The sequence below is a fragment of the Trachinotus anak genome, unplaced genomic scaffold (genome assembly GCF_046630095.1).
Source record: "Trachinotus anak isolate AG129_WGS33_773 ecotype Australia unplaced genomic scaffold, CSIRO_AGI_Tana_v1 ptg000005l, whole genome shotgun sequence".
NCBI lineage: Eukaryota > Metazoa > Chordata > Actinopteri > Carangiformes > Carangidae > Trachinotus > Trachinotus anak.
Window position 1 is genome coordinate 17,725,028 of NW_027273856.1, and position 72,089 is coordinate 17,797,116.

A 72,089-nucleotide genomic window follows, 5' to 3' on the forward strand; every position below is an offset into this window, starting at 1 on the left:
TAGCTGCCTATTTCAGCTGTTTATGCCTTTCACCTATGTTTTTTTTTTTTTTCTTTCAAATGTTCATCTTCTCTGTTTAAGCCATTTATTTTTGGCAAACTATTTTGACGTCTCTTCTTGCTCACTGACTAGTTTTCATGCCATCTCTAAGCACATGGCTTTTAGACAGTGGGAGGTGTCAGTATCACTTATTACTTACTTATCTTGTAGCTTACTGGTTATTGTGACTATAAACACTAAAGAGTAGCATCAACACCAATTTGTAATCCTATTTGGATGTGCAGAAGTTTTTTTTCCTAAAGGAAAAACATGGATACATTTTTTTTAAATTAAAGCCATAATTTCTTTTTTTTTTTTTTTAAGTTCCGTTACTCCACCATAAAGCCACTTACCCCCCCTGGCAGCTGCAGAAGTACCCCCTTGGGTAGCTCTGGTTGGGAATCACTAATCTTTTCCACCAACTGAGCAAACTGTACCTGACTTGTAGCTTCACCCTCTGGGAAAACTGGCAAACAGCAATTGACATCAAATTGCTTCATGCCACATGTTCCATGAAGTGACACCATTGATTGGTTTACAAGACACAGCCATCCTTAAAGACTGTAATATGGGAGTGGCGCAGTAGTATACTGCCACAGGGCAACGTTCACCATGTGTGAACAGCAACAATAAATCAGCTGCCAGCTCTTTATCTCTGCACTGCCGCAGCCGTTAACAGGATTGGAGAGTGACAAATTCCATGGAGCATAATTACATCAATCTGATTACAAAAGATGTTAATCCTATTACAAAAAGTGGTAATGGAGTAAAATGGAGACACTTAATGACATTCATTTGACACATTTGAAGAACTAAAGGCACATGATTGTGATCTTTCGTGGTTGCAAATATTGACAAAACAATTCAGATTACAGACTGAAAATTGTTATGATAAATCTGCCTTTTGGACAATTTTCTGTTCAAACGACTGGTCCAAATAGGATTAATTTAACACTCCTCAGCTGGAAGGGTCAAGTAATCCTGGTACCGTGTAATGTTTTAGCAGGTAGTAGTGCTAAGTTTCATTCTGAGAGTGACCTTGCCCTGTTTCAGCCCAGCAGCTGCTCAGTCTGTCAGGCTTCTCTCCGTGTGCCGCAGCAGCAGCTGAGGAGCCATTTTGAGGCCTGATGCATTCAACAGCTGGTGGTGCCAAGCCCAGGGTGGGCGTAGGCAGGAGGAGAGGAGAGGGAGGGAGGGCCATGAGGTCGTCTGTCTATCGAGCCGTGGAAGCATGGGACGCAGAGCATGTCGGACGACAGGCACGCAGCCAAATAGCAAAACAATGTTTGCAGGAGGCACAGGATCAGCACTCCACGCGCATCGCTCTTCCAAGACTCATGGCTGACCTAAAATCACATTTAGCCTCAAGTGCAGCTGTAAACATGCCGTCACTGAAACTCCTGTGCAATGCTTGCGATGAGAACGCTGCATGTTACGCATATTCTGCATGTTTCAGGAACAAAAGCCTTCGGCTCGCAGCGCCGTTCCCACCGTGGGCCAGGTATGCAGGGGTGCGTGTGGACACGGTGGATTTCTGAGACGGGAGCTTGACTTTACCACAGTGTGGGGGAAAAAAAAAAGAGAAACTGGATGGTATTCCAATCCATTCCGTGGATGTGTTTACATAAAATCAACCTTCGCGGTGTCAGGTAATGGAAAAATCTGTGCCGCGGTGAATGTTTACAGACATGAGAGGGGGAGTCGTTCTGCAAATGACCTTTGTCTTGAAATATCTCAAACTCCGAGCTGCACTTCACTGCAACTCACTCACTCTGTAATGACGATACTCATCCACAGCCAGATGTTCAAAGCACCCCCCCCACCCCCCATTGCTGTTTGGAGTGTTAGTTTGGTTAGAATGAAGCAGAGAGTACGCCACGTGAAGGTTGAGTTTCCTGTAAAGTTGTTTTTCTCCAAATGTAAATCATGCTGCATCTCTGAAGTGACACTCGGGGAAGCATCTCACTCTGCCTTTATGTTGCGCGCAATTATGCAACCTGCTGTGTGTGTTCGAAGTTTCCTCTCCTGCCTTCAACATGATGCGCTCTGTGCACTCTTTGCACTGTGAGCGTGCGTGTGTGTTTTAAGGAGAGTCTGCGGCGATGACGAGACAGCTGAACAAATGAAGAAAGAGATAAACATTTGGACAGGACACACCAGGTGGATGGTGAGTGGCATCCCGGCGGCACTGTGGCGAATCCGACTGTGAAATATTGATACAGTTTGATACAGATTTCACAGGATTAACTTGTTTGAAGTGGCGTCTGTGCAATTATGGATTTTGCGGAAAATTCTAATTTAAGAAATTGTCTAAGTCTGTCAAAACAATTTTGAGCTGTTTTTCGTAAGACCGTGTTTATTTCTCAACATTAAAATGTATTGTATATGCAGGCCATGATTTTATTACATATGTCCTTCTGTGTGGTTGCCCGGGCAACCGTGTGTCAATAAAGTAACTTCGATCTGGGATCTTGATGAGACTGTGACAGCAAAGTCCAACAAGGCAAGAAATGTGAGCAGTTAGACAACCAGACAAGAGTAAACAAGACGTGCTGGATGAGACGTACATGGGGAGTAAACTGTATGTATTTGTCGTTTTTGAGACATGTGATTGATCAAAATGCACTGTGATTCACTGAAAATTGTGTCAGGAAGGCAAAATTCATTATGGGAAATGTATTTTTTTGGGGGGTTTTTTTGCAGTTATAGTCCATTTTTTGGATGGGAACCTGGATGAAAACAACGAAGACAACTGATTCAGACTCTGATTTCAACCTGATAAGCTGCTAACCAGCTAGTTTATCATTCAGGGTGACACGTCAGTGGAGACGGAGGGTTGGCGCCAGTATCACCGTTAGCTAGAGGGAAAGATTCATCTGATGCAACGCTGTAACTAAAACCTTTATTTCTCAGCCTCTGAAGCAGATAGACACATAAAATAAAAACCTTTCCCTTTTTTTGGAAATCCGTGCCTTTGTCCCAATGTTCATCAACATTTGAAAAATAAAGCATTGAAGTGAACTGAGAATGTTGACAAATGTGCTTGTTTTTGCAGCCATTTCCAGTTTCAAAGGCTAAGGCAGTGATTTACAATAAAAGTCAAAGGTTTAATGTCTCACATGGTTTTATTTCATGTTTCTTTCTGCTTCAGAGGCGGGCAAAGATTTTCAGAAAACCCTCAGGTTTTAGGAGGTTGTTTTCAAACAGCGTTTAGGTTTTAGAACATTTTTTTTTTAGAGCGTGCCTCAGGTCTGAATGGGTTAAAGGTACATGGGACACCCAAAGTCTCAGAAAAAAATAGGCCCTTTTTCTGCAGACATTTGGGAAAAGCACAGGTGTTACTAGTAACATTAATCATGGCTGTGTTCTGTTCAAGTGTCCCAGCAAGTCAGTACAAAAAGTTTGTTTCCATCCACCTGTTTTTATCTGTATTTTCAGTTTATGGGGAAAAAAAACACCAGATATTTGAAAACAAGTTAGAATATTGCCAAAAAAGTTTTATGCTTAGTGGCTGAAGGGGAAAAGAAGATAGTTGAGTAAAAACTAAAAATATGATGAATTGCAATGGAAACAGCCTTAGTGAATAAATCATGACATATGAAGCATGTGTTTTTAACGTCATTGAAGAGGGGGGAAAAAAGAGATATATCACAACCAGTGAGGAGACTGTAACCTTTCTCAAATCAGTGCTTGAAACACATTACACCATGTTGCTGTGCCTTCTTCTTCTGCCATGGTTTATCAGCAGCCGTCTGGAGAATCAACACCACCAACTGTTTATTTCAATGACCCAACTCCTAATTTTGCATAATCACAGTGGACAGAAACAGACATTAATTCACATCCTCTTTACTAGTTATCTGGAAAGGTGATTCAGTGTGTGCCACATTTAAAAGGAAACTTGTCTAGTACAGTTTCTCTTCTAACCTGGGGTGTCATTTAAACCCTGTCAAGCTGTGTGACTGCATGTTGCCTTCAAACTCCCTTTCAGTCGTGTTACCATGCTCCCAAAACTTACAAATGAACTTGCATTACACAATATTATTACCATTAGAAATGAGGGCAAATGCGACAAAAGCAGGTAAAAAAAAAAACAGCAATTACCTTCCAAGAAAAAAAGATTCTGTGCTGCTGTAGAAAAACCTCACTACTGCTCAGATTTTCTCCACAGATACATGGCCCTTAAACTTAACTGTGCCTTTGTGCGTATACCAGGAACGCATACAATATGTGACTGAGCTCTAGCCAACAAGTAAAACACAATTTTACTTAAATTTCTGCATGAGAGGTAATATTCAGTCACACAGTATTATATAGTCAGTGGGTTTTTTATAGCTCCTTTTACATGTAGCTTGAGTGGAGGAGAAAACATATCCAGCAGATAAGGGAAAAAATAATGAGTGCAGTAGAAGCTCGTTGGAGCCAAGGTCTGCTTCACCCTCTCTCTAATTAGTAAGTAAAAGTAAATAGTGGATGTTGGCCTAATAAAACATGCAGTACCTATTTTAGAGTACCTATGGTGTATATTTGTATGAACCACCCAAGTGCCCCTGAAGGAAATTCTCAAATCTTAAATGCTGTGAAAGGTGTTTTTTTAAAAATATGCATATTCAACATATTCCTTTCTGATTTCTTCATTTGGCCTGATTCACACAGTCGAGGCTCAGTTTTACGATGAGCCTGCATTTCCAAGGGGTTTAGAATGAACACTGCTGCTGTATCCTTATTTGACACATTATACCCCTGCTCTGGTGCACCCAGGGTGTGCCAATGAATATTCCAGCAAGTCAAAATGGATATTACTCATGAGTCAGACGTGTTGGCACAGGCTGCAGCGCTACAGGTGGGGCATTAGTGCCATACATGCTCAGAACACGGGGAGTAATGTATCGAGGCATCATGGGCTTTGGTCACTTCAGTTGATTTTTCTTTTTCTGCTCTGATAAGAGAAGGCCGCATTAGCTGCAGCTACAGCGGGCTGCAAACAGATGTAACAGCTTTTGACATTTGCTAAAGTTTCAGATGAGATCGGATCTTGACAGTGTGCTAACATTAGCATGAAGCGTCTTTTGCATTTACAAGTATGCGTGGTTCCCTCTGAAGTGTAGTGCAGACATAAATTGCTTTATCTAAACACAGATGTTTTCTCCTTTGAGCACTCAAAATCACACCCGTTCAGCCACCTGCGCTCGTATGATTAACATATGGTATAGTGAGCATGCTAACGCTGACTGAAAGCTAGATTTCAGGTTTCTCTGATTCTAGCTTCAGCTGCGTATGTGTCATCCTCAGGGTTTTAGGGCAATAGAGTCCTCACATGGCTCATCAAAAGATAAGCTCCTCTTACAATTCTTGTATTTCAGCAGAGACCTCTTTTCCCACAATTATAAAGCTGAGCGCAGGAATTGCCTTTAACCAGTCACTGTACAAATACTTTGACGTAAACCACGCATGAAAGAGCTTCTTCCCCGAGCAGTATTTAATGAAAGAGAGTGCACAAAGAGGAAACGTGACACTGTGCTTTTATATAAACCCCTGAAATCTATGCAGGCTTAACAAGTGATAACATTGGACTTGGTAAACTGTGTAACCAGGATCTTATAAGGATGTGCAAAGCACAGCAGCCATTATTTGGACATAAGAGGCGCATTATCCTTGGCTGCTGGCTCTGAATTTGCAAGAGGCACTTTGACTGCAGCTACAAAGGGGCTATGAGCCCTAATCAGGGTTTTACTCATCCCTTTCACTCTTATTCATTACAATACATCTTATCGTCGAGTATCCACCCCCTTTCATGTCTCTCCTTAGGGACCAAACCAGTATCATAAGTGATATTCCATGCATCAAGTGTAGTTGTGCCAATTTATCTTCCATAAGACTGTGTCAGTCAGGCTCAAAAGTAATCAGCCAGCGCTGCTGGTACAGACATTTGCAAAGTAAATAGAGCCTCCTTCCTGACACCACAGATGTGTGCCTATGACTGCTGTCGCCATGGCACCGCCTGTCAGCATCGTTGTCACCCGTGTCGTCATGGCAGTGTAGGCTGATGTTAATATTGTGTGTGGGTGTGACAGTCTGTGGTCTGGCAGAGTTGGAATTCCAGCAGGGGTGTGGTGTCAGTCAGCTACTGTTTGGGCAAAGAGCCAGGATGAGGATGAAGAACAGAGAATGATTGAAAAATAAAAGATAAAAATCTATTTATTTGTTTTACTTTGATTTTTCAAACATGTTGTACAATTTCTTTTACTTTTGATGCTGTATGTTTTTTTTTGTTGTTTTTTTTTTGGCTAAGCTACCAGTGTTTGGCTCTGACTGAAATATCTCAACAACTGGTTGAACGTCCTGCAATAAAACTGAATTCTAATGACTTTCCCCTATTTTTTCACCAGCACCATCAACATGGAAAACTTTTCACTTATCCAGAAAAATATATAAACATCTATAAGGTGGATTAGTACAAATCTTTGGAAACATTGATGGTTCCCAGAGGATATTTCTGATTGACTTTTCTAATCATCTGACTTTGAATGAGGCTTTTATGTTTGTGGTTTTGGTAAATATCTCAACAACCATTGGTTAGATTGCCATAACATTTGCTGCACATATTCAGGTTCCCCACAGGATTAAATGCAATCACTTTGCCGAGACATTGACTTTTAGCATGTTATTATTTTGTACATAATAAAAGTACATAATACTTTGATGTATGGCCTAATACTTGCAAGAATAATGACATTCCCATCAGCTGCAGCTGTACCTTGTATCTAGTGTTAAACACACTAAACATTACACTTGTGTTGCATCAGCATGTTAAAATTGTCATTGCCAGTAATCGTTAAGCATAATTGTGCCTCACAGTGTTGTTAGCATGGCTTTGAACTGGTTTTAGTCATCCAAAGAGATGAGCAGCTATTATAAGACAAGTCTCCCATTGACACTGGTCAGTAGGTGGAAGAATGTTTTTTTCTCCACCTTTGTATTTGTTCAGTTTGGTGTGTGTCTCTCTCTTGGGGGAAGCAGACCTGAGCATGGAACACATCTGGGATTGGACTGGAGTGGACTGGTCTTGATGTACGTATGTGTGTTGGATGGCGGGGTACCTACCAGGGCAGACTGGGTGCTGGAGAGAATCACCACTGTTTTCTTTTTCACTAGCGTGCCCTGAGCAGGTTTACACTGTAGCTGTGCCATATGCTCTACCCAGGAAATGGGCTTTATTAATACGTTTAAAGGCACGTCAGGCTTTGGTGACTTATGGGATATGTAAGCCAGTGTGAAGGTGCATTGTCGGCAACTTTTCACAAATAAAGACGGGGTAAAAAAGGAGGGGGAAAGATGGAAAGAAAAACATTCTCAAGGGGCCTCTGCAGAGCAGGGGAACCGACTGGTTCCAGCCCTGTCACGGGGGCCTCTGTGTTCCAGGTGTTGCTTTTTAATTGGCAATTCCGCGAGCAATAAAGCATTTCACTTACTTTCGCTTGTAAAGTGCTTTCATTCCATCTCCAAATGATGTAATTACCCCGCCGTCCCAGGCGAGAGGGCGGCGGGAGAGGAGAGGCGTTTGCTCTCGGTGCAGCTCGCTCTCTCAGCAAGGAGCCTGGTGAGGAGTTTCATAGGGTATGTTTTCATTTAAGAAGCCAAACACCATAAAGTGAGTCAGTCGTTTGCACAATGAATGTACACTTTAATTTCGTTTTGAGCTCTCCCTGCTCTGTGTGTGTCTAATATTTATGAGAGCAAAAAAAAACAATATAGGTTCAGAGTTCTCTTTGATGTATGAAGGTCAGCAGGGGACATTTGTTCTTTGTTCCTGGACAACAGATGGGGGTTGATTTTGTTTGTCCGAAATTAATCATGTATTGCTTTTCATAAAGCTGCGGGAGCACATTGTGTTTTCATCACAGTGTGAGATTGACGTCTTTGTAAGAACGATAAGTCAGTGTTTTGTACAGTTTTGCTTTGATTTGTGCTGCAACACATTCCCTGTTCTCGACTGGTGGATCCAGCGCCAATGCAAATACCTTTAAATACTTCACCCTTCTTTTCGGGATTTTTAGGTTTTTTTTTTTTTTGGTTTTTTTTTGAGCGGTTTACAATTACAGATATGCTAATGAAGTCAGCTAACCCATGGACTGATGTTATCATTTGAAATTTTATGGGAAGGGGAGATTTAAAAAAAAATTATTTTCCTGTTTATGTAGTGTGGAATTCCCTCTGTGACACAGAAAGGTCAAAACTGCAGCCAAGTGTCTGTCGGCCAAGCGTGGGGAGACATGTAACACTAACCTGAAGTCATTTGACTAAAACGGATCTCATGATCCACCTGAGAATTGTGAACCCTCATGAACAAGTTCAGCCTGTCAGCTTGTGGCATGGAGCAAGCTCTGAAACATAAACCCCATTTGATCAACATCACCTACCGATGAAGGTGAAACGCTAAATTCCACTGAAGCTGTTTGACCAAATAGCTCAGCATGGATGCGAAAACACAGAGGAGAAAGTCAAAGAGAAAACATTCTTTTCGCATAAGGCCTACCTGGCAATGTTTTTGCATATCAGACCTCCCCAGTGCCTGTCAGTATTCCAGCAGTGGCAACATTGCCAAAAAACACAAAAACAAGCTGTTCGCTATCACCTCTGTTCCCATGGGAACAAGCCCGCAGAGGGTGTGCCTGCTCCGACACTCATCTGCACAAACAGTATGCAAGCCTACTCCCCAGCATGCTACACAAATCAGGAGGGGGAGAGTGCTGCACAGCCTCCACCACCGCCGCCGCCACCACCCCCAGCCTCTTTCTCCAAGAACCGGGGCCTCATACAGAACCCTGCTATCAGTGTAAACGATTAGCTGGCCCCGCTTGTGAAAAGTGCCACAAGGGGAAAAAGGATCAAGATTCCTGAGATGTTGGGCCTGCAGTGCTCATTCGCACACTTCCTCTCCTTAATAAAGACCACACATTCCCAGCGGCTGGAGCAGCGCTGGGCCAGCGGAGCTGCAGTTCAAAGCCAGCCGGGGCTGCAGAGGAGAGGGGGAGAAGTAAACAGCAGAGAGTCGACTGGCAAAGTAATAAACAAATAAATGCCAGGCCGCTTCAATCAGCCGCAGTTATTTTTGTTGCACTGCAGAGGAAAAGTCTTGATGATGGCATCTTTAAAAGATATCACTTTATTATTTACTACTACTTTTTTTTTTTTTTTTTTTACAGTTTGCTTGTGTTGTCAAGTTAGCAATCGCAGGGAATTAGCATCCTTCCTCACACCTCTGCTGCACGGACACAGGTGGCACAAACACTGCATAATTAGTATAGAGTGTACCTGCAATATATTTGCATCCCGTTGTGGAAGTGAATGCACCACAAAACAGGTGTCAGTGATTGTTAAATTTTGCATGTCCATGTGAGGCTGCAGCTCTAAATTATATATCGTCCAAAGTTCACATTGAGAGACCATAAACTAAAAGTAGAATTTGTTTTTCTTGTCATGGATTTAATGTATTGATATATGAGAGAGAAAGTCTCACAAATGTAATATACTGTATGTACACGTTTCTATATATGTGGAATTTCCATATAAACAAATATATGTAAAAATGAACATGAAACCTATTACAAATGAGAACAATTGCATTAAGTGACATATTTGTAGACCATACAAATATATGTTTACATGTGTATGTATATATTATATATGAATATAAATATCTAAATTGAATATATATTGTTAACATATATGGTAGCAACATGTTATACCATATAAGAATTCATCATAGATTTTTTAAATGTATGTACATATACAAATTTTACTATGGGTATTTCAAATATGTTATGAATCTATATGATAATAATATATGCCCTTATAGGTCACATGTGTAGAAACACTCTTCACATAGGGACATGTACTATATAGAGTACATTTTATTTGAAAATTATATTATATGAAATATTATATGATTTTTGCATAAACCAAATCACTTTATTAATGAACTCAGTCACATAAAACCCACTGTATGGCCTCGAATGAATTAAGGGCTTGATTCACTCAAGCTGCAAAACACAAGTTTTGATATTTCGGTCACTGAGATTTCTGCTTCCGCTCTTGTATGATGGAGGTGAATAAAAAATGTGGCGCTCAAAGCGTTGAAAAATTACATTGACGAAATTAAACAGCAACACCTCTTTCCAGCAACACTGCCCCTGTTACTCTGGACAATCCACAGAGCACACTGTCAACAGTTTCCTTTGGAAGTAGGCAGTTTTTACAGTGTTAGCAGTGTGCTCAACACTTCTCTGACTCCGTTACAACAAACACTCAGTTGCCAGTTTTTAGATCCACTTTAACTTAAGGTACAACCTGCTTCTGATTATCAGATGTCTTGACTGAGGTGTTGTTTCTCCTTTAAGGTTATTTTGTGGATTGTACTTTGTGGTGTAGTTGTGAACTGACAGCTATTTCTAATATTTAGTTCACCCCATTTGTATTATTTGTTTGGAGACAATTCTCAATTCAAACACACTGAACACACACTAGCGTCTCCTTTTATGTAGCTTAACATGGCTACAGATGCAGCCTACCTAGCTAGCTAAGCTTGGCTTTCAAACTTGTATTATAGAGTGCTGCAGGAAATGTGTTAGCAGTCTGTGGCTAACACAAGCTCAAGACATTTTCATGTTTTATTTCACAACATAAAATACATCAGTAACTACCTCACTTTCTTTTAAGCCTTTATGTGTCTTAAAAAAATAAATCGGTTGCTAACGAGTGGCTAAATTAGACTATAAGGGTGGGAGGAAAAGACATTAAGCCGAAAAGCATCTATTCTCCCGTCCACCTTTACAGACTCACAGTGTTAATACTCACGCTTTTGCAAACTATCACTAAATTTGTAAGAGGAAGGGCTTTTGTAGAAGAGGTCAGAGCTACATGAAATTACAAGTTAGAAATGTAGTGGTGGTTATGTTTAAGTCATGTGACCATGGTGTAGTTTGTTTATATGCTAACATTAGCTTTTTACCACTGACAATTTTATTTAGGCTTCAGAAATGATAAAAGTGGTGTTCATCTGTGAAGATTATCCTGCTGAACAAAACATGGGAGCGATATAGACTTGTGTTTGTAAAAGAAACAGATTTCTGCACTAATACAAAAGCCAACAGAAAAACCTCACATTGCCTCTGGTTACTTCAGTGTTTCCTTGGCAGTGTTATGATTCTAAAAGTGTTCCACAGAGAACGTGGTGAAGAGCTGGAGAGGTGTAACTGAAAGTTGAAAGGGTAAGGAGAGCTTTACTGAAGACCGACATTATAAAATAAAAAGTTTGAAAACATCTATAATGAAATGAAAAAGAAACATATAAGACTCCACAACAGGGTCCTTTACGGAGCACTGCTGGCCGTTTACCTGTGCAGAACCATCTAGAAAACCTCTCTCTGCTTCCTGTTTTGTTGTCCTTGTAGGTGCTTTTACAGCCGTTCCTCTTATCATTCCATTCCTTTTTTGAACTGCATTTCATGTCACGTCATTTCAATTTTTTTTTAAATCATTATTGTAAAGCACCTGGTCACAATTCTTACAAAATGTAGTGTATATTATGTAAATAAAAGCATTATTTGTGTGACTGTGGTCACCTTATTATGTATTTATGCATTTGGTTGACATCCCTGGCAGTCTCAAGTGTGCTAAAACGTGAAAAAAAGCAGCTCCACAAAAGTTAAAAGAAAAAAAAAGCCTTTTTCCCTGAGGAAAACACCCCACTCCCTAAGTGAGCAATAAATCTGGCACTTAGGAGAGGTTATCCGTGTGTGTGTGTGTATTTGAGCGTGTAAATGTACTCAGTGTCCTCAAGTCCATAGCCTCCAGAGCTGTCAAACGTTGTCTGGCCCCACAACATCCGTAGCCTGTGACCCCTGTAACTCCTGTTTTGTTCTCGGCACTCCAGGCCCCTCAGATATCCCTCTACTGGAACTCCCCCAGATGACAGACACCGCTCTCTTCTCCTGTTCCTCCACACTACCCCAGTAGCCTTTGACCTCCCCGGCACCTCTGCCTCTCTGCGCGGCTGCCCTGGCATTCCAGTAAAGGCGCTGTAACCTGAGCCCGCGGTGAGCTCATCGCCGGGCCACGGAATCAAGAGTTAAATGATACCAAAAAACAGAGAGAGGAGAGAAAACGGAGACAGAAGGGGGAGAGGCAGCCGTTGGTGCAGGGCAGGTCTGGAACTGGTTCTGTGTGTCTGCTTGCCGGGGCTCCTCGGGGGGTTAAGTTACACCAGAGAAAGCGAGGAGGAAGAGGAAGGAGAAACTGCTGGCGTCTTTGAATTCTCTCTGCTTTTGTCTGTCTCTCCACGGCCTGAGCGACTGCTGCCTGCAGCTTCCTCTTGACACACTCCAGCGAGCCCGCCGACCTCCATCCGCGCTTTCAAGTTAACGAGCCCCGTCGGTCTCGTCCTCGTGTCTGGGAACCCGGCTGAGATGTGAGTGTAATGCAGCGAGGTCGTGCTCTCCACTCACTCTGAGTCTCTCTTCTTCTCTGACCCTGCGATGACCACCGAATGTCCAAAGACAGTAAGTGTCCCCCTTTAAATTGTCTTTTAGTGTGTTATGTGTGTGTGTGCAGCTGAGGAGTGGGTGCTAAAAAGTGGTAGTAACAGAAAAAGAAAAGGAAAAAAATGTTCACTGTGAATGTCACATCTCTGAGTGATTGGGATTCATGGCTCATATTGTGATGAGTACCTCTAAGATGCTTAATCACCGCAAACATAATTAAACCAATCAGTGTCTCTCTCAAGCTGAGTTCAGAGGCACAGCACTGAGTTGGAGAAAGGAGCTTTTCAGCCAAGAGCATCTCCAGCAGGAAGCAAAGATGAACTTTTAAAAGTTTTAAGAGTGCCATTAGATAAACCCTTTCATCCATGCATTATTCATGGCTGCCATGTTTCTTTCTAGTTCACTGCCTGTTGTTCGGCGTGTCTCTCCGTGACCTCGTGCTCTTGTCTTGTCAACCTCTGGGGTGACAAATCCCTCTGAAGCAAACTTTTAAACAGGGTTGATGATTTTAATGGGTGCCCTACAGGAGACACTAAATAAAAGGTTGAGTACACATTTTTTTTTTCAAAGCATAATAAAAGAGCACATTCACATCCTCTCTCTCAGGGACTGTTTTAAAAATTCAGAACAGTGTAAGGTTTACATTCTGAAGTCTGCCATCTGCTCTTCCTCTCCTAGCAGAAAGTAATTTAAAATAATTGTGAGCGTTGCCAGCAATAACTTTAAAAATGTCTAAGGTGAAACAGTAACAATTATCTCTCACATCTTTTGCAATGGTCTCATTATTTAAATGGGTGAGAAGTGCTCCATTGCTCCTCACAGGTAAACACACCACGCTTCCTGGGAAATAATGACATCTCTATGATCAAAAACCTTTTTGTTTTTTATTATTATTATTATTATTTTGCCACGGACAGATGCCCTCAATACACTGAGTTTAAAAAGCTGCTTTATTTGCAGGTTTTATTTAACAAACCACCAGCCAGTGCACCAAATCCCAGACCATGACTGCCAATAGATCTGATTAATGAGTAAACATTACAACTTCTGGAGAATAACAGCACATAGCTCACTAGAATCAACATATAACCACTTAATTATCCTAATAAATGCAGTTATGCAGTAATTTACAAAGGTATCATGGGTATTTGCTGTAGCTGAAGCTTTTTTCCCCAGCATCAGCTACTACTTCGGGAATAAAAACCTGTAATTTAAAGGTCCCATATTTTACACTTTCCTTGTGTTTTATTTTAAGTGTTGGTATTCATAAGAAGATTATATTTGTGGTTTTAAATACCAAAAAACAATCTCAATGTAGTTTTACATCTTCTCTCTCAGACTTCTCTCTGTAGGTCAGTAACAACAGATTGGTGATTGTTTTCTGAGTGATTGAATAAAAATATAGCAGATTTCAGGTAAACACTCAGAGAAACCAAATCCTACAAGGTTGGATGGTGGGTCCAGGAGGGTTGAGTTTGGGAGATTGATATGAGTGGTGACAGCTTTGTTGTGACATCACAAAGTCACAGAAGTCCTGATGGCTTATTTTAAGGCTCAGTTTCTGAATACAGGCTGTGTGCATTTCTCTGTGGACTGAGGCTTTTCTACTTTCACAGCATTAATATAGAACCTAGACCTGCCCTATAATCAAAAAACACAAGGACATCTACCTTTATACAATATGGGACCTTTAATAGATTTAAATTTCCAATTTGAGCCATAATAGTGTACATACATAGCCATCAAACACCAAACAAGTCAAAGTTCAGAGCTATATCACACCAGTGGTCCCCACCCATCATATTCCACATGTACATATCTTTAAATAGATTTGACAGCGGATGTTAAGTAACACCCGATTAAAGCATTATGAAACAAAAAGTGTTTATCCTGTCTTAACTCACGTTTTATCCCGTTTAGGCATTACTTTTAGCCAAGCGTGCTGGCTTCTTTTCTCACTTGCTGACTTACTTCCATGCTGTCTCCATGGCAACATGTGGCTTAAAAGTGCTACGCTGACTCTGTTCGGTAGCAGCTGTATACTGTGCAGCCATCCTATTGTTGCTCCTAGCTTAGTGATTATTACATTTAGTAAAGAGCAGCATCACACAAAAGTAGAAACACAATGATGTCAAAATACCCCACTGCAACTGTGTTACTTCAGCGAAGGTATTTTCAGATAAATGTCCTCATATTATTAAGTATTCAAAGTAAAAGTGAAGGTAGAATGGCCCATGTTAATATTAAGTATTGCTGACATATCAATATGTAAGCACCATTTTGCTGTGCAGCTGGTGGATTATTCAAACTTCATGTATTTGTTAGTCACCATTTTTCAAGCAGAAGGCCAAACTGCTGCATTCCTGTTTTATATCAATGTAAATTGACTATCTTTGGTTTATTGGACTGCTGGTCAGACAGAACAATATCAAATCAGACATCTAATAGCCCAAATAATTAACTTATTAATTACAGGAATTAAAGTTAGATTAATGGACATGGAAAATCACAGCACTCATTTATAAGATTGTCTCATATTCTGCATACAGGATCCAATGTGTAACTATAGCTTTCAAATAACTGTAGTGGAGTAAAGACAGTGTGAGGTGACAAATCTTTCAGACTCACTACAAATTTCATGCATCAGCTCTGAGAATATGTCACTAATGTGTCAGTACAGCTGACAGCTCTACATGCACCTTCTGGAGTGCAGGGGTTGAGGTGCTGAAAGTAAACTCTTTCACCTATAATTGCTTTAGGCGACAGGCAGGTAGTCAAAAATGGTTTTATATAGAGGGACATGAATGAATGTATTTGACAGCTGGAATGTGTTTTTGCACAGTGCAGGGGGAGGAAAGGGGCATGGCTCTGTTTCAAACTGTCCATTTTCAGGCATTTAGTAGCAAGAATTAAAATCATTTGACATTCTTTTGACAGTAGGAATGACTCAATACGTCTGAAAATATTATATACTATACATACGTAATGAAATGGGATACTTTAGGGACAAAAACACTGTCTTTTTTGATAGAATTTCTGTCCCTTAATTATTCAGCTGTTCTCTTAAATTACACATACAGTACAATAGAATTGATCAGCGACCTGGCATGATATTGAATCAATCCTCAACAATCTGAGTCTTATTGTAGTATAGAGTCAGCTGACCGCAGCAGCCCACTGAAGGCATGAATCAGACGTTGTCTGGCGCTGGACATGGCCCCGGGGCAGAGCTCAGATATGCAGCGAGGGAGCAGAAGGAGAGAGCTAAAAAGAGAGCATGAGGAGAGCATTGAGAAAGATCTGAAAGAGAGCGGGAGGGCAGACCATAGACTGGTTCCATGGCCAACTGGGAAATATAGCACAAGGAGAAGCTTGTTCTTGCACCGCAGCACCGTTCTCTGGGCATGTAGCAGGAGGACATGGCCTCTCTTGGATGAAAGAAAAATAGAGTCAAATACCAGAGGATAATGTGATTACAGGCAAATTGGAGAATGAAGGTTAATTGGAGTTAAGTGTCCATAAAAAACAACCCTATATATACATCTGCAAGTCAACCTATATTCTGCCAGCAGGGCTTGAATTCTTACTGCTGCCTTTAAAATAAACACATAACTCAATAGTTTAGAAAGAATGTTGTGAATGTATATTTTCAGAAGATAATACCTGGACATATGAGGTCCAATCATTAGATTATAGTCAATGGCTTAGACATGTGACTAGAATAACATGAAGACCTATGTAAAAAAAATATTAAGCTGCTGCAGTGACCTCACTACAAGTGCCTCACACGTCTGGAGGTCGAACAGAGCGATGCGACACCCTCCATGATAAATCCCACCTATAGCTGTTTTCATCAAACACTCATAATCATCCACTTGTGACCATTTGTGGCCTGTTTATGTGGGACCTGTCATTCAGAGAGACAGACCTCGAAAAGATAAAATGCCTCACCACAGAATACAACCTTGACCTTTAAAACTCGCCCAGAGCTGAACATGGGAGGAAGAATTGACTTGCTTTTGCCAAGATGCCTGTTTTGGCAAGTACATTGACATTCACGCTGTTACAGTAAATCTACCTTGAGACGAGAGGTGACAAAAGGTTGTTTTTTTTTCCCCAAGTGAGTCAGCCAGCAGTTACTGGTATCTTTGATTGTTCTTTACAGAGCAGTATAAAAGGAAAATCACAGTTTTGATTACTGCAGTAACAATGTTCTGAAAAGCCCTGCAAATCAAACCACTTGGGATAAAGAAACCCCATAAACATTCAAAACAGCTGTTTAAATTTGGCTCTACGCTGGTACAAGATTGGAATTCTTTAAGGTAAGGTTTACTACAATGTGAGTGACGGAAAACATAACTGGAACAGGTTGTAGTTACTAACTACTTTATTTTTAAGCATTACTCTGCCATGATAGTTCCACCTTCATTAGGGTTCTCCATATGGTGTGATTTTTTTTCCTTGGTGTTATTTTATTGATGCACTCTATGGGCAGTAAATTTCTCATTTCCTACACAGGCAGTATGTTCGTAACATTACTCCGTGATTCCCTGTGTTATTTTTTTGGGATTCGCGTTTTTGGATATCTGAGCCACATTCAGGGACACTGGATACCGAGTTCAAAGATGGCACCCTAGTCATTTATAAGAAAGTTGCTCACTGCGCACATATGCTGAAAAGCTCCCTGCTGGTTTGCTTACGCTTCCACATTTTTGGACCTACAAGGCACGCGTACTACGCTCCTACACCAGCCGAGTCAGTGGCACGCGCACGTTCGGGACCACTGCTTCCTGCTGGCTGCCTGCACACAGCAATAATTACATCATAATAATGAAATCATGAATGGATAAAATTCTGCTAAGTCATTTTTAAGTGTTAACAACATTCAGAAAAATGTATCTACTGTACCACTTGACAGCATCACGATGCTTCTTGGGCCAGTGTGCGTGACACGATGCAGTATCAGCCAGGGCCACCGCATCGAGATCCCCTCACAGTCCTGCGTTGTTCCATAGGGCTTCATCTGAACCCATGGCTAATGCTGGCCAGACCCTCTGTTTCCTATAGCAGTGGATGAACACAGCAGTGTGTGGGAGCTGCAAATGACTCAGCAGATGTTGAAATAAAACAAAAAGTGGAGGGAACCATTTCTAACTTGGCAAATTAGCTTGGCTAATTTGTCCACAGTCTGAGTGGAGCTATTAGCCTAGCTTTCTAACTTCCACTTCCACAGGTCATTTGACAGCACAATGGCTTCTCCCAAATATTTTAATAACAGGACGTAAACCATCCTGTTTCAATGTTTGTAGGCTACGTGGAGCTATGACATGCTCCAGTCAGTAGTATACAAAGGTTGGCAGCGTATCTCCAAGCAATACGGACTCTCAAATGTCAGCTAACAGCTGCCGTGGGAAACACCCACCCACAGGCTCCAAGCTTACACTTTGTTTCCACAAATATATCAAAAGATTTAACAGTCATCAACGATTTATAGCTCTTGAAAAATGGAAAAATGTTGCAAAATAGCTGGAGCATCATTGTAGCTTCTATTTGTTTGCCCCAAAAGTAAGAATTAAAAAATCTTAAAAATAGCTTTTATATTATCATAATTTGAATTACTTACATATTCTGTGTTCACTGAAGGACAAAATGTAAACACCTTTCTGCCATTTTGTTGAGACCAGCGCTGTGTATGATTGAGTAGGCTGACCCGCAAGTTTTACGGCCTGTAAACGGGGCCATTCCTGTTTGCTTTGGAGCCTTCTGAAAGCAGCCAAAAAAGCATCTGTGGATGCCAGAGAAAGCGGCTGCCAGCAGGCGTACAGCACACAACACAGAGCTCTGCTCCTTGGTTTTCTGCTCCAACCACACTGAACTTTTAACAGGCTTCATGCTGATGACGCATTTTGAACTCAGCCGCACAGACCACCCCCCACCCTCACCTCTACCCTCATCTCCCCACCTTATCGTAGATTTCATGTTCACACCTCATGAAAACTCAGTTTTCAAAGTTGATCTTTAGAGCTGAAGTCATTGTTGTTTAACAGCGAACGTTGCTTTCTGTGCTCAGGCGCTGTAAAAGTTATCAGCTTCAGTCGTTGTGGTAATGGCTTTCTGCTCTGACACTGACCCCTGGAGCATTTTACCGGAGTGAAACCAAAACAACACGATGCAGATTAGATGAAGAATGGAGATGTGGCCTGTGATGCCACGGCTGTAGAGACAGTGCAGGCAGAACCAGAGACCAGGAAGTTCACATGTACAGCCATGTTTCTTGGGACAGCACTTTCATCTCCAGTTGTGCTGTACGAGGGCAGATACATCCCCTCTCGAACACTTGAAGCCTTTGTGTGGGACAGTGGTCTGCTGTCTGTCTGTCTGTCTGTAGACACAGACGTTGTTCAGACAGCGCTAATGTTAGCAATCAATCAACTAGTTCTGAAACATGGTGATTTTTTTCTCTCTTTTTAAAAAAAATTTGATTAGCTGCTTAAAGGAGTAGCCTGACGTTTTGCTGAGAGTTTGATGATATCGCTCTCGTCTCTGTCTGTTAAACATGAGGCTAACACCAGCAGCTGACTAACTTTGCTACAGCTCGCAGTTTGTTAGCTTAGGTCAGCAGAAGTACTGGGATAGGTATAAAAATAAGTATAAACTTAGCAATTTGCTACAAAATGCTAATGTGTCAGTAATAAGTTAACAATATCTTCTCTAGCAATATCCAATTTTCTGCAGAATCGCATTTACTTTCAAATACATTTAGCTGATAAAGCTTTTAATAACTCTGAGTAGGATTTTCAGTGCTGGGTTTTTACTTGTTATGGAATATTTTTACCTGGTTGTAGTGGTACTTTTACTTAGGGATGTGAGTACTTCTCACACCGCTGTGTGGCAGTCATAGCCAGATGTGATGTCACCATCATATGTTCTGTGTTATACTTGACTGACGTAACTGACGGTCTGCAATCTGATTTGAGTGGCTATGGCGAAGTCATTTCAAATTTGATTTGAATCAGATTTCAAACCACGTACAGTTTGAGTTCTGCGTGTTTGCTGCCATCCACACTTGATAAAAGCAATCTGATTCCAATCTGGATATACTGAGAATCTGATTTAGGCTGCCAGTCTGGAACTGAGCCCCTGTCTTTACCCATACACTCCGTTTCTCTCGTTCTCCTTTTTTTTTTTTTTATCTCTCCAGCGTTTCAAGGTTTTCTCACTATTTCTCTCACCAGACATGGTGACATCATCCCTCAGTTTTTTTGTTCCTTCAGTACTGAAACTTGTGACTCAGAGATGTGATTTAGATCAAAGGTCTAGTCAACACAGTGCTACTCTTCTAAACTAAACATCACGCAGACATTATGCAACTCCCTGGTCTCCCTGTTATTGCTCACCTTAAAGTTTTTCTTTATTAAACATTCATACCCACAATAAAAATACAGCATCATGTCATGAAATGAAATAATCCTCTCACATGGGAACAAAATGTAATCATTTTGTTTATATGTACTGCTTTAATACAAACTGATAACATGATTCATTCTTAATAAAACTCCTCTGAACATACTTGCCGAGGCGAAGTCCTCCCTACCCATCCTGCTTTTCAATCACACAGGCTCAGCTGATGTCCAGGCTTTGACAGCACTCACTGGAGAGTGTGAATATGTGTGTGCATGTTCACTTCTCTTTGGATATGTGTCTTTTTGTTTGTATATGTTCCTCTCACCTGTCTACACAAATTAGATTTTTTCCCCCCATCTATGTGTTGCCTTCTCCGTCTTGTTTATTTTATGCCTCTGTGTTGAACGGACGCTCTTCACTTCTGGCACTCTACACCATTATTTTCCTATTTTGCATGTCACTTGCTGAGTTAGCTCATGTTGTCAGCCGCCTGCTGAGTGATGCATTCCCCTCTATCTCAAAAGCTTCACAGTAATTGCTGGGTAATTGCTTGTCCAGTAATGCAGCATCCAAAAACCCAGTCTCTTATTGTGTCTGTTGAATTTTTTCTGAACAATACACCATCGGGAAAATAAAATAAATAAATAATGATATTTAAAAAAAAAACAAAAAAAAAAACATCTAAGATCTCTGCACCGTGGCAGAATATTGTCACATTTTATAAACCCAATTATTCAAATAACCTGGACTCTATTGAAACAGGGAGGAATAATCTTTCCCAGGTGGCGTACAGTTTTCACTTTGTTTTAAGAAAAATAAGCTTTCTTGACTGAACACAGCCTGTGGCAAACATCCAGCTCGGCCACATTCCACTTTCACATGACCTTCTCACAGACCTGGCCCCGAGCAAGAGCCGCACCGTCCGTCCCTGTCCACACCTCCATTTGACTGGCCTAGATAATTCAAGGCCTGCTTATCTTTTCTTTCCTCCGCCTCCTCCTCCTCCTCCTCACTGTTTACAAGCTTGACTCAACTCCAGCGATGCAATTGACTTGTAAATTTCATTTACAGTTTTGTTTTACAAGGACAGATACATCCCCTCGCAAACGCTTAAAGCCTCTGTGTCAGACAGTCTGTCTGTCTGTCTGTACACACAGACATTGTGTTTGGACAGCGCTAATGTTAGCAATCAATCAACTAGTGCTGAAACAACTTTTTTTTTTTTTTTTTTTTTAATTAATTAGCTGCTTAAAGGATTAGCTTGATGTGTTAGGAGATATACACACTCACCTTCTCGCTGAGAGTCCGATGACACTACCCTCATCTGTTAAACATCAAGCTAACACCAGGAGCTGATTGGCTTTGCTGCAGCTAGCAGTTAAGAATAAGCAGTTTGTTAGCCTAGCTTAGCAGAAATACTGGGGAAATGGCTAAACTTGGCTCTGTTAAGTAAAATAAATGAACCTACGACCAGCTCAATGACTGGGTAATTAACTTGTTATATTTTGTTTGCTGAAGTAGAAAAATGACAATTTGACAAACTGTTAGATGCGCTAGTAATCACATTTTGTTACCATTGGACAGAGCGTGTTAGCTTGTTCCCCCTTTTCTAGTCTTTATGCTAAGCTAAACTACCTGCTGGTTCAAGCTTCATATTTACAGATAAAAGAGTAGCCTCAATCTTTTTGTCGAACTCTTTGCAAGTGAATAAGCATCCTTCCCAAAATGTTGTAGTTTTCTTTTAAGGGATTCATGAAGCAAAAATCTGAGACATTCACTGATTTCTGCTCGTCCAAAGTGAGGTTTTATAAATGAAATATCTGATTCTGTCAGAAATAAAAGAGGGAATTTGAAGATGTCACTTTCATCTCTGGGAACTTGACATCAAAAAGATTAAATGCTTCAGTGGAAACATTATCAGTAGATTACTACTTAATGAAAATGGTCATTATTTGTAAACCTACAACCAGAATGCTGAGTGCACCAGCAACCACCCATCGATTCTGCAGCTCCTCATCTCAGTTTTTATTTACTTTTTTGAATGAGAGAGGACACGTGAAGCTATAGCTGCAGAAGCAGAAAACAGAATTGCCTTTTGCAAATGATGGTGTGTATGTTTCCATTAAGGAGTCAGAGAGACAGAGCCACGCATCACTTTAATATCCCCAATAACGTTGGAGAGACGGGGCATCTGTTTGAGAATCCCACATCAAACGAGACGGCATGTCAGCGGAGGGTTATGCATATATTTCCCTTGTTCTTCTCATCCAACAGGAACAGGCGAGCGCACACATACAGCTGATGAGTGGAAGGAGATGTGGTTTTGATCAAGGCTAGAAAGGAAGGATAGAAGAATCCAAACAGAGAGGATACAAGAGTAAACACATACAGTCGGGTCCCATTCAAGCGAACGGGGAAGTGGTCTCAGACTTTTGGGCCCCGCTGTAGATACAAAACAGCTACAGAGTCAAAACAGCTATAACAGAAAAGCAAATCAATTACGTTACCAAGGTTCGCCGTGCTGTTCTTGTTCTGTGGCGGCGCAGGCAGAGATGTTGTTTTCCTGTGAGGGCATCTGGAGGAGATTAGGGTCCAACCTGACACTGCAGCCCCGGTGAAACATGACTCAGGGATGAATAGAGGCTTTTAGACCAGTGTCTGTCTTCCCACACGTTGTTCTGCTATTCTTTATTTGTCCGTCACCCAATAAAACACGCACGGCGTTATCTGATACCCACACAGTCGGCAAGCAAACAAGGCTCTGCCAATCTCCTTCTACTTCTCTGCCTCTTTTTTTCTAAACAAACCTTTGTTAGCACTTTCCTCATAAGATCAAAAAAAAAAACAAAAAAAAAACCCGGAGGTTTTCCAAGGAAAAACAAGATGTCATTGCCGATATATTATTAGTTTCAAATCAGCTGTCTGCACAGACTACACATCATTGTAAGAGAATGTAATTTGTAAGGTCAGCAAATGCTTTTTCACTTGTAAAAGCACCAAACCGGAGCAGGATGGAGCAGAAAACAGGGAGCGTGAGGGAATGTAACAGAATAACACGGGTTTAGACCCAGCCAAGGCCAAATGAACTGCAGAAAGAAGTCCGTGTTCGGAGCCCTTGTTTTGCTACAGTCTACATCGCTGTGGGTTGGACTCGTATTAGATTCGGCCTGCGTTTCCACTTGTGGCTCAGATGGGGCCCTCATCCCGATGGCCGTCATCCAGTTACGTCTGGGCTCCCGGCGCTCCGGGGAGCTCACATTTGCTCCTCTGTTATGGGGGCAGAAGTAGACTAATGCATGTCACTGATGCCACCTGCAGCTAGAGCAAACAGGGCTGACCGCCCCTCAGCTGGGCACTAATGCAGCAGAAAAAGAGGGGAGGTTAGAGCATTAGGACTGTATTACTGCATCCACTGAGCCAGGTCACTTAGCTGAGGATATATATGCTGTATGTATTACACTGTAGGACTTCCTCTGGTCGTTTTATACTGCAGGTAGACTTCCATACTTCTCTCTGAAAGCTGTTTTGTTGCCTCCATAATTGCCAGACTAGATGCTGCCACCGCCGCTGCTGTTGTCAATTGTGTTTTTTATTTTTTATTGTGAGGAAATACGCGAGCCACTGCAGATACCTGACACATTAACATGGAGGCATATCTGCTCAGCTTTCGTGCTCAGCCTGACAAACGTTTTCTGTGTGTCTGAGTGTGTGTGCATGAGAGAGAGAGAGGAATTCAGCAATTGTACTTTGTTTCCATTTCTTCAACCAGTCAAAGAGAAGACTATATGGCACTGTTCTCTTTGAGACGTGCCACTGTCCCTGCATGGGTTCCAATTTCAACCCCCTCAGCACCTCAGCGATGCAATTGCTTCCTACTGCAATTTATTACAGGCAAATTGAAAGATTCCAAGGTGTGAGTCAGTTTGTGTTGGCTCTGGATGTGCTAGCCGGTTACTTGCACTCCTTTTTCTGCAGCTCTTTACATAGCCAGAGCTCCAGCTCGTCACCCATCTGGGTTTTTTGTGAGGGCTGAAGTTATTGTAACCAAGTCCTTCAGGAAAGAGAAAGAGAGAGAAAAGAGAAGGAAGAGGAATCGCCGCTTTTCCAAAGCAAAGAGAGAGGATGGCAGTGGTCCCATTAGTTGACCCCCGGGCGAGCTCTCTCGAGGCATATAGGCTTACCAGCGTCAAAGCATAAGAATATTCACCGGGCAGCATCAAAGCGCGGCACCGGGGGCAGCTGATAGCTTGTGGACAGAGCACTCTCCGCTACCATCACTGCCGTGGATCCCTCACATCGTCTATTTATAATCCATTTTCCATTCTGAAACACGCCTCATATCTGTCTCCCATATGGTGTCGAAGAAAAGTAGGAGAGATGGTGGGGGAATGGAGGAGGGAGGGGGGGCAGGGAGCTGGTCGGGTATTGCTAACACAGGGGAGAAATGATACAACGGGGACTGTTCACATAAATGGACCCAGACGTGTAAAAGTAACAGCGGTTTAGTGAGGCCATTTCTTTAAAACCAGAGCTCAGACGAGGAATAAAACCACTCAGTTCCTACTGGGTCAACCCCCCCCCCCCCCCCCCCCCCCCCCCTTTTAAATCAACTCATAAACTGTGTAAAGCCACATCATTATTTGTGACAAAACGGCCTCATATACAGACACACATCTAACCAGCCAGTCAGTGAGAAGGCATTGTTCTGCTGCATCCATCCACCTTGTATTTATTATCAAGGGGCTTTTTACACTCTGATTATTCTGGGTGTTGCTTTACACATTTTCTTTTCTTTTTCTTTTTTTTCCTTTGTGAGCACTGAAGACGCACTCATGAGTGGAATTTGTTTTGCTTTGGTTAAATGTCAAAGGAGCCACACTGTCAAGGGAAGAACGCTGCCAAGACATGCACATCTTTGTATGCCCAGAAGAAAAACAGAAATGTAGCTGTGTGTGTGGGAGTGTGTGTGTGTGTGTGTGTGTGTGTGTGTGTGGACTTCCTGAAAGGAAGGCAGCATTTTTGATGGGGGTGATGAACCCACGTAGCAGTGACATTGCAAGTGTGTGCTCCTGTGTGCCTGCGGTGTTATGATTTGTGTCTGACACACTGACGTGGTAAAGGAAATGGAGTTTAGCTCGGGCCGATGACTGTGACAGGAAAATGTGACCAAACACAAAGACAATAGAGGTCAAGTGCTCCTCATTTTCCTTGCATCCTAATACCCAACACCCATTCAGGGACACATGGATGAGGTTCTTGGCCTTGTGGAGCCACTTTACACCCACCTCCCCTGCAGCGCCAGTAATAAGGCTGGGAGTGTAACCACTTTCAGGAGTGATGCGGGTTAAGGGAAATGAATGGTGGGACTGACCTTTTTGTTAATCTCTCTCATTTTTCTGCTGCTTCAGGTCCGCTGACATCATCAGACGTGTGGTTCAGGGTGGCGTTACTGTGCCCTCTGACGCTTGTAACATTTACATCATGTTAAAGTAATAATCTGTGACATTAGCTGCTGTTTTGCATAACACCATCCTGCTGATGTAAATATGGCATGACAAGAAAGGCCTCATTCTGGTGATGCTTGTTATTCCTAATACTTATTAGATATGTTAACGTTACATATACAACTTCACCTTTTGAAGCAACGGTAAAGTTACAAAAAATAACAGTAGTTTTAGCAAAAGACAGTTGGTCAGTTAATCAGTTAGTCTTACTTTTCTTTACGTGTGAAAGTAAGCTCAGTGTTTTTGGTTTTTAGGCTGTTCATTGGACAAAATAAGCCACTTGAATAAGTCACGTTTGACTGTTGGAAAACACTGGAAGACATTTTATAGACAAAACGATTAATTGATAATCTGGGAAAATAACTGGCAGATTCATTGATAATAATAATAATAATAATAATAATAATAATAATAATAATAATAATAATAATAATAATAATAATTTATTGCAACCCTAGTAGTATAGTAGTTAAAGTGCTGTAAATTGTTAAGTTTTCACTGGCAAAAAATAAAGCAAAAGCAAATTCAGAGAATGTCTTTATCAATTTGACAACAAATATGCTGCAACTATTCAGAACACAATGGAAGTGTCTCCAAGGGACACAAAAAAGTGATGAACCCGGCTGGGACACACTTGTATGGATATATTATAGACATCCATGAATACATCCATGCACATACTGTTCAAGGCTTTTTACTTCACAACTCCTCACAAATCATTGAACGAAAAGTGCATCCCAGTTCATCCCTTTTTTGAGTCCCCTGGAAACACTTTCATTGTGTTGTGAGTATTTGCAGCATATTGATGATGTTTTCTGAATGTGTTTGTATTTTGTCTATTTGCATGTGTTTTCTTAAGTCGCAGTGCTGTGAGCTTTCACCACCGTATGAATAGACAAAATAAAATGTCAGTGAAACACTGACGGTGAAATGTTTCTCCCAGAGTCTCATCACTGAAGGCAAACCAAATGAAATTACAATGCAAAAACAAAACAATTTATTATTAGTAATAATAACAATTAATTATAATATAGAGGAAACATTCCCACTAAAATAAACATAATTTACCACAGTGTATTGTATAATAACAGTTCATAGTAATATAGGGGATAAATAATATATTCATCACAGTGTATTGCACAGCTCATCTACACATACAGAGGAAGTGAGCATCTAAAAGAAGTGGCGATAACAACCACGGTTGAACAGACAAAATTAAACAACACAAAACAACAAAACTCAGCCAGAAACACAAAATCCAAGAAAAAAAGACGCCGCAGTATTGAACACACATGATTGATTGACAGCTGATCTCAGGGGTATTGCAACGCGAGAACAGCAGCTTTTCTTCAAAGATATTACTAAAATAAAAATGCAAAAACCGAAATAAGGATCATTATTTTAAAAATGAAGTCAGAATCCATCAGACGTCTCCCTGACAGGCACTGTCAGTGCAGCGCTGTGGTCCATTGTTTCAAACTTAGCTTAACTTTCATGGCTGTTACATCTGCGTAGTGTTGAGACCAAACCAAACATAAATCAAAGTGAACAGTGTCCTGAAAGTAATCACTGAACACTTCTGCTCTGCCTCACCAGCACATTAAAGAACAGATGCGTTTGTAATAAAGAAAGTTGCACCAAGGAAAGGGAGAAAGAAATAACACAAAAACTTTAAATGAGGGTGAAAATGATTTAAATGATAAACTAAATGTTTCCGTGGTCATGCAGCACAAACTACTGGGACAACATTTAGAGAGTAATCAGGTGCTAAATCTAAATCTTTAGGAAATTAATCACTGATCGTGGCAGAATAAAGACATCCACCTTGTTTTACCTCTCTGAAAAATATCAGAAAGCTTCAAGGTAACTTAATAACACAGGACAGCTTTGGCCTTAATTACTTAATTAAAGTGGATCATTAATATTTTTGACACGGCGTTCATTATTCAAGGATCACATTTGCATTAACATGGCAAAAATCTGGTAAACTGACAAAGGATGTTTTCCTTTGAAGCTCCTCCTCCGGGCGATCATCAGGTTGTAGGTCAACATGTTCGAAGATCACCATTAAAGGTAGTGATAAGTTCTGATGACGACGGTAAAGCTTTAAAACATTCAGCTCAATGAGATGTCTGACTTTTCTCAGAGATGAGTTGAGTGTAAAGGGAGAAAAAAAAAATCAAATCAGCATGGACCCCATCTGCAAACACTCGGCCGGGCTTCCTGGACTCAGAGGCCCCACACACTCTGCCTACGCTCCAGAATTATGTGACTGGCTGGTGAGTAGTTGTGTCGAGTTGGAAGGTCCTTGGCGAGGGGCCTTGGGCTTCACTGGAAGACTATCAGAGTGCGGCGTCATTAGAAATCCCTCATTCTCACTCCGCTGTGTAAACGGCCCAGCGGCCTCCATCTGAATGAGTCCCGAGGAAGGATCACCTCTGTCGGCCTGAAATTGGATCGTGCACAGAGGAGGGGAGCTGTGGGAGCAGAGCGGGGGGGAAAAACGAAGTTAGTGTTCCTATTTATTGACTCGGCTGCAGAGACCACTAAACTGTTTCAAGCTAGAATAAAGTTTGGGGAGTTTTTCCCCATAAGCACTTCAGGCATTAGGGGAGTGAGAAGTTGCCTTCATAAAAGCCTTAAATTACCACAGAGCAGAAAACTCGATTGGAGTTGTACTTAAACCAACATAAGGTTGACAATTTATTCATCTTTGCTTTGCTTTTTCTTTTTTGCCTTACTTAGTACCCGAATGGAAGAATAACTTCCAAGGAATAATTAAAAACCTCAGTAAACCAGATTTTTTTGTAGCCTAATTCCATCAGTTGAACTTCTGTCTTTAAATATCCCTCAAATAATAATTAATATGAAAATAATATTTCATATTAATGAAACCAGTACCAGATTACCTCAGATGAAGTTTACTGAAATAAGAAAACTCTCATTCACAAAGGGAAAGAACCTTAAAAATTGATTTACTCTAATATCTTTGCCCTCACAATTAGGGCTGAGAAATGTCCCTGTTAGGATAACAACCCTGCAAAATCATTCATCTTCAAAACTCGGTAGCTTGAAACTTACATGTGGTGACCAGACATCCTGGTTTGTTTGTTATTGTCCTGGTTATAAGCTGAGTGTCCCAAGTCCTGACAAATATCTGTAAAATACTAAAATGCGCCAGTTTTCAACATTTACTACTAAACTGTAGCAAATTTCACCACAATTAAAATAATAATTATATTGTTTTCAGCGTTACATTAGTTATGTTCTGTCAGGCTCATTCTTACCTAACCAAACATAAAAACATAAACAAGGCACCATGGGTCTGTAGTCCACACTGATTGGTCTGTACATGTGTCAGTCAATCAATGTGTCTTTGCTGAAGCTGGCCTATGAGGCTGGCACCTGTGTCTGACAGAACCTGTCAGTGTGCTCATGTTTATCAGTGATGCTGAAGGGGCAGTTGGTCTTTTCTAGAGAGATCCAGCAGGCTTACTCCTTCCTTCACAAAGTACAGGACCCATTTTAATCACTGTACCTGTCAGTGAAAATGCTGCGTTCATGGCCTCCATGTTTGTCAAAAGATGTGCTCGGTACGTCTGCTAAGCGTTGAGGTAATTGTCTCCCATCCTGGTTAAAATACCTATGTATTTAAGCACATACACGTCCTGGTTTTGGGGTTTGAAAATGTGCTCACCATACACTTTGTGTTGGACAAGTTACTTTGAACATGTTACATAGAACTTAATTACAATTTAGATACCACTCATTAAAATCACCAATTACTTAACAACAGTAACAACACACTATAAACCTCTAAAGTCTACAGCTTGGAGCTGCTGACCATCGACAGCTAACATTAGCTTAGCTTCGGTGATAGTAAACTAGTAGTCCTGACTCCACAGTGAAGCTGTGGGGCTCATACGCCCTTGAACTCTGAACAAACCCAGCAGATGGTGTAAATGTAGGTGGCTAACGCAAGACAGCTGAAGGCGGCTAGCGGCTAATGTTAGTAGACTAGCTACAAGTGACCGGGCTAATGGTAGCAAGTTAGCTAAAAGGACTGTTTTGACTGAGGCTAGCTGCTTCCCCCGCATGAAGCCGACATGGCCTGGACAAGTTTCTCCACCTATGAAATTAATATCTTACCCCATTAAACTCCTGGTAAACTGTAAAACATGCTGAGCCCCAAACTGTTGTGTTCTTCCTGAATTTAAAATCTGATAATGCTAATGTATAACAATAATAGTTTCATAGTAATGCTGCCTAATAATCTAAGCAATTTTACTGCCCAATACTGAGTTTGAGAGAAAATGTGTCATTACTCACATGGCGAAGCTGTCACTGTTGCACACATAGTTATTCAGATTATGATATGTTACCAAGGTAACCCTCACCATTAAAGAAAAAAAAGTATTGTGAATATACACATAAAACTGTACATTTGATTTCTGTTTATCTTATCAGCTAGAAATGGAGCCACTTCTGAATAAAGAAACAGAAGCCTTGACAGAGGTGGAGAACTGTACTTATTTCTTCAATTCAATTCAACATTATCTCAAGGCCTTTTATGAAGTATGACCTTCTAATATTATTTATTGTTCCTAAGGGATAAAGCTGGACATAGGTGACAAATATAATCTTTCATCTATAGAGCATTATGTACCCAAACATGAATGAAATTTGCCACATTCACCACAGGAATCACTCTATTGTACCTCCCAGAAACAAAGTTCCTGTTCAAAAAACTGATATCGTTGCATTGAATGTCTAATTTAATCCATCATTTACAGTAACATGTATTTTGTCGTCATGTGACTTCATGATACCACAGTTACTGTGCTTACACTCGTGTCAAACCCTCTTCCGTCCTGAAACAGAGAACTGCAACTGGAGTATGCAGAAACTGCGTGTAATTGCTTCCCACTCAGCGTTTCATTTTACCTCTTCACTCACAGCATTGAAAGCGCGTATCGTAAAAGTGCTCAGTAATGGAAGAAGTGAAAATAGTTCTCATTAAACAGGATAATGAGTTGCACAATTAAGACACATGAGAAAAAAAAAAACGATAGAGTGTGTTAGTCATGGCAGCCTTTTGCTTCATGACCTGCAAGCTGTTTTTAATAGATGTCTGAAAATCAACAGGATCTTGTGACTTCCGGGTTGTAGGGCAAAAAGCAGCAGCTGAACTGACAGCAGAAGCTTCTGACGGTGGCAAACACATAGCGGAGCTTTTAGACTTTTCCAGCAACAATAGTGAGTGGAGGGTGGGGGGGGTTTAAACACCTTGCCTCCACACAGACCTGTGCTCTTTGTTTAGTTACGTGACAGGGAGCGTGAGTAATGCAGCACTTGGCCTTGGTGCTACCTGAGAGTGGGAGCTTTGCACACACCATATATGTGTGTTCGTGTGTGTTTGTGCTGTGTGTGCAAGCTAGAAAAATCAAGGCCTTTTGCTGGCATGAGTGAAGAGGTCTAATTTCAGTGGAAGAGGAAGTATGAGAGGTGTGCAGTGGAGAAAGCAAGAGACAAAAAGAGTGAGAGAGAGAGAGAGAGAGAGAAGAGACAAGTACCTAACGCTGTTTGTAATTGAATTCTGCCAAAAAGCCTTTTCATTTATGTGGGCCACGTTGAGAGATTAGCAGGAGAGGGGATGGCTGGGCACTGCGCTGTGTTTGCTCTGCTTCACCCCAGAGTCAGGAGCAGCAGCCAAGGAGGTGACGGAGCTCTTCTCTCCGCCTGCTTTTACTCCTCTCACTCCCAAACATGATGACCTCACACTATATGTTCTCTCAGCCTCTCCTGTGTTCGCCTCTCTCATGCACCTCACACACAGGTATAAAAATAGCCAGATGTATGTACGTATGTAGTAAGGTGAGAGATTTCTGAAATGAAAACCAGTGCAGGTCAATATTTCATTAAAGTATCCAATGTTTTTATGAATGAATGGTTCTAGTTTGATGTATTTTGACCATGGTAACTGATAAAATTGGGTCACTCTTCGTACTCAAAACTTTTAAAGAGTAAACTTTACTAATAAGACCTTTTACTCTCCTCAAAATATTTCTCCTCTCCTTTTTCTTCACTGGTTTTCCTTCTCTTTATCTTACTTCTTAATTATTCTGACTGAATTTGTTTTAGGCCAAGTGATATTCCCCATGTATAATTTGAAAAACAACTTACAGACTGAGGCAGGCTGCTAAACAAGTAGCATGTGTTATATGTGTTTAATTATGAATTAATTATGAACATTATTTGTAGATAGCATTGTTGACCAGAATAAACACAACATGAGACGTCTACTCTTCCTCTCCTGTTTGTTTTAACTCGCTGTTAAAACCGGGGACATTTCTGGGGACAGCTCCAGCTGCAGGGTCAGGCCACCAAAAACGGGGACGTCTGGTCACCCTAGTATATGGCACATCATGTTGCAGTCTCGCATGTAGCCTGTGGGAGGGTTTTATTGACTGACGTGAGTAGCACCCTAAAGCATCAACCCTGGTGAGAAATGTGGCTTTAAAGCTGCACTGCATGTTTTGGCCTCTTTCAGCTCATTGTTTTGGTTTCACAAACCGCAAACTGTGTTCTGGTCCAGTCCTCACTGCTGTCCTCAGCCTTGTCTCCAGCAGCAGCAGGGGACAGCTGTTTCCAGTGAAAAATCTGTGATAATCCCAATGTGCACAACCTTTCCAGCACCAAATGGCATACAGATGCAGTTAACGACTGGATGGTGACCGTAATGGAGCATTTAGCAGCTGAAGAGGCAGATATATCACTCAGGAGCTGATGGAAAGCAAAACAGAGCTAAAAGGAGAATGTTGAATATTTAATATTGAATGAATGAATATTGGACTCACATTCACCAGGTGGCCAGAAACACGGCTCTAAACGAATGCTAATGCCTGCTGGATGTGTAAATCAGCAACTGTTTGCTAACACTTTGTTAAAGGTCACCCTATCAACTTTATAGAGTGATTATAAGTTGGACTTTATTACGCTGACCCTAAGTGACCAAAAAAAAGTTACAAGTTTAAGGAAAAACTTGTGACCACAACAGAAACATCTTTAATTTACCATTTTAACATGTGTGTGATTAAGTAAAAAACAGAGACTTAACAAACACTTAATTCTTGCAAATTATTTGGTGATAAAGATTGAGAACACTTTTTTTTTTACCTCCATCACAGCACATTAGACTCTTTTAATAAGAACAGGTGTCATTATCAGTGAAGCTGGCTGTGGTTTTACTCTGTATCTAATCAAAACAAACTTCTCTGCCATCTCCACCTCAAGCATTTTTTTTTTCCCTTTTGAATTAAATACACAAGGGGAACAGTACACACACCTACCAAGATAACAGTGGCGCACACCCATACCTGCACACACAACTCACCCGCAGCTCTCTCGCTCTCCTCGCTCTCTTTCCTGTCCCGTCTTTTTTGCATAATTCCTCCTGGTTGAAAGATTCAGTTTCCTCTTACAAGGAATAATAACAAGTGGGCAGTGTGTGTGTGTGTGTGTGTGTGTGTGTGTGTGTGTGTGTGTGTGGTGCTGTGATGAGGATCTGGAAGGGCATTCCTGATGTCAACACTGCCTTTGTACCCATAGGCTGTGTGTGTGTGTGTGTGTGAGAGTTTTTCTACCCATCTGTGTGTGTTTATTGGTCTCTGAGACTAGTTTATGTGCATGTCTATTAGTTACTGAGTGTGTTTGCACTTGGGTGTGTGTGTGTTTGTTTATCAGTCAATTGTGTGTAGATGTGTGTCTGTCTGTGAGTTTATTGGAATATTTGATGTTTGTGTTTCTGTCCCTGTCTGTAGTCTGTGTGTCTGTTGATGTTTCAGTGTGTGTGTATGTGTGTGTGTGTGTGTGTACAGCAGGAATAAAGCACCCCATTGATAAGAACAAGTTCTTCTTGTTAACGTATCAGTAGAGCTGGTCTTGAGCCAGTGCTGAAATCCCAGGGGCGTATTTCTATACAACCCCCGCTATGACATGGCAGTTACTATTCTGCAGCACCAGACATACACACACACACACACACACACACACACACACACAGCTAGATAGCCCGGGAACGAAACATGTGTTAACACTCTCTTTCCAAGAGATACATTGAAGAGGACATTGAGCAATGTTTCGTCTTACATCTCTCTAGTGGCCGCCTGCTCTGCAGTCGTCTAAAATGCTTCCATGTGCAGTCTCCGCATTCCAGCTACGTTTCTGAGGCATTTTGAGACTCACCCTGAAGATACCCGATACCCAGGGGAAAGCAGATAGTCATGAGAAATACCTGCTAGCTCTGACCAGTTTTAAATAACAAGAGGGGGAATTTTTGCCATTCCCTTGGTCTTCTTTTTTTTTTTTTTTGCACATGTGCCAGCTATTGTTTTCCTCCTCTTATACACCAGGGAGATGGAGCCAAGGTTGTTTTATGACAGTAATAATCACCACCCCTGGCGGCTGCAGAGGGACATCATCTCCAATCGGCTGTTGCGGGGCACACCTCGCTGTCACATAAAAACGTCTCAATGAAGGTCGGTGGGAGAACAAAGAGGTTCAGTGTGTGCGGAGTGAGCACCTACAAACCCTGCTGTTCCTGCATGTGCGCGCTCTGCGTCTCCTCTGTGTGTTTAACCACTGCAGACCGCTGCGAGTGCTGGGTGTGAGCTTCAGAGCCAGCCGACGCGCTCATTCTTCGACAGCAGGGGCTATGACAGTAAATCTGTGCAGGACCACAACAATTAATCACAGCAGCGGGTCAAACAAGTGGCTCGGCGTGACAAATGCATGTGGGCAGTGCATGCTGGGAGCCAAAACATCGCATTTAGTGTAGAAATTAATCACATACATCAAGGCTGTATTTGATAAAATATAGGTCCGCATTTGAATATAAGGCCACAGCAGACGAGAACGCACTCGTGAAGCGCCGTGTTGTTACCATCTGTTTTTGCACATAGATCAGGAAATGCGAGGGTGTTCGGGGATGAATGCAACCACGGCGATAGACGAGGGTTTAGTTCAATGCATCCGAATTTAGCGTCATGATCCCCAAACCTTTTGAAGTGCAATCACATAGAACATTTGCATGAACTGCTTTACTAACTTGCTCCCTCAGCACAGGATGTAAAGTGGAAATTCAAGATGCGGGATTTAAAGAGCTCGAACGCGCTTTTAAAAGACAAGCGGGGGGACTTTTTATTTTCCAGATGGCTTTGATACAAATCATAGCGGTGTCACCACCAAAGCATGCTTTCCGTTATTACGACTGTTTAAAAGCTTTACCTTTTAAAGTAAATGCAAAGTGACAAATCCAAAAGGGCTCAGATGAAGAAGGGGGTAGATCTTACAAATGGAATTGTCCCCATGGGCAAACCACATAATATTCATATCAAACCTGATACATCCACCACTTGGATTTCTAACCATGCAATCAGGGGCTCTGCCAAGTTAGTGAATACACCCTGATCAGTCTACGATAAGAGGGGACCAACAGGGCACTGTGGCTTTGTGAGAGGCCGTGTTCTCGTTAACTATCAGACATCTTGAGGCAATACTGGATATTAGCTCATGGCCTGTAAACGCCTCCTGTGTTGCCCAAAATCTCATTTGACAGGAACACAGTAATCTCACGAGTGGTATAAAGTCCCCATCTCCTCTCTCTATGATCTGATCTTCTGTGTGGAAGAGCACATTTTGAGTCGGGATGTCTTGCTGAAAAATTACCTTTTCGTGTGGCGTCGTTCCAGGAAGTTAGCAGCAAAAAATTCTCTCTCTTAGCTCACTTAAGTGGAAATATTTTAACAACAGTTGGATGGATTGACATTACATTTTGTTGAGTTATTCATGGTCCCCTAAGGATAGATCCCACTTTTCCTCCGGCGCCACCCTGAGGTTAAAATTTATGGCTCTGAGTGAAATGTCATCATCATCAGGTGAAAGTTTGTCCGATACTTTTATGACTAAATAACTGCAAAACGAATGAATTCATCAGCCCTGGCTCCACTTTTAGTACTAATTAGCAAATGCCAACACACTAAACTGAGATGGTGAACATGTACCTGCTAAACATCAGTATGCTAGTGTTGTGAAGATGTTAGCACGCTGACATTAGCATTTAGCTCCAAGCATGTATACAGCCTCTCAGAACCGCCTCCATGGTTGTTTTTCTTTTTTATTCAGTTTAAAGATGCCATCTAAACTTATAGAATGATATAAGTAAACACCTCCCAAGAAGTCTCATGAAATAGTTTTTAGAAACTTAAAAAACAGTTTTCTTGTTGTCTTGTGTTTAAATACTAGTCATCAATAGTTTTCAGAAAACCATTAAGATTTTTTTTTTTTTTAATTCAAGTAAATTGTGTTATTTCTTTTCACATTTCCCTTGTGCATGAAAAGGTAGGCAATTAAAAATTGTGTTTTATTTCACTTTAATCCAGTATATGCAGGTTGTTGAAGGTTTAATTTTTTTGTCAATGGAGATCTGAAATCTTAAGTGGATGCTCATGATTACAAAACTGTGTGGTCAGCTGAAAGAAAAATGTTAGTCTGGAGCTGCTAGAAGCACTAGAGAGAAAATGCATGATTATAAGTTTTCCATTACTGTTTTCTGTGTGGGATCGTTAAAGGGCTACAACAAAGTATGTCACGATTCATTAAGACGAACAAATCTTCCTCATGTCTGCTGCTTTCACTGCTTCAACTATGTATGATGTTTTCATGGCAACCAGGTTGTGTTGACAGGACAACCTGATGGAGCTGCCTGGCCTGACACTGTAGTTAATGTCACTTGGGTCAACAGTCATCGCTCTCTTATATTTCTTCCTTGTGGGTGTTAGTGCCAAAAACGTCGTTAGCCACAGTTCGCTCTGTCTCCTTCTTTTACCGCTGTTATTCTGGGCAGTGGGTCTTATAAATAACTAATAAAGACCAACGCTATGACGCATTCATCTTAATGCTAGGTGGCATCAGGGACAGGTGCGCTGGCTTATTCCTACCTTTTCTACGACAGCGCAATTAATCTGCTTTGTGCCAAGTTAAGAGCAACGAGTGGACTGTGGAGAGAGACAAATGAAAAACCAAAAGGGAAAGTCATGAATTTTACAGTGAATTCAAACCTACACCTGACCTTGGCTACCTTTACACTTTCTCCTTCCTGTCTCTCTTTTGTGTTGAGCTGCACTTCCTGAAAGGAAACACAAGGAAAGAGGCCTGATTGAAGTCATCTGTTCCCAAAATAGAAAACAAACGAGGATAGGTGATGCTAGCGTGCACCGGAGAGGGGAAAGTGGGGAGATATTAGCCATATGTGATTCATTTACAACAGCATGCTTCAATTAATCTGGGCAGGGTGGCAGGCGCCAGGGTTGGGCCCCATGCCACCTGAGCGAGAGAGGAAGAGTGAGCTGCTGCTGGGTGAGGGATGAGCAATGAAAGCAGATCCTTCTGAACTGAAACGCCTTATATTTTCGCTCAAAACCAAACTCATCCCCTCAACCTCCCTCTCCTCTTCCTCGCCAAGCCTCTTTGTTCTCCTCTTTCATGGAACATAAAGATGAGGCCAATAAAGGCTGAACGAGGCGTTCTGATTCATCAGGCGTCCCTGCAGCACCCGGAGAGGAGCTGTAATTCTGATGTAGGCGTCCACCTAGAGGCACCCTCAGGATGTTTTGTGAGACTATTCTCAGACTGGAGTGGCATGCTGCGGCAGTAAGTGAAAGCAAAGGGGGGGGGGGATTACTCTGGTGAGGGGCAAAAACCACAATGCCCAGATGGAACCGCAGATTGTTTTAAAAAGGGGCTACTGCCTCAGCAAAACCATATGGGGCAAAAATGCTATTTATCGAAATCTCATTTATGTTTTTCACGACATGGTGAGCAGCACTGGAGGATCTTGTAAACAAAAGATAAAGTACTAACTCTGTCAACGGATGATAGGGAAAAAAAAAAAAAACCCAGCTGCCTGTACTGCATCTGCATATCTCCGGGACGTGTTGCGGTGAGAAGTTTTATTTCAACTTGTGAGGAATATTCCAAAATAAGAGCAAATGAACACACGCCAGGATTTAATGCGGTAATGCATTAAGTTACAGCAGAGCTTGCCAAGGCTAACACTGTGATTGTTGCAGAATAAATAACACGGGAAAAAAATGATGACGATGATGATGAATTAACCAGAGGAAAGAAATGCGTATTAAGACACAGGATAAGAATATTAAATTACGCCACTTAATAGTTAAATACAAGCAATGGCATCAGTATGGCAAAGGATTAAACAGTGTAGCTTAGCAGTGTCTGACGGCGTAATTATATTTTTATCCGTCTGTTTCATGAGCTGTTTCACCTGGTTTCTGATGTAATCTGGATTTATCCAAATTCCTGCCTCCTGCACCAGGGGGATTTTTTTCACATTGAAAAGACAAGACGAGGGCCGAAATAGATAATAAGAACCCTTTCAAACATCCAGTACAATGTATGCTTTCAGACAAACTGCGAGCTAAAATGCCTCTTTGCTTCCCAGGCAATTAAAATTTTCCACGAGGAATAAAGATTGGCATAGTATTTAATCTGAAAGTGGAGACACAGGAGTATAGAAGTAATGTGAAAATGAACAACCTCCATGCTTCATCTCCGGAGTGTGTGTGTGTGTGTGTGTGTGTGTGTGTGTCTGTTTTAGATAATCTAAACACATTAAATTAAAAAACGATGATAATAATAATTACCTCCCCTTTATTGTACTCAGTGTTAAGTAAATAAGCAAGCTTTACAATTATATCTGTCTATATGAAATTACATTATATGCTCTATATTGTAATTATCTCTGATTAAAACATAGTAATTAATAAGTGTCTCAGGTCATGTGTGTGTAAATTGCTGCGAGACACTTCTCCACTCAGCACTAATTTGAAATTGTGCAATAATAAATCAGCTGCAGGGAGGAGCTGTCAGAGAGGAAAAAGGTTCAGGGGACCGTGGTGTTTTGGTGTTTCAGGGCTTAGTTAATTAGTTGGAGGGGAAAGCTGAAGATAAACACAGATTGTCAGTCAAGCACAGGTGGAGGCTTTAAACAGCTGTCCACAGCTGTGAGGTCCTGATCAAACCAAGGTGGTGGTCAGTCGGACAGAACAGTGCAAAGTTAAGACAGACTTTATTTATTTGAAAAGAAGTAAATGTCTTATCATTATGCTTCCCTTTGTTTAGTTAAAGCCAAGTGTTCCCTCTTATTTGTCTTGCCCACGTGTAATTGTTGTTTTTTTAACTGTAAAACACTTGCTCTATAACAAATGGACCTGATGCTTTAATTTATGTGGGTTAGTCTTAGAAAGCAAACAAAGAAACACTACTGTTGTGAAGTTTTCCTGATCTCTGGGGCCCATTTTGACTAAATGATAACTGAAGAAACTTTTTTAGGTACTTGGGTACCTAACCTGCCTTTCCACCAGAGGAACCAGAGAATAGGTTTGGTTCAGTATTGCAAAAAATAAAATAATTAATACATTTAAGTGCCATTAAGGTGTCCAAAATTATTGTAATAATTATTTTTACACAATGTAACATTTATAGTGTTCAACATTAAATATTTGTATATGTCAAAACACATTTTATCTTCACTGTAAAACCTGTAAAACGGTGTTTTTAAAGTTCTAATTGTTTAACACAGAGGTTTCCAAGCTCTTTTTACCTGGTACCCTTTGTGAGTTCATGTTGCCTTTCCACAAAGTAGGGAAACAGATAAGACAGAAAAAGAATGATTAAAATTGAAGCAGCAGAGGCTCAAACATCATAACTTTTATCCCATAGCATGGGCCAAACTCCAAAAACCAGTGGATCCTACAATTCCCATGATGCAATTCAATACTACAATTCATTAGAACGCACCTGACTCCCGAATGCCCATTTCTGTCAAATTCCATGCCTCCTGTATGTAACACAGGCTTTCTATTAAAATGTCAAATAACTAACCTATTTGTTTGTATCCCTGTAATACAAAGTATCCACTTGCAAATGTGATTGATCTCTCTTGTCTTAAACTGTCTTATTTGAAAAATGTTCAGGCCTGAAGATGTAAAACTAGAAAGTAAAAACAATTAACAACAAAAGGGAAACAATTAGAAAAGGTTCAGAAAAATGCATGTAATTTTGTGTTCTTATTTTCTGATCGACGGTTTGTGGCCTCTTAGATTCATGTCACGACCTCTAACGGGGCTCTTGACCCCCAGGTTGGAAACTTCTGAACTAAAGCCTATTGAGAAGTAAATGTAATCAGTGGAATAATGTGTAGTTTATTTTTAATACTTAGTGGTATGACCTTTATGTTTAATGAAGTCAGTGTTTCACCTTCATCTATCAATGTGCAGTCATGTCTGAGGTGGTGTGATAACTGCTAATTTTATTTTTAGGCTTACACTGATTATTGCCCCACCCCTCACACCCCCATGTGAAGCTGTTAGCTAGTCTGACAGGATTGATTAATCTTAGTCAAAACACACCATCACCCACATGTTTCTGAATGACTGCTGGGAGTAGTCACCATGATGAGCTCTGAATCAGGGTCTGGATGTATGTTTGCTCAGTTCCTGCTTTAGTGACTCACGGATCTACAGTATTTGTACAGTTTAGCCTGGGAGGCAGGAGCAGCCCTGAGCCCCCTTCCACCCACCCAGAAGACTTCCTCTTTGCTCAAGTCAGGAGGGGAAATTTAGCACAGATGTGACTTCAAACAAAAGAAAAGATGCAGGGATTGGAGGTGGGATTAGGCCCATCTTTCGCCTGACCCCAAGACCTGCTCCTTCCTGGCATCTGTCTATTTTTCTCCTTCTCTGTTCTGTCTCTGATGATCTCTTGTAAGTTTCTGTCTCGCGGGTCCTCTTACTTTTACTCCTAAAGAGGACAGCTGTTTCTTAACAAGTCAAAGCAGCGTCATTTTTACTTTGGCTGTGTAGCATGAAATGATAAGGAAATCCTGTGGAGCAGCGCATTCTCGCCAAATAAGGTGAAAAACAGGGATTTGTAAGGTTCTCAGAACGCGCACATTTAAACCTTTTAAGTACTTCACAGTTTTCAGCCTCATGTTGTAGCTTTTTTCTCGACTGTAGACAACATGATGACACAGCACTATTTCCATGAAAAGCTTCAGTAAAGATTAAACTGAAAAGCTATAAATATCAGTAGCAATTAAACAGAATTAAAATTCACTGACTTCTTTCTAGTCTTGCATAATTGCACAGGTGGAAACATATTTGCATATTTGTGTTTGAAATACAAATTTGGAGAACCTTTTTTTTCTGATTTGAACAATCAGACAGCTCTTTTAGTTTTCCCTCCTCTTCATACACCCATATAGGTCTACACCACCAAGATCTGGTCCAGAGAAACTGTAAAATGTCACTCCCTGGAAATATAGAAAATGATATTGATTGAAAGCATAAATGACAGCACTGGACCTAACCCCAGTTTGTGCCTCGAATCATTTACTGTTACATTTGAGACACAGCTGAGTGTCCAGTTTTCTGACAGAATCGTTTCTGAAAAGGTTGTTTAACAGCAACTGTTCTGAAGGTATTTCCAGACTCCTCAGTCTTCTGATCATATCAATAATCATCTATTGGTAACACAATAAAACTGATTTTTAACCTGTTTCCCTAGTTGTGTTTGCATTTCCAGATCCAGCTACCATATACAGATATACTATACAGATGTACTGGCAGTATGTTTTTATTGTTTGGTTCACATTGCATACAGTCTACAGCCATGCTAGTAGTAACGCTGTATGGAGCTTAGCACTAAATGCTAACACATCTCAGTTTAGCATTTGCGGGTATTTAGTTTCAACCAGAACTATTGTTTAGATCTAATTATTGTCAACAAATTAAAGAAAAAATGTCCAACTGCTGGTGTCGCATCAGGCAATTACCAAAGTCGGTATATGCTTCATCTTCTGGGGGCCATGAATGTCTGTCAAAATTTCAGCTTGATTTATCCAGAAGCTGTTGAACAGATTTTAATTTTTCATAAAATCAGACGAGACTGGGAGACTTGGTTTTACACATAACACGGTTTGATAATATACTTATACAGGCTGATGGTGTTGAATAAAATAAGACTTTCCAAGCTCCTTTAAAGCTGTATTATTTTTCAGTGCAGAGAGCAGCACATTTTAGCACAAAACGGCCAGCACATACATTAAGGATTGCTGTCCGAGGTGTTACATCTCAGGAGGACGGGGATGACAGGGCAGCCACATGGCAAAAACAGCAGTGATCTTCTTCTCCTTCTTTCTGAGCGATTTCAAACCTCTCCATCTCCTTTCTTCTATCTCCTGCCCCCCACCCCCTTCTCCCTCTGCACTCCTCCTCTTGCCTCTTTCTCCCCCTCATCCCTCCCTCAGCAGAACTACAGGGGCTTGCTTGTTGTCAAGTCAGTGTTTTTACAGCCTGGCATTAGCACAGGGCAGCATTCAGTCAGGACCCTGCATTCACTTTGCCTCCCCTATAATTCACATGCTCATGTGAGAGCGCGTTGCCCGTGCTGCTACTCACGCAACAGCTCTGATTGAGTGTCGCTGGCCTTTTGACAGCTCGACAGACCATTTTACTCTTCTTATAAAAGCAACTTCAAGCCTTAAAAATAAATCCTTTATACATTTCAAGTGCCACATTTAACACCCCACATGACATTAGGAAGGCTCAGATGGAGCGGCGCTGGATTGAGTGTTCTTGTGGGACAGTTGGGGGCGATTTGTTTGGCTTTAACAAGGAGGGACAGTGGGGAGGTAAATGTTGCTTATCCCATCTCTACCATCTAATTAGAAGACTAGTAAATGATGAGATAACAACCTTACATTATTGTGTTTGTTGTATGTGCGCTATATGGCTTGTATATCGTATTTTTCATTGTCTGCGTGTCATGTTATGCTTGTACAGAGACAGAGCAATAAGAAAAAATCCAAAAGTAGAGGTAAAAATAAGGGGCTCAGGAGCTGGTGCAATCCTCTGACTCCCGTGTCTCCTCTCAGCTCACTCCTTGAGTCAAATATACAGTACATGTGGTTGGCTGACTAGTTTCCTTGCCTGTGGAAATGCTTTCTCTTCTGGGAGCTATGCTGTGACATTAGATGCATGTAGATTGATAATCGACGGAGGTAAACATAATTACATCGCCTTAGAAATTAATGAACGCATTGATCGCCCACTCTAAGCATAATCAGCATATTTTTCTTTAAGCCACTGAAATCTCAAGCGACGGGCCTGATTATATCACGGCTTCGCCGATTTGCAATATTACTGCAGTTTCCCACAGTTAGTTCTTTCAAAGATCTTGCCAATACTTGTGGGGAGCTTTTTAAACACTGATGTTGTTGGCACCTTTGAAGTGCCTTTCAGTGTCCAGATGTAAATTCGTGCAGGGAGAAATGTGATAAGCTAATGATGTCTCCGGGGACTGGAGTGAATATAACCAAGGGATAAACATATCTACATATCTGAGTAGACCCCCCCCCCCCCCCCCACCTTACCCTCCTGTAGCACTGTTTGGGGTCTGAACAGGAGCGGATGGACAGAGGAGGCTTTGATGTGCTCTGGGGTCATGTGTATCTGCAGAGTTATCAAGGTACACAAGCGTGCAGAGTAAATATGCCACACCAAAAACTGTGGGAAGGTCTCCGGGTAAGGCGGAGAAGGGGAATTTCCACTTCAGGAGAGGGTGTAGACTTGAAATGCTTCTCTGCGTTTATGCAGCACAGACCTTTAATATACACAGTATATCCTCACCAAACTTCCAGAGCAAGGTACATTACATATTTTATGTTTTCATCTACAAAGGCTGAAAATCTATTTAATTAACCTTCATTTTTATTGTCATTTGGGATTGAATGCATTCAGTAGTTTCAGGTCTGGTTATTTTCCTTGACAACATCAAGTAAATCAAATTAACATGCAGGATAACAGCTGGATATACCTCTCGAGCCTATTTTTGCGTCTGTCATTTTATCCCCAAAAAGAAAGAGACACTCCATAATGCCGCGCCGACCAGGAACAGAGTGCACTACTGCAAAACATGTCCATCAAGGAGAAAATAAAAATAGGCTGTTTCCTCTAAATTCACTCAATCAATAATTCATGCCGTGCACAGAAGCTTGATTTATGACAGAATTAAATGTTGTGGACCGGGCCTCGCAACGGCCGTCCATCTCGGGGACGTGGCAGCTGAAATTAAACATGAAAGGCAAACACTGCGAACAACCAAACCATCTCCCGGCGAGTTGACGTATTAGAAGACTTAGATGGCACATGCAGTGGACAGCCTGATTGGATATAATATGACACTGGTGATTTAAACAGGAGCCACGTAATTTGTAGGGAGAGTTTTCGTGAGTTATATGTGGTGGAGCGGGTCACCAGAAGTCAAAGAGCGACATTAAAACTATTTGGCAACTGGAGGCAGAGATCAAAGGCGGGTGTGCACCTGCTGACCTGTGGGGATCTCCTGTGACTCCGGCGGGCCTTTATGACCCTTTGGCTTCGGCTATAAACTAACATGGGAAACACAGGACATGACAGTTTTAGTATTTCTTTGGTCAAGCTGCAATTTGAAATCTCCTCTCCTCTGTCAGTAATTTATATCACCTTTCCTGTGTGAGGAAATAGAAACGACAGTGATACGCATGTGGCTGTTGCACATATTTTTCCAAATATCAAGAGGATGAAACTCTTTTTTTGACATATTTGTGGAAACAGAGTTGAAGCTTCTGGGCAGCATTTGACATAGCAATTTATAACAGACATTTGATTGTCAGAAATGCTGGAGAAATGCTGTCAACTATAGTGGTGCGCTGACAAGAGCATGTCACACCCTACAAACACTGATATAATTCATTTTCACCCTTTTTTTTTTTAAACACACTCACTTAATGTTGACTATTCCACCCATTTGGGAGGAACTAACTATAATAACAATTACATTTGTGTTTCACTTGTAAAGTGGAAACTAGCAAGCTAGTGGAAGCTAGTTAGCGTAGCTTTGTAGCTTTAGCTGCAGGACATGTTACTTGGTACAAATTCACTTCCTTGGAGAACATGATGCACTATCGCTACAATAAGTAAATAAAATAAAAACAAAAACTGGTGCTTTTCTGTAAATCTTGAGCAAGTACACAAACTCAACACCAAACATCGAAAATAGACGGAAAATAGATCATTTTAAATTGAATAAGAGCATGTGGGCTGACCTTTGCGGAAAAGCAGCTTAAGAGACAATTATAAGACAATGATAAATGATAAAACATAGCCTAACTGTAGCACAAGTAGAATTGGTCTAATATTATAGACTAATATCAGATATACAGCAGCAGACCTATCTATTGAAAGTTTGCAAACATTAGCTAACATTAGTTACCATATTCATCTATTGGTCAGTCCCATAGATTCTAAATAAAGATGAACGTAGCCACTGTGACGTCACCCATAGTTTTCTGAAGAATGGTTTTGAAGCTGAGAGTGGGCTGCTCCACCGTCGCCATCTTGGCAGTGCCTGACTCCACCTAACTCCTGACTAATCCAAAAATGGACAAAGAGGTGGAGCATGTGTGGAGTCCAGACTTCTGTGCATGCCAGTTTGTGGCGAGCATATGCTCACCCACCTGTCACTCAAAGAGACACGACCTCAATTATGCATAACTTTAAGCCTTAATAAAATTTAAACAGGTGAGTTATAGACAGATTCAGCCCCCGTACAGTTGACATGAAGGAGGACATTTTTTGTGTGACTTAGCACCTCCTGTTGTGAAGGTTATGTTCTCACCTGTATTTGTTTGTTTGTCAGATTAGGAAAAAAGTGCCGAAGCGTTTTGCACCAAACTTGGTAAAGAGATGGTTCATGTTCCAGAGAAGTTCAGGGGAATTTTTCATCTTTTTCCTCAACATTGAGAGATTTTTAGGACATTTTTTGAACGAAAAAATTTGAAATTGAAATTCCGTCAAAATAATGTTTGGATCTTGATCCTGAGATCTATGACTTTGCAGATCCAGGTAATAATCTGGATTAAGTAAACACTGTTTGGCCTTGGCAGAGGCAGGCGCTCTAGTGAGAGCCACTCCAGTTGTTCATGAATTCACTTTTTATTTGTAACAGTGTTGAGTGATATTTTTTTCTATCAAATGTTCTAACTTTTAGGATGTTTGTGCCTTTGAGAGGCTGAGAGGAGGCAAATAACAGCACACACACACACACACACACACACACCAGCAAAACACACTAAAATATTTCAGTGGTAATCTCCTGCATGTAGGTGTGTATGTGCGTGCGTTTTTCTAGCCGCGTTAAAGCATTGAGATGGTGTGACGTGTAGGTGGACATCTACAACCAGATGCAGGCAAATGTGTATGTGCGTGTGTGTGTGTGCGTGTGTGTGCGTGTGTGTGGGCAGAGCAGCAGTGCCCTGCTGAATCAGTAGAAGCGATGTAGTCAGATGAAATTGCTTTGGCTGTCAGCGTGTGTCTAAATGCTTCAAATCACTCGGAGAAAGTACGGGGAGGAAAGATGAGATTGTGCTTTTCACTGGGGGCTAATTAACCAGCAGTAATTAAAAAAACAGAGAAAACTCACCCGGAAAGAACTGGGGCTGTAGTGGTCATTAAAAAAAATCTTACAGCAGGCCGAGGAATATTACTGCACAGCCGTAGCTGATAAAACCCTCCAGAGACACGCAGTGGCCCCAAGGACAGGCTCTGGCTACAGTCGCGCAGTAACTAACTCTGGGAATATTAAAGGAATGAGCCCTGTGGTGATTTTTCAGTGAGAATGTGACTGCTGGATTTTGTGATTAAAATGCAAACGGAAGCTCAGACATCGTCGCGGGGTGAGACGGGCCCGGCAAATAACATGTGTGCATGGGCAAAGTGTGTCGAGAGACAAACTATTTTCTGCAGTGTGAGGGCAGCAGGGAGGATCTGTGGCTTACAGCCATCACGGAGCTGCTGGAGGAGATGCATTCTTTATTCTGAGGAGGGGAGGAGGGACAGGAGGGGTGAGAGAGAGAGGGAGAGAGCGAGAGAGTGAGAGAGAGAGGTGAGCAGAGCACACACGTCGCACTATCAACTGAATCCATCTAAGAAAACAAGTCGCAGGGAGTCCGGGTCCGAGCTGCGCAGACACTAAAGGCAAGTTTCGAGCTCCGCACCAAACAGCGCGCAGGACGGACGCAGCTGGCCGTCATGGCCCCTGGCGGATCAGGCAGCGAGTGCGTCCTCACCGTTCGGGCAGAGTGTGGAAGGGGGGAAGTGGACGCTGCGATCACCCTGCCGCCGCTTTCTTCGCTCCTCATGCGCTGCAGACGGTGTTGAGTTAAAGCGGAGGGGCTCCGTTGTGAAGCGCCCGGGAGCTGGAAAGCACACGCACACACTCACCCACTTACTCGCATACACGCAAAAAAAAAAAAAAAAAAAAAAAAAAAAAAGTGCGGACAGCGGTGCGGACGGACTCGCAGCCACAACCGGAGGGGACCCATGCAAGCAAATATGCTGTTCTGTGGACTCCCCGGGTTCACGCTGCTGATCGGAACCGAGTCGCAACAGCGTTACCGAGCGGAGCTTTACGCACGGCCACACAGCGGGACCGCCTGAAGGACGGGAGCCTGAAGAGGAGAAGGGGAAAAGTTGAAGGCGGTAGCGGGGTTTGTAATGGATAAAGGCTCGTCAAAGGTACAGTGGATGTTTCTCAGTAACCCAGGACATACTTGGAGAGAAATGCAGGGCGAAAATTCCAGCTTTAGCCCAGGCCTAAGTTGTCTGTCAATCGACTACTTTTCTAATTAAATGAGGAAGAAATTCTTGTACAATGTGCATCTTATCTTAACCAAGTCAGATCCTCAAATGTGTTTTCATCTATCACAGCCCCAGGCGTTCCGCAGGCAAAAACAGCCATTAACTGACACTGATTCACCTATTCCCAGTGACTTTTGACGATTAATCAAAAACTGTTGGGCAATTTATTTGTAGGTTAATCAGATAATCAGGTATTTCATCCAGTTAAAGATTACAGCACTACAAAGCGCAACGCTCCACATTTTTCACCCCAGAGAAAGCCTGACTTTTTTTTTTTTTCCTCTTTCTTTTAGAGGGGCTTTCACTCTCAATGCACTGCACGGTTTTCAATTCCTCTCTTTGAAATAATTCATTCAAATGAACACCGCTCACTGGGCAGGCTTTGAAGTATACCTGATCCGCCTCTTATCGCCTCTTAAATACCCTATCCATTTTAAACTTTTAATTGCGTTTCTGTCGCTAAATCCAGTTCTAATCGGATTGTCCTGGCCACATATCACAGCCTTCATCTGCTGGTGAGAAACTGTGCTCCCTCGGCTGGAAATTAAATCAAGAGAAAAGAGAGAAAAAAAAAAGTCTTTCCATCACTTTTCCCTCCTTGATCTATTCATGTCCACAGTTTATCAGTGCTGACAAGCTCAGACCGACTTGATATCGTGCTTCTTTTTGAGGTTCGCCTATTATTTGGATTCTCGGTGAAATTTTATTTATGCAGCTATAATAATCTTGATGCTGCTGCCTTCTGCTGTTGATTCGGCTGCTGTGGCAGCACATTTTATTGCCTCATGTGGTTGCTTATTCCCCCCCCCCCCCCCCCCCCCCCCCCCCACCCCTCAAGCTTATTTGATTAAATTTAGCTCTTTCAATTTGGAAAAGTAGATCACAGATGTGTGTCAAAGGATTGTTTCTCCATCTCTGCCACATAGAGCCCATGCAGTCAGGCTCCATCTCCTCAACAAACAACACAGGGAATTTGAAGAAGCACAGCATGCAGGTAGATTAAGATAAAAAAAAAACCAAGAAAACTTTCGTATAGTATCTTGTTCTTTTCTTCACAAAATGTAATCTACCACGACTGCCGGACATTAAAAATAACAAGAATTGTATTTATTTTTGGATTTATGTGGCTCAGTGGCTACTCCTGCTCTTGGCAAACCCTGCAGGATACCTTAATCCATGCTCATGGCCATTCCTGTGTTTTACATGGTTCCCAGCTCCTGTTAAGCTGAAAGCTACCGATGACAACTACTATCTTTCAGTCATGTGGGGGAGGAGGTGGGGGGAAAAAATGTCTGATGGTTCATAAAACTTAGAATAATGGATCTGGGGGGTCTACTGTAATCCAGTGGCCTTGTGCTTTACTACGAGCCTCTCCATGCTGAAAAATGGCCTGTATTGATCATTTATCGCAGGTGGAGGAGCTAAATTATTCTGCAGTCCCATTTCATTTGACAGCTTGTGTGTGTCACTCTAGAAAGAGGAGGAGCTGATATGCAGGGTCTCTGTTCCTCGACTGCCTCTCCTTTGTTTTCTAATTCCAGTCTTCACAGCTTTAAAGCTCGAGTTTGACGATGGTGTGTTCAGGCCGACACGTAATAACGAACTCCTCCTTGGCCCACCAGCGAGACAATTGGCTCTGTTTACTGTAAGCACTTGTGTGTTTACTCGTGTACCTCTGCCACAAGACAGTTGTAACTTGTTTTCCATTGTGTGTTTCTTCCACACAAAGAGCTGATGTCTCATTAGTCTTATCTCTTTTTAGCATGTTTTCCATTAAGCGACAGTGATGTTGCTCACAACCTCTGAGAATCTATGAGTGTGTGTCCTTGTAGTGGTCTATTCCCTCCTTTGATAGAGCGGAAGGGATAAAAGCCTTCTTTATGTCTGTGAAACCGGATGTGCAAAGAGCGGTTCTGAATATTTATCAGATGGTTTGACTCTTTTTTTAAATAGCCAGTGCATAATTTGAAATCGGCAGTGAACGGTATGTTTTGTGGCTCTGTCTTTCTGTTTGGGAGAGAGGGAAAGACTGAGACAGAAGGAAAGACAGTTGGTATGTGTGTGTGTGTGTGCATGTTTGTATGTCAAATAAAGAGACGGAGGAGACGGGGGCAAAGAGAGGCCCTTCTTTTCCGAGAACAGGCCACCCCTGAAAACACTAATCTAGCATTTCTTTGTTTTCCCACAGGTCTCTGGATCCAAATGTCACCCCCCTTGGACTCTGCCCCGGTCGGGGACCAGCAGTGTGTGACGGACAGGCGTGTGGAGCCTGTGGTGGCTCTCTACTGTGTGGCTTCAAATTGGCCCTGGCTGAGCGCTGCATGGAGCTACGAGTGAAGAGTCCTGCTATGGTCTGATGTCTCAGCATGGATGGAGTCAGTCAGAGGACTGGCCACCACTAATGAGACCATCGCTCTTCAGCTGAGGACTAGCATTTACAGGATTACTCCCACGGTTTCCTGTTCTTTTCCCAGCTAACTGCATCATTACTGAACTCTCCTAGGTGGACTTTTCTTGAGTCTAGTTTTTGGTGGATATATACGTCATTGCCTTTCTGATTTTCATATTTGTTTTTTTTTTCCCCACCCAGTTCTTTTTATTGTTGGTTTCCACTTCCCCGTTTTGCTTTTCCACTATGGAGTTTCTGACTGGACCTTGGAATAAAGATTGGGCTTCATTCTTGCAATTTTGGTTGACTGTCATCCTAAGCCTCCAAATGCAATTCAGCCCGGGTGCCTCTTGCCCGGAAGAGTGTCGTTGTGACAAATCGTTTGTGTACTGCAATGAACGCAGCCTGACATCAGTGCCTCTGGGGATACAGGAGGGCTACAAGGTCCTCTACCTACATAACAACCAGATCAACAGTGCTGGTTTCCCTTTGGAACTTCACAATCTGGCCTCTGTGGAGACTGTCTTTCTTTACGGCAACCAGCTGGACGAGTTCCCTGTTAATCTGCCCAAAAACACCAGGGTCTTGCATCTCCAGGAGAACAATATCCAAACAATCTCCAAGGCAGCCTTGGCCCAGCTGACTCAATTAGAGGAGCTGCACCTTGACGATAACTCCATTTCCACAGTGGGGGTGGAGGAAGGGGCCTTTAGGGAGGCAGTAAGCCTAAAACTCCTCTTCCTCACCAAGAACCACTTAAGCAGTGTTCCCATTGGCCTTCCCGAGGACCTGAAGGAGCTGCGGTTGGATGAGAACCGCATTGCTGTCATTGCAGAGGAGGCTTTCCAGAATGTGACACGCCTGCAGCGCCTCCTGCTGGACGGGAACCTGCTGACAGATGAGGGCATCGCGCCAGGGACCTTCCAGGACCTAGCCAACCTCCGTGAGCTGGCCCTGGCACGCAATTCACTCACCTTCCCCCCTCCCCTCCTACCCAGCCAGTCGCTGGTCAAACTCAGCCTGCAGGAGAACCAGATAAACCAGATCCCTGTGGCGGCCTTCGCTGGCCTAAACAGGCTGGAAAAACTGGATATCTCCAGCAACCAGCTTCAGACTCTGACACAAGGCGTGTTTGATGGCCTGTCGAGCCTAAGGCATCTCATAGTGCGCAATAACCCGTGGCGCTGTGACTGTGCAGTAAAATGGGTGGTGGTGTGGCTCAAGTCTTTGCCTTCCTCCATCAACGCCCGAGGGTTTGTGTGCCTGAGTCCAGACAAAGTGCGTGGCATGGCAATCAGAGAGCTCACCCTGGATATTATCGAGTGCCCGGTTGATGTCGATCAGCCACCCTGGCCCACCCTTCGCTCTACACCCCCTCCCCCACCCACCACCACCCCTGTCACCACCATGATCTCCACCGTCATCACCACATCCTTCCCTTACTACTTTGACTCACCCTCCCCTCCCTTACCCCCAATCCATATCAACCCTCCTGGGCCCCTGCCTCCATACGAGGACCCTCTTCAGATCTCCTTCAATGTGGTCAACTCCACCAACATCGAGGTGAGCTGGGATTCCTATTTCACCGTCACAGCCTACAAGGTCACTTGGGTCAAAAGGGGCCAAACCCAAATAAACGAAGGAATGCAGGAGCGGACGGTGAGCGGGGGCCGGCGGCACATCAGCCTCAACAACCTGGAGCCCCGGTCTGTGTATCGGATCTGCGTGCACGTTCTGGACACCCTTAACTCCTACAGGCCTGGAGAGGATACTATATGCTCCGAGGCCAGGACCAAGCCCGCCTTGTCTACTAAGCCTCCTGGCAGAGACCAAGCTCCTCAGGAGAGCATCAACTCCACTCTGCTAATGGCTGGGATCATAGGTGGGGCAGTTCTTATCATCCTGGTAACGCTGCTCAGCCTGTTTTGCTGGCATATGCACAGGAAGAGCCGGTCGGCTTCGACCAAGTGGAAATACAACCGGGGCAGGAGAAAAGACGACTACTGCGAAGCTGGAACCAAGAAGGATAACTCCATTCTGGAGATGACTGAGACCAGTTTCCAGATAGTAGCGCTGAACAATGAGCAGCTGCTCAAGGGAGATTTCCGCATTCAGCCCATCTACACGCCCAATGGGGGCATTGGATTTAGAGACTGTCACCTCAGTAACAACAGTATAGCCTACTGCAAGAGCAGCAACGTGCCCAGTACAGAGTTCTGCCACACGTGATGCAGCAACAAACAGTACAGCGGCATTTACACACACACACACACACAAACACACACACATACACACACACGCCAGACACTAACAATACATGCATAAATACACACATACACTGTTTGTGTAGACAACAAAAAACATAAAAATTCTAGTGAAATATAACTGTACTATATATATTTCCAAGTTCTGTCTACAATGTAATTTATACTGTGGATAATAATGTGGGATTCTCTGCTATCTTTTTTATCCTTAGAAAAAAGAGATACAAGTGTTTCTTTTTTTATATTCAGCAGGGTTTTGAAAGTTGTTTTAATGGTCAGTACTGTACATGAACATGGATTTGTACAATCACGGCACCCTGGGTGTAGCTTCTGACGAACGCTGTCAGCCTTGGAAACGTTGGGGCACTTAGAGGGCTGGGATCCTTTGCTAACCACAGAAGCAAAATATGGCCTTTTTGCGCTTTTGACACACTGCAAACACTCCCCAGTACAACAGAACAGTGGTAAAGACAACACAGCACAGGGGAAATCCAAACACTGCTGATTAGAGCGCTGTGGAAATAAAGCACTGGTTCACTGGTGGCATGTTGTAAAAAAAAAAAAAAAAAAAAGGAAAGAATTGAAGTGCACTTTCTTATTAATGGAAGCAAGGCAGGAAATGAGCAGAGGTGGTGATCACGTGTGCAGGATTGTGGTAGGTTGTGTAGGGAGAATGTCATTGGTGCTGTTGGAAATCCTTGACTGAGATTTCCCAAAAGTGCCTTAACACTAAAAGCACCTTTGTTCTGTTGTTTACAGTGGAACAAAGGTGGGCTTAGTCAAGAGACGCTTTTGGAAAACTCTGGAAAAGAGATGTGTCATTTTCAGTACATTTGTTTTTGTAGTGTTGAGGTGCAATTATTAACATGAGCTTAAAAAGCAACAAAGGATTATTGTCCCTAATGAGGCACATGGATGTGCTGAGACATGCAGAACCTCTGGAAGAAATTCCCTAATTTGTTCTGCTGCTTTTTTTTTTTCCCTGTTTTGGCAAGTGACGCCACAAGGGGGCAGTTTCCCTCAGCGTCATGTGTGGGACAGAGGAACAGAGGGCAGGACAGAGAGATCACTTTACCACCACCATTCCCCTGGAGTCCATTACCCAGACGACATTACTCATGCTCAAACAGCATTGTTTTAGAGTATTATTGCTCATCGACCTACCTAATGATGTGGAATCATTTAAAACTAACAGTGTTTTCTGTGTTTTGTGGCTAAATTGTATGGATTTTTCACCATTGTGGTCTATCACAGGGGGAGGACCCTGCTCCACCGTGTGTGTGTGTTGAGAGCATGATGAATTTTGAGAGGACACACACATTATGTTAATTATACACCCACTTATTTCAGCTTTGGCCTGGCGTTCATTAGGCTTTTTGATAAATTAGGAAATTACAACAATAAGATCGCGCTCCGCCCATGATCCTCACAGTGCACAGTTGTGACTGAGCTGCTCATCTCGCATCTCATCATTTATCCCTTTGTCTACGTTCATGAGACTGTCTCTTTCAGTTATGGTTTGCACACCTGAACAATGCACCTGCTCATTTCACAGCATTAGTTTCTGGAGCGATGGTTCTCACCTGGCTCCCCCTCGTTTTCCATGTCTTTCCGTCCCCGTCCGTCTCCCTGTCTGTCTCTGCACCTCTGATCCCTGCATGGGCTCAATTAAAACACTTTTCCTGCCCTTCAGCTCATGGGATGCGGTGGCAGCTCTTTGCATGTGAGGTGCCAGTGAGAGGTCTTCATTATGCACTTCTTAAGAAGACTTTATTTGATTTGACAAGATTTTATTTTGAGGGGCCAAGCTTAAAGAATTCCCACCGCTGACCCCTCCGCTCCCCCTTTTTTCTTTTCCCCCTCTCCTCATAATCCTCGACCAAAAAAGGGAGAAAAATATGTAGACTTTATTTTCACTTGGCTGCATGGAGCTCACACTGGGAAAGAGAGTGTGTTAACTCTTTGTGAGGCGTGCAGCTTTCAGCTGCTGGGACATACATAGAAAAGGCTGAAAATTGACAGTGAAATGATTTGTAAGGGCTTGTACTTGAGTTATTCCTGAGTGTCGAGATTATCTCTGAGAGGATTTACTTCTACTTTAGAGTATCTCGGAGTATCTCAAAAGTAACTGCACTTACTGTAATTCCAGCAATAGCTCAGATTACGATCATATGGACTTTAATTTGAGGGGATGCACAGACATCCACAGCCCCTGTGTTTAAATTCTGATTAAAGGAGCAAGCAAACAGTGAATTAATGAAGTCATCAGTCTTAACATTGTCATATCATGTCTTAAAATCTTGTTTGTAATAAGGCAACTCACATAGTTTTGACCCAGTTGCTGGAGATACTGAAAAAAACCTAAAATCTCTGTTATTGAGAAAATATTTAAAGCAATAGTTTGACATTTTTGGAAATACTTGTAAAATTGATACTACTCTTATTTCTGTGTGCTAAATATGAAACTATCACTGCCAGCCAGTTAGCTTAGCTTAGCATAAAGACTGGAAATTAAAGGAAACAGCTAGTGTGGTTCTTTCCAAAGGTACGCAAACCACATGTCAGTTTTACACTTTGTAACCATGTTAATTTGTCAGCTTTGAATATGCTTGTAGGTAGATTATGTTACCTGGAGTCCATTACCCAGACGACACTACTTGCTAAAATACCAGTGTTTTCTGGCTGACGGCTTCATATTTGCCATGCAGACATGAGCGTGGTAACAATCTTCTCATAACTCTTGGCAAAAAAAGTGAAAAAGTGAGTGTTTTTTGCAAAATGTCAAACTGTTCCTGAAAGTGAAGATTTAAAAGAAATCATAAAATTAATTGATTTGCAGTGCAACAAAATTAATGATCTCATTCCCCTGGCAAATGATGAACATTTGTTTGAGGCTAAATAAGGTTTTAAGACTAAATACTTAAATTCATGACTTTAGATGGGTTTGTTTGATCAATACTGAGATCCTCTGTGGTTATCAAAGCATCTCCATTTTTTTATTCTACTAATATCCACATATCAGCACACCCACTACCCAGATGCACCAGGCTGCCCTGACCCACGCTTTGATCTGCCCTGCTTAACAATCATGAAACCGACTGACTGAGCATCTATAACCTACCGACAGTTCATCATGCGTGGTTCGCTACATGCTGCACCAGCTGACCATGACCCCACGCCGAGACACTTGAACATTTACATCAGATATTGTTTATTTGTTTTTGTGTTATAGATGAAAGCCCTATCTTAAGTCACATGCTGACAAGTCAGGTCAAACTATTGCAACATATAGTATCTCCCCTGTCTGTGAATGTGTAACGGAGACAGATATTTGCCTTACCTTTTATGCTGGACTGAATGATTAGCCAGAGAGAGTTTTAAGTGGGGAGGGGGCGGGGGGAGGAGCAGAGAGGACGAGATACAAGGAGACAGCAGAACAGAAAGCACATATCTCCAACAGATTGCAGCCATGGTGGCAACAATAACAGTATTAACAGGGAGAACAACACTAAGCTTGACACGCAGTAGCTAATGAGAGACTGTTCATCCATAGTGCCAGACCTTAAGAGGTGCATGGATAATGATTCAGCCTAGACTGGGAAGGAGCTTTGGTGGTTGCTTTGCAGCGTACATTACTCTTAATTTTCTACTTGCTTGATGAAAGAATGCGGCCGCAGCGCTGTGACCAATGGAATTACACAAAATGTATTACAGACTGCTAGCGTCAGTTTATTACTGTTTCAGGGTGCCGAGAAGTAATTTCCCTTAAAGCTAATTGATTCCCATTGAAATAATTATGTTTAAACAGTGAGATTCCGTTCAGACAAAACACACGAGAGGTTTGAAACTAAATACGTTAGAGTCATCTTTCCCTCCTGTAGGCAAAACCTTCACTGCAAATAGCTTTTAGCCAGTGACATTCATTCAAGGATTTTTGCATGTACTGTATTTAGCTTCGTAGCCTTTCTTTTTTTTTTTTTTTTTTTTTTTTTTTTTGTCACACCAGGTTTTGGAAAAGTTTTTTTTTTTCCAAGCAATCACCCAACAGTGGTTGAGATACAGTATGAGCAACCATGCAGCAAGGTTCTCATATGGCTTAGAGAAAGTAGGCTGGAAATTTACAGTGCATGTAAAACAGCTGTGTGATACATCCTGGCTTCTCATCGAGACACTCGCAGTGTTACGTTAGCCATCCACACCAGGACGTTTTCTTAGGAACCAAAGTTAAATTTCTGTTCTCATGATGAAATATTGATGTTGTTCCATGTATGTGCCTTGAGGTTGAACTTACAATGTAAAGTCCTTGAAACCTTTAAATGTTTTTGCACAAACTGTAAATACTTAAGTGAAGCTTTTTGAAAATAAAAGAGCCATTGGATTTGAGCGATCACTCCTTTTCATTAAAAAAAAAAAAAACCTTAACACAGACATGAAAGTTCATACTCTGTTTGCCCTGTTGAATGATTCAACATTCTTTGTCTTTAAATTAGTTGTGTGTGTTGGCATAAGCTGTCAAACTATCTAAGGAGAGAGTTTGTCCAGAAGCACGGGCCTAGCTAAATGTATTTTGGGTCAGACACTGGTAATTCTGGGTCAAAGATTTGTGCTGCACCACACCGTTCCAAGTTATCCTCTTATTTCTATATGGGAAGCTTGAGACATCTTAGCGTAGCCACCACAGCTTAGTGTTCAGCTGGGGAAAATCCAGGATACTCTTTCATTCTACATGTATGGCACAGCTAAAGCCCAGAATGGGCTCTTTCTCTAAATCCCTGAGTTCTACCAAAGTCCCAACTTTTTTTGCCTTCCCATGACCACATCCCAGTGTTGCCTTTGCAACCTCCAGCCCGCTAAATAACCCTCACAAGCCCAATCTTAATTCACTATGACAATTAACCACATGTATTCAGCTGAAACACAAGAGGGTGTGCCATTCTGGTATTTTGAGCAGGAAATTGGTATTTTTCTCAAAATCCCCAAATGTCAAAATGTGATTTGTTATTGCAGAATTGGAGGCTTTTTGAGGTGGGTGAAGTGAACTGAGGCTTTGGTACTAAAAAAAAATCAACTACTTTGCTATTCCCTGCTCCTTATGTGTTGTGTAACCGGTAGCTACCATGAAAGATTCAGAATGTGATCTCACCCATGCGCATTCATCAGAATTGGGTTCAAAGTCTATTTCTTCTTCACAATGATTCACTCAACTTTATTGCACCATTAAAATTTGTGAAACGTCTTACTGAGCAAAGACTCTAGTTTAATTTGTTCATAGGAAATATCTGTTATGCTGTCTAAGCAACAGCAATCAACTATGCAAACAGGAAGCCAGTGTAGCTATGCTACAAGTTGTAGGGGCAAATGATATATATTAAACATATTATTTACCAGTGCTGTAATGGTAGATATTACTTTGTTTTATTTATAAATGCAGAGAGAGAAATATTTGTGGTTCAGACTTAGCCTTCAGTTAAGAATACATACAATTAAGCTAACCTAGCTTGAATTATTGGGTCCCTGTGACATTTATTTGTCAAATACAATCAAAATATAACGAGTTTCAATCATAACTAAACAGCATTTTATCAAATATCAGGTCAAATGTGTCAACCATAATTATATTAGCCCTTTTGGGGTTTAATTCAATCTTTTTGTCAGAGGTCATTAGTTAGCGACACAGCAGGTTTTGTATTTGCACTACATGTCTTTAACAGCTGTAGTTACTCTTTACAACTGGGACTGCACTGGGGTAGATTAAACCTCCCACTGGTAAAAATGCTATTACTAGCCACACTTCTACCAAATGCAACAGTAAAGTGCCCCTTACACATCAACACAGCGGTAATTATAATCCACTAATGTAATTGTTCAGGAGCATTAACATTCAGGGGCCATTTTTCTCCATCATAAGTACTTTTTTAATGCTTTAAGTACATTTGCTCTTTATAGTTACATACTTATACTTTAGTAACAGTGTGGTATTGCTAGCTTTACGTTTTTACTTTTATTTTTTCGTTAATGATCTGAATATATCCTTCACCACAGGTAATAACATCTATGTAAGTGCTAGCTGGTGTGGTGCAACCTGTTTTAAATTAGTGATCTTTATAAACCTCTATTGAGTAAACAATAAAGTTATAATGAGGCTAATTTTGCACTTCAAACTGGTGCAGCCGGCTTTAGGACACTAAGTTAATTGTAATACCACTGAAAAACAAAATCACTGCACTGTTTTCTATCACAATTTATTCCCTTTTTTGGATGTTGTGATTCATCTAAAAGAAAGTGGTTGTGTTTGTAATATACCGTATGCCAAGAGCTAATGAAATGTGGATTTCTGCCTTTGAAATGTTCACTGAACAGGTGTTAGCTTGTTGTTTTATCTTTCTCTGCCAAAAGAACATTCATTTCTCTTCTGGTTAGATATTCTCTAACAGCTTCACTTTGTGATTCTCGTTTAAGCTCTTCTAATCAGCCACAATATGGAGGAAAAAGTCATTAAGGGATGCAATTTAAAGCAATCGTCTTCCAGGTATTACTAACATCGACATCTGGTAGACTTAACATTGAACTGGCAGGTTTAAAGCCACGTTCTGTTCTTATTCCCATCTTTCATTGCCCTCAGTAGCCTTTAATTAAAGACTGAATGCAGGTGAGGCCTTTGCCTCTTTCACAGTACGTCAGGCTAATGCGTGTCAGGATGGGTCACTGGATCTCTGCCCATTGGCTGCCAAGAGTGAATGCCATGAACGTTAAGTAAAAGCCGGCTAAATCAATTTAGGAGCCCCGTCCTCTACTTTAATTATATGAAAAACTAAATGAATTGAAAATTGGTCGAAATAAGCAGCATGCTTTTGCTGTTATTCCTGTGTGATGCAGAAAGAAAAACTGCCTTGCAGGTTCTGTTTTCTCTTTTCTTGAGCGCTGCTGTTTACTGAAGGTGCTTACTTTATTTGATGCTAGTCATTAAAATTTGATATTATGACTTGAAAGAGACCAAAACACAGTACAGACTGTATAGAAATCACCCTGACAGCATTTAAACATTGAACACAGGATATTTTAAGCAAGCATCGATGAGTGGACCGGTTTGAGATGCAAATTCAATTTGTCTTCCCAATTTCAGATGACTAAGCTGAACATTACCACGAGAGAGGAAAATGCAAACAGAATTCTTGTCTGTTTTCTGTTTCAGCCGCAAAGGAAATTTGACATAAGTGAGATATTTTCTGTACCAAAATGAATACTTTGAATCCTGCTTGACAAGTTTTCAGTGTCTGCAAGGGGACTCACCCTCCAAACAGCAAATCCATAGCACTTTATTTAAAAATTTACACAATACACACTGTTTTTGTCTCCTTTGCAGCTTATGAGAAGTGACTCACCAGCTGTACAGTCTCCTAATTGGTGACAAAATGAGCTGAGTTTTACACTGAAAACTGCTGCCTAACTGCCTGAAATCCTCTCAGGCTCGGGAGGCAATTACAGGTGTCTACACAGTAAAAGCAAACCTTTGCTGTATTCAGTGTAATGCAAGCCACTAACACAGTCCTGCAACAGATACCACCACTGTGAAGCAAGCAATGGACAGTTTGTGTTACTGTGTCCTGGGGGCACTTATACAACTGTCTGTCCACTGGTTTTCTCTTATTGGACTGCAGTGTACCTTGTGGTCTCACCTCAGACTAAATCCAGACGACCATGCCCTCCTTTACACCGCCCCACCTCTCACACACATCACTTTGATACTGAAGAAAACTGAAAATAAAATGAAAATTCCTCAGGCAAGGTCTGGAGTTATAAATATCTTTTCTAAGCTGATTTATGGACATTTATTCACAACATCCTCAGAAAGAGTAACATACCGCTGTGCTCAGATTTGACTTGAATTATGATGGAAATTGCTGCGATTGTGATTAAAGTGCTGATGCTCACTGTGCTGGTGCACAGGGCAAACGACAATGACTAACTTCCTGTTCTTTTAGCGCACCGGCATTAACCGTTTCCTTTCACCTTGAGCAGTTATCCCCTGCTGCTTCCAGCTGAAGCCCCCATCAGTTTGAAGACCAAAGGTGAAGCTAACATTTAGTGTTGAGCGTACAAAAGAGTTGGTGCTCCTATTAATATAATGTAATCCAGTAGTTGAATTAGCACCTTGCATTAGATTGTAGTTGTGCCAGTGCTTAAGAAGCCAGGTGCATACATTCATTATTCTCCAGACATATGCTCAGGATTTCATCTTTAAGAAGCCCATGTGTGAATGAAGCTGCTGGCCTTGCGTGAACAACACACTCTCCTTTACCTGCAGTATGAAAAACAGACTGAGATTGTAATATCAAGTGCAGCAGTGGTGGTGTTCAGGTCTTTTATTTAAGTGAAAAGTGTGTATAAACACTCAAATCCAGCATATGAAATCTTTCTTAAGTAATAGTACATAAGTATTATAGCTAAATGTGTTTAAAATCAAGTGAAAGTACTAGTCCTGCAGAAAAATGGCTCCAGTGTTTCATAATTATCAATTGTTAGATTGTTAATGCGGATTCATTCATGTATAAAAAGTATTTTACTGGTCAAGATGGGGCTAATCTTAACTACTTTACATACTATTAATATAGTTATAGTCCCTCTTAACTTAAACGGAAATTAGCGTAAAATGAAAACACTCAAGTGAAGCACAAGCACCTCAAAAATTGTATATAAGTAAATGCACCAAGTTGTTGTCCACTGGAGTATAGCAAGAACATTATACAGTAAAACCAATCTGCTTTACAAGAAATACAGTGATTCCCTTAAAAAGCCAGCCAGTGCTGAGGATGCACAGCCATATGGTCTGCTTTAAATATGCATTATGAATTCCCTTATTATAAATGTGCCTGGTGCTTTGAGCTGTAAGTCATTAAGAGAGATCACAGAGCAGAGCTGTTACAATGTGTGGAAATCAGTTACAACGCACAGATTTTTTATGATGTAGTGTTGCATAATTTCCCACATCTGCCTAAATAGGTCTTTAATTATATGGACCCATAACTGAGTGATGCTGTGGCTGAGCAGACCCAGTTCAGAAATGTCCACTTTCACTGACTTACACCTCACTTCACTGTCTCCGACACATTTTTTTTATTTGTGTAGTTTCATGTATAACAACTAGATCTGTATTTATTTATAACAAAGAGAAGCTTGTGCATCTTTGTATTTTAATTGGTTATTTCTCTGTCTGGCATATTGCAGTGTTGGGTGCTTCAGAGAGGTTTTTATCATGTGCAAGGTGATTTCGCTAAGCACATCAATACAGACAGATAATTGGTATGGGTCTAAACAACACTTCCTTCATGTCTGTTTTCCTTGATTGAAAGGAAATGTGCTTCCACCAACAGCTACTTGAATTTTCAAACAAATACAATATTAATGTTATGGAGAGGCGAGCTGGATGAGATGCTTAATAGAGGAGATGTTTACGCATGCACAGACCATAACAGCACAATGGGGAGAAAGGCAGAAATGTAGAAAGTATGGCTCTGAATGCAGGTTATTCCTGATGAATAAGTCTTCCGTGGCTAAACTGAATATGAACCAAGCATTTTCAATAATTAAAACACCACCTGTCAGGGAAACTTAGAGTAAATTCCCAGTAGCTGGCTAGATTAAAGTTTAACTTTCTCCCCTGGACCACATGGAGCATGGCAGCACCTCCATATGTTGGGCCAGTGGGTCAGAGGAGTCTCAGTTCCAGGTGGGACAGAGCAGCTGTGACCTTGAGCAAGACTCGCCGTCTGGTAAGGCCTGTAATGAATGAAGACGGTGATGAATAGTGAAGGCGAAAAGCTCGCGGCTTTCTGGAGGTGACCAGGAGGAACCTCAGAAAATGGTTTCTCATTCTTTATGTTCATGTTCAAAACAAGTTCAGTGTGTGCAAGGCTTCAGCCCAGAACTATCACGAAGAGTCTGCAGGGACACAAGGTGAAAGAGAAGGTGGATTACTCTTAGGATTAATCAGGTTTTGACCAAACTCAAATGTCTTTTCAGAGGGAAAAAATGTGGAGGCTTAGAATTCAATAATGTGCTTGTTCCACTGCTTTTTATTTTTAAGAACACATTAAAAAGTCTGGAAAGTGAAAGGAAAAATACTAGATCATGAAAAAGAGGGGGAAAAAAAAGCTTCAAATTGAATTGCTGAATACATAATGCAGTTTTTGTGATGTTAGTCAAAACAAATTCATCTCACAACAAGGTCTTATGGGATGTATTTATGATACTGACAATGACTTGTTCATTGAGGGTCAAGTTTTTCAAACATGAGTTACGAGGAGCCTTGACAAGACACAATGAAGTCTCCACACTGTAAAAATGGCAGTTTATATTCTTTGGCATGAATCAGTAAATGGTTATGACGAATAAAAAAAGAGAAAAGAAAACTGAAGTTATACACTCACAGGCCAGGCTTGTGGTAGAAGTGGAAAACAGGAAAGTCGACTGTTGACGTCGACTCCATGTTTACATTCATTCATTCATTCATTCATTACATTCATTTTGAACCCTGGGCTGCTGCGGGTAGGACTAAGCCTAAATGGTACACACTCTACGAGGTGAGCCACCGAGGCGCCCCCACACAGGAACATTTTGATAGATTCGATTTTGTTTATCATTAATTTAGTGACACATTTCTAATCAGTTCAACTTTAATTGTATAGATTTCCTTCTCAGAAGCTGACCACATGTCCAGTTGATAGTTCACCTAACTCATCAAATTAAATTACTAAAAACCATTGTTAGTTAAAAAGCATGTGTAAAAAAAAAAATCACATGGAAGTCTTATTACTTTCTAATTTAAAGAAAGTTGCATGTTGGAGGCTTGTTATTTAAGGCTTTATACATGTGTCTCTGAAGGCTCACATGGTTGTTTTGTTTATTAAAATGTTTTCTTTTAATTGGCTTTCTGGATGTGTAACAGTGAAGGAAATGCATTCAACAAAATTGTCAGAAGTCAAGGATGCACATGATGACATGTGCTGAGAAACTGTGAATATAAACATGACTTGATTTTGCTTTTTTGTTAAAGAACCCTGTGAAGTTTTCTAAACAAAAATCTGAGCCAATATAAAACTGAATTATAGGCTAAATAATGAGTAAACATTTCTGAAAGACACAAAGTCAAAGAAATGCAGTTAGATGGCCAAATCTAGAATTCATGTTTTTTCATGTTTTTTTTTGCCTTAAAATTTTGAGTTAGTTCTTTACTTTTTTCTTTTTTACAGTGCAGTCAGGTGATGTGGTCAGCGAATGCTTCTGGCTCAAGTTTCAACATTGTTCCACTGTTTTTCTTCTGCCTTATATATGAAAAATTGTGCGACTGAAATCTTAGAGCAGAGTGAGGAAGGTCCTGACTCATGAAGTCTCCGTGAGTCATGCACTCCTTGTTCACAGCTGCACTCTCTGGTCTGAAGTCAAAAATACAAACTTCGGTGAAAGTAAAGTCTGTGGTGCGGCAGAATCAGAAACGGGGCCTTTATGAGCAAAACATATTCTCCCATTTGTGATGAAAAGACTGCTGAATGTTTGTTTGTTGCCTGGCAAAGATTGCCTGCTGATGTAACACTGGAAAATAGCTTTTGATGTGCACTCATTTATAGTCAGACTGAAATTAGAATTCATTTTCACTAAGAAATCAGTGTACATATCGTTGGTAATTATATTGACTTATGTTGATACCAAAAAGAAGAAATCTAAGGATAATTTATTTTCTGCTAGTGCGCACAACATTCATGTTCTCTGAGGGCTGTGAACTGTGACTGACAATATTGGTGTGCCTAATTTGATTAGTGCAATATCTGTGCTGGGGCACTAAAAATAGTTTCTTATATCAATTCACTTCCAAAGGCCACACACAGGCAGTTATCCAGCTGTCAGCAGCTGTTGTTAGCTGCTGCTTTTTCCCATTGCTGATTTTTGTGCAGGCCATTGATTTGTGACTCTGTGTTAGCTATTTTTTCCTGTTGTAAATTCAATAATGTTGTGGTCACAGGTTTCTAGATGTCCCTGTGCGTTTTGACAGTCTGCTCATTTGCCATAATTTAATCCATGAAGGAGAGACCAGCTAACCCTAATAAGAGAAGTAATGCGCTGTGGGAATCATTCCTAACATTAGCAAGCTAGGCTAACTACCACCTGTCCTGTGACTCTGTGCGTAAGCTACTTGTTGTGACTTTAGTTATGCTGTGGTTACAGGTCTCTACATGTCCCTGTTTGTTTGGTCTGTTCATTTAACAGAGCCAAGCTAACACTAATAAGAAAAGTAATGTGTACAGTGGGAATCTTTCCTAGCATTAGCAAGCTAGGCTAACCTCCCACATACCAGCAGGGAGCTAAATAGGTTCAACCTATGTCTACACTGATACAAACACTGTGCATAGCCAAACAATTTCTACTTCTTAGTGGATGTTGCTCTCCAGTGTTGGGTAGATATAATTTTCCCTGAATGCATTATTGTTGTTGTCTGTTTAAAAACAAGAAAGAAAAGAAAAGAAGAAAGAAAGAAAAGCTAGCTTCCACCTTCCCGGTTGGAAGCCATAGTGAGCCTAGCTTGCTCCAAATGGTAGCGCACCACCTAAGTTACAATGAATCTGCTGGCACCAAGTTTTGACACGGGTAAAAGTGATCATTTTGCACAACAGCTGTAACATAATCAAAGCTTCCTCAAACAGTAGGTGGAGAGAATTAAGATTTCTGTTTCACTTTTGTGTCATGAATTAGCTGACACTTGTCAGCTGTCCATGTTTTGTTCATTTTATTCCTAACTCCCATGTTATAATCATGTTGGTTCTAAATCATGTGGCAACAGTAGTGCAATTTCTGAATGACAATTAAAGAATATTAGCTTTGTTCATTTCCTGTCAGGTAATTATTGTTTTCTTGCTCCTGGAGTTTGTAATATTTTCACGAGGTCTAAACTGCACATGAATTTAATAGAATCATAGAACAGCAGCAGGAATATGTTTGTGTGTGTGTGTGTGTGTGTGTGTGTGTGTGTGTGTGTGTTTTTGCTACAGTAAGTGTTTTTAGCAGAGGAAATTATTAGAGTCTTTTAGTTCTGTCCTTGGCTGCAGGATATAAACAAGAAATGTGCTGTTGCTATTGCGACCACTTGACTGCTGACAACCTAAAAGTCTTGTTTTTTTTTTGTACTTTTTTTTTTTTTTTGGGGTTTTTTTACTTGTGTCATTCTGTCGAACTCCATTTTCCAGTTTCATGTCTTCTCACTGAACCTCTACTGCTTTCTTTAAGAAGGAACAGATTCTTGCAGTCCCAAACAAACATTTCTGTCTAAAGTGGGAGCTCATTAGAGTCTCACACATCCACTGAGACCGTGGAAATGTGAGACATTATGAATTGATTTTCTCTATATCTGGACCATAAAAGCAGAGTGCATTAGCAATAGAGGAGATGAATGTTGCTTTTGAGATCAGCAGAGGGGTGAGAGTGGTGTTGAATTAAACAGACATGTTGAACAAGCTGTTAACAACTCTTACTATCCTGCTCTCCCTCTTTTTTCCCCCCTCCTCACCGTAAGTAGCGGAGACAAAAGCCAGCCGCGGCCTGCACGGGGAGCGAGATCCCACGAGAGAGCGCCGAGAGAAGGGGCCTGGAGAGGTGGAGAGGTGGTGACAGTTCACACAGGAGAGGAGTCCATCCGAGACAAAAAGCAGAAGAGCTCCGTCTCACAGCTGGGGAAAGTGTGGCTCAAAGCTGTTTAAATGTTATGGCGAGTTGGAATGGTTCTTACGAGCCCCGGGTCCGGAGTGCACATTACATGTTAATGACTTGGAACACAGACAGCAGAGCAGAGGCTCAAACTGCCAATTAAGCATATGCTGCAGACGCCACTGGTGTTCAGACACAACCATCTGACAGCGTTCAAGCTTGGCCTGCAGATCTGAATCTCTTCATGGGACGTGGAGGCACTCCAATGGTGAGTCATTAGCCACAGACATCCCTGAAAACCACTGAGGAGTATAAGCAGCTGCTGATTGGCTATCAGTCATTCAGCTCCATCCTCTGCCGATGCTTTATTGTTTTGTTCGGAGCGTCACTGTCTCTCTGTTTCCCACTCATCTGTTTAGTCTGACACTTGGTGATGATGTTGTTTGCCTGTGAACAAGTAAACAAACTGTACTCTAGCGCTTTAGCACTTCAATTATTCTGTGGAAGTGGCAAGCAGCTGAGGAATGGCTTGTTATGAAAGTGGCATTAAGTTGGTAAAATGTTATTACTGAAGTGGAAGGAATTTCACAGTTATTAAAATACCTCACTTTTTATAAGCACTGTGCTGTATACACATACACACATATATAAATACATCCATCCCCTCTCTGAGTTTCTCATTTTTTATCGTTTTACAATCAGGGCTGGGTTTGGAAACGTTTGGGATATAATTTTAGACGAGGAGGGGGCACATTTGTGAAATGTTTAAAAATGTGTTAAGACTCAAATCTAAAGCCTGGTGCTTGGCAATAATTAACCGTACATTATTAATAGTCGCATTGTTTGGTGCAATAATTGAATGCCAAACAAACAACTTTAAATATTCTCATATGAAATCATGTCAACAAATAGCTGTTATATATGGACAGATTATGAGACAACGGGCCCCTTGACATAGACATGTAAAAGCCAGTTCTCACAGAAGGAGGGAGACACTCAGCCTGAAGGAAACGCAAAATAAATACTGATTAACACCTTGACACTTTTGCTTTGCTTTTATTTTATGTTGTTTTATTTTTTGTCATTTAGTGGTGATTGTACATCACTGTGGTTATTTTATGTTTCTTTGTTGTCATTTTGAGTCTCTGTTGTCCTTTACTGACTTTTCAACAAGAAATGTAAGAGTCTATTTTAAGAACTGGAATTATACATATTATATATATATATATATATATATATATATATATATATATATATATATATATAAAATATTTACAAATATTTTCCCTTCTTTTTCTCCATATATTTATTTGTTGAATCACTGTCACCTGTAATGGGACCGATCATTTTTTTTACATGTACCTTTACGTATGTGTTTATACTCTTTGGATATATATGGACATGTTTATATATGTATATATAGATATATAGATATTTTCCTATTTATACTTAAACTATGCTACAACATAGCTCTTGTGGCCGCTGTGTTGTTGAACTTCTTGTTCAGTAATCCATCCATGATACCAATAAGCCAGCTACCTAACGATGTGGCTGTGACATTTGTCGTCATTTCTCTTCTGTCTGCGGTTGTTTGATTGACTTTCCAACAAGAGTCACTTTATACAGAGGCTTCACCTGGTAGGCCTGGTCGGTATCCACGATACTAATAAGCCAACTACCCGTCACCCTCTGACTCTGGCATCGAGCACCAGGAGGGCCAATCAGAGTCCAGAAGGAGGCTCCTGCAACCCCTGGCCACCACTCTGGCCCCAGCCCTGTTTACATTATTGACTTCCCCCGTGTATGATTAAGCTTTTTCTGATGAAAGCATATAACTCAAAGTGAAAAAAAAAAAAAAAAAAAACTCTACAAATTGATTTAATTTGAAACCAAGGATGAAATACTAAACAGCTGATGGCATAATTCACCCACTTTGAGTCAATATTTAGAGAGGCACCTTCTGGCTGCAGCTGAGTCTGTATGGATAGGTCTGTCTCAGGCTGCATGTCTGGACACTGCAGATTTTCCCCATTTGTCTTTGCCAGACTCAAGCTCTGTCAGTCTGCATGAGGTCCAGCCACAAATTCTGGATTTGATTGAGGTTTGGACTCTGACTTAGCTACTTCAGGACAGCAGATTTTAATGCTTTGAAACCATTCCTTTGTGGCTGTGGCTTTTTGTTTCCTCAGAGGGTCTCCTGCCAACTCGCAGCACATGATTTCTCTGTATTTTTCTGAATTCAATTGATCTTTTCTTTCACATGCCACCCAGGTTCTGCCGCAGGGAAGCACCCTGGCAGCATGAGGCTGCCACCGCCAGACTTCATGGTGGGGTTGGTGTTTCTGCTGACACCAAACCAAGCATTTGGTATTATTGTGTATTTTTTTTCAACAGCACTCTTTCACACATCCTCCCCCCTGGCTCTGGTTATTATCGAAGCCTGTAGCTCCTTCGAAGATACATCAGACCCTTTGGTGTTTTTCTCATACAGACACTCAATATGTGTGAATGACCTCACATAGGCAGATTTACTGCCGTGACACATTATTCCCATTTTTTCTGACTGATCTCTTTGTGAGATATTCATCGTTGTGGAAAATTTCTTGCACTCCTCACATGATTGGTCATTTTTTATAAACCTGTTGGTGGTTTGTTTGGTACGTTCCTTTTTCACTGTGATGTAGTTTTAGTCAAAGTTCTGCCATTAACAAAGAAACCCCCAATAAACTCTGTTTGACTCTTTTAGATCAGTGTATTTAACCAAAAAGACTACACACAGATGATCACATTCAATTTACTTCTTGTACTAAAAGGCAGAAATACTTATCCAGACAGTTTCTTTGATTTTTATATTCATAATTAAAGTTATTATCCAGGGCTCTCCACTGAAGATCAAATGGAATAAATGGACTACATTTACATAGAGCTTTTCTAGTCTTATCGACCACTCTAAGCAATTTACACTACAGGACAGACTGACCCATTGTCACACACACACACACACACAGACGGCAATGGAGCTGCCATGCAACGTGCTCACCTGCCATCGGGAGCAACATAGGGTTCAGTGTCTTGCACAGGGACCCAGACAGGAGGAGCTGGGGATGAGCTGCCCACATCAGTTAATAATATCTGCTGTGGCTTTGACAGGAGCTTTGCGAAGTCAGTGAACAGTAAAGCTGATATCAATGAGACAAAGGCATGAGACAAGTAAAGCTTGATGACATGCATGCATCATTTCCTGTGAACCCTTTGAGTGTAGGAAAAGTGATTTGGATCCAGTGTAGGTCGGGTGGACATTGCCATTAAGAAGGAAAACTACTCTATAAATATTTAATAGTAATTACTGAAGGCAATTCCTAAAAAAAATACCCACCATAAACAGTGAAAATCTTCTATTTTCATATTCGTTTGTAAATATTAATTTTTACTTGGATGTTATTGACCTCATTTGGCGTTTTGATGATGGTATTGGGGAGCGCCGTCTAATACGTTGCTCCATTCACATCAGTTTATGCTCATTAAACCAGCCAGTGACCCCAGAGTGCATCTGGACTCATTAAAGAAAGTAAATGATATGATATAAATCATTAATGTGGCTGAGACGCTAATCAAAAGAATTTCTGCTGCTCTGAGAAAAGCAGATCTCACTGATTCTCACTGACAAAGACAGGCGGGCGGCGATCCCATTCTCTCAGGCTACTTGGGATCGTTGTTGTACAAGACACAGACCAGGACCTCATATTGTGCTATTGTTGAAAGTACATTTTCTCCCTGATATGCAAGCGGCAAAATCGACAGTGACAATTCAATTTTCCACCTTCCATGACTGTTCAGCCACTCCTGAGCCTAAACCACACACATCTGCTGATAAGCGTATCCACACACCGAGGAAAGTTGGTGCCAAAAGCAGTTTGCACAGCATCTCTTTGACCTTGGCATGATTGCCTGTGAGGCACTTTAATTTAATCAGCTTCCCCAAGCTTGAAGCTGTGCTCATTGTTAAGGCGAGCAAGACCAGGGAGCGCTATCCACACATGTACACACACACGCACACACACAGACACACACACACACACACACACACACACACAGGCACATGAAGGTATACTCCTTCTTGTGCTGAGGCAAGGTTAGCGACAGACCAAAGCTCCAGGGACCTCGGCCTCACATCCACACAAAGGCCAACAGACAGAGGAGTTTGCCAGGCATCTCCATCAAACAGGCCCGTCTCTAATTATGTCATCAATCAGGGACGAGATGACGGGCAGGTACTCAATTAATGGCCATTGGAATGCAGCGCAGGGTCTTCGGGCGCTGTGCCATCTCTGTCATCTTAGGCAGGCAACAGGACATACACATCAATGCACTTGGAAAATGCACGAGGCCGGGGTGAGGACAAACACATGCAGCCATTGTAAAAGACCCAAAGAATGTTAAGGCTGCATTCTTCTAATATTAATCTTCTACTTCTGAGACGTGTAATTACATGTCTGTTGTGATTATTATGCCAAATCTGCTCTTTAGTCCTGTGATGACCTTCTTCTTTTGTTGTGGTTGCAGTCGAAATCTTTTTTTTTTCCTAATTTTTTGGATGATTTATATTTGTGCCTGCTTGTCCATCTGTTCATCAAACCTGGGAGGATGGAGAGATAATGTAATGTCACTGTTTAAAGGCATTTAAAATTGGCCTAATGAAGTAGCTATGGTATTTTTTGCTAACTCATTTGGTTTAGTTTTGATCAACAGGACTGTTACTGGTACATTCTGGGTCTGTGTTTTAACATTCACACTAGATACAGACCATCCTGCTGGTAACGCTAGAATTAAGTAGAAACAAATTAGACATTTTAAAGGTGCCCTGTGTCATATCTTGACCATTAGTGTTTTGATGATCCCCGTTTTGATTGTATGCTCACACCTCGAGCACGTGCATGAAGACACCAGAGAAAGTGTTGCTAATGTGGCTGAATATGCTGAAAGCGTTTTTCAGGCTTCCTTGGGTTTCCACATTTCTCGGCAAATAGAGCAGGCCCATTAGTTATTCTCTGGCCGAGCTGGATGAGCACTTGCACATTACAAACTGTTCTTCCTCTGCCTGAGCTGGATGGCTTCATGTTGGCTTTCATGAATGAAATAAATAACTGAGTGGACTCTCTGAGACTTTTCACATTGTATTGGTTGCATCAAATTCTGATGATACATTCTGGGTTATTTGTAAAAATGTATTTATCGTTTCACCGCCGTTCCTTTTATAATTATGGGAAAATGTGACTGACAATGTAAACTGTCTTACAGCATACAGACACACAAGTGTGTGCACAAGCATGTGGGTGATGCAGTGCACATTCCTGCCAAATGCAGAAGGTGGTAATGCAAATGCACAGTACATGCAAACCACAATATTTCACCTAATAGCAGTTGGTGGTAATAATAATAAAAGAAAGGCTGTGAGAAAACAAATATGGTTGTAAGCAATGCAAGTGTAATGTATTTTGATGAATATAAGCAGTAACTGTGGACACAGATACCCCATAAGGTACTCTTTCTTTTTAGCTGCAACTGCTAGTACAGCACAGGTACAATGAGTTACACTGGGTGCAATGTGATACTCAGTCAAACCTGTGAAAAGAGATTACTACTGGTTTGGTTTTACTTTTAGCACTACCTGGTGTGCAGGACATGTATGTTCAGGAATATAATATGGGCAAACCTTTAGAACAACAGACCGTGCAGTACGTCATTATTCCACTATGTGCATTAGAAACCATTACATGCAGTTTCAAGTTTTTGGTAAGCCAGTGATGTAATGAGAAAAACCATTTAATTCACAAATGAAATATAATATTGAACCTAACATATAATCATTTCATCTAATCAAAGGATGCAGACACATGCGGAATCCACATAATTTGTTTACTGCATGAGAAGCAGAGGTCCGTCATCAGGCCATCTATTTTTTCCATCTGAGCTATTAGAGCGAGCTCAAATGGACTTTGATCAGTGATTTGGTTACAAAATGAATCGCACTGGAATTAATGATGTTCGATTACTGTGCTAGCCCACTTGTGAGATGCTAACTGCACTCATTAGCCCCTGAACTGGGCAGGCGTGAAATGGGCGCCCACTGTGTGTCAATGCTAGCCTCTGCCTCAATGTGCACTGCACAGCATTATCAGCTGCTGTTTAGACAGGGCCGGCTGATAAATAGGGGAGCAGAAATGCACTTAAACTGATTCATTTGATTAGTATTGGGTGTGTTTCTTTCTCGGCAGAGACAACCTGTGCCTTTCTGCGAGGAAGTTGAGTCTGTGTGTATCCTTGCCTGTTTATGTGTGTGTGTGTGTGTGTGTGCTGGCTGACAGATGTTCTTGCAGTCAAACCATGAAAATACCTCCCCAACAACTGAATTAAGGTGAAGCCAATACTTATGCCCA

The 72,089-nt window shown here is 41.5% G+C and overlaps 1 protein-coding gene across 2 annotated transcripts; it reads left to right on the forward strand.

The window, feature by feature from the left end:
* Positions 1 to 12,214: 12,214 nt before the first annotated feature.
* Positions 12,215 to 56,343, forward strand: flrt2 (fibronectin leucine rich transmembrane protein 2). Of its 2 annotated transcripts, none has more exons than XM_071478669.1 (2): positions 12,215 to 12,599; positions 49,496 to 56,343. In XM_071478669.1, exon 2 carries the CDS (start codon positions 49,943 to 49,945, stop codon positions 51,923 to 51,925), a length of 1,983 nt encoding a protein of 660 aa, XP_071334770.1. In that variant the 5' UTR covers positions 12,215 to 12,599; positions 49,496 to 49,942; the 3' UTR covers positions 51,926 to 56,343. The 2 variants fall into 2 exon arrangements, with proteins under 2 accessions (XP_071334770.1, XP_071334769.1); XM_071478668.1 differs by lacking the exon at positions 12,215 to 12,599 and adding an exon at positions 43,310 to 47,184.
* Positions 56,344 to 72,089: the final 15,746 nt, after the last annotated feature.

Bases quoted from the DNA above. Each gene is read 5' to 3' on its own strand.
- flrt2 (XM_071478669.1), top strand. From the start codon at position 49,943: ATGGAGTTTCTGACTGGACCTTGGAATAAAGATTGGGCTTCATTCTTG.